At 48.1% G+C, this 71,575-nt stretch overlaps 3 protein-coding genes across 8 annotated transcripts in view; 2 read left to right on the forward strand and 1 right to left on the reverse strand.

Moving 5' to 3' along the window:
• Positions 1-8,877: 8,877 nt before the first annotated feature.
• On the forward strand, positions 8,878-51,117 carry LOC130109081 (SLIT-ROBO Rho GTPase-activating protein 1-like). Of its 3 annotated transcripts, XM_056275811.1 has the most exons (24): positions 8,878-8,944; positions 17,021-17,216; positions 17,772-17,826; positions 17,958-18,065; positions 20,080-20,142; positions 21,211-21,408; positions 22,661-22,789; positions 22,887-23,108; positions 23,976-24,077; positions 25,465-25,662; positions 40,084-40,168; positions 41,510-41,537; positions 41,675-41,708; positions 41,840-41,900; positions 42,135-42,212; positions 42,295-42,429; positions 43,719-43,824; positions 46,862-47,086; positions 48,813-48,892; positions 49,272-49,463; positions 49,840-49,844; positions 49,943-50,043; positions 50,152-50,494; positions 50,674-51,117. In XM_056275811.1, the coding sequence occupies exons 1-24, from the start codon at positions 8,878-8,880 to the stop codon at positions 51,115-51,117; spliced, it is 3,255 nt and encodes a 1,084-aa protein (XP_056131786.1). The 3 variants fall into 3 exon arrangements, with proteins under 3 accessions (XP_056131786.1, XP_056131783.1, XP_056131784.1); XM_056275808.1 differs by lacking the exon at positions 49,840-49,844 and having other exon boundaries at positions 49,272-49,452; positions 49,912-50,052; XM_056275809.1 differs by lacking the exon at positions 49,840-49,844 and having other exon boundaries at positions 49,272-49,452; positions 49,912-50,043.
• Positions 51,118-54,968: 3,851 nt separating this feature from the next.
• On the reverse strand, positions 54,969-60,275 carry kics2 (KICSTOR subunit 2). The gene is made up of 4 exons (XM_056277599.1): positions 60,256-60,275; positions 59,695-59,985; positions 58,928-59,216; positions 54,969-56,606 (listed from the first exon to the last, which is right to left on the reverse strand). The coding sequence occupies exons 1-4, from the start codon at positions 60,266-60,268 to the stop codon at positions 55,787-55,789; spliced, it is 1,413 nt and encodes a 470-aa protein (XP_056133574.1). The 5' UTR covers positions 60,269-60,275; the 3' UTR covers positions 54,969-55,786.
• A 10,843-nt stretch (positions 60,276-71,118) lies between these two features.
• Positions 71,119-71,575, forward strand: part of parp12b (poly (ADP-ribose) polymerase family, member 12b) — a 27,569-nt gene continuing 27,112 nt past the window's right edge. Inside the window, exon 1 of one of the 4 annotated variants that reach the window (XM_056277351.1) lies at positions 71,119-71,161. The gene's annotated coding sequence lies outside the window, so the exon portion shown is untranslated. The other 3 variants (XM_056277348.1, XM_056277350.1, XM_056277349.1) reach the window with 3 other exon arrangements.

Consider the following 71,575-nt stretch of genomic DNA (forward strand, 5'->3'; position numbering starts at 1 on the left):
TAGACTAACTTGGAAATGCGCAAGGACGCAATCCTCAAAAGTGAAAAGAGCCAATATTGGAGATGGGGAAGGTTAAAAGGAATTATTTTTCACGTTGGTGCATTTTTACATTAGAGTGAAACAGGGTTGGATCTGGAATCGTTTATTTGGGCAGCAAACGTACGTTACACTTAATGGTCTATTTGGGTGTGTACAATTTGACAAGCATACTCAGTCTTTTGTAATAATAATGAGAACAACATGAAGAAAAACAAACCCTCAAAGTTCCAACAGCTGAGTGAGAAGAGGGGAAGGTAGATGGTAAGTAGACCCATGTAAGCCTGGCCCTTTTACATGATGCAGGGGCTCTATCATGTGGCATGACTGAAACATGCTCCACCGATCGGCCCCATAGGTGAACTGTGATCACAGCTGTATGGTCTACTGGTCCCCACATGACAGGCCCTCCATGATCACCCAGTAACATTGCTTATGAAGGTTTTCTAACGTGGGCTAAAATTTGGATATGGAAACACATCTTCCCTGCTGTCTGGCTTTTGATATAATAGACCAAGGCACTCATGAATGGCTACAGCCTGGGGGAAATAATTAACTAAAAAAATAAATCCCACATCACCCTTCTTCAAAAAGCTGCTGAGCTAGCTAGGTAAACAGAAGACTCTAATCTGAGACCAGACCACGAAGTATTGTGCAGTCGGGTCTCTCCTGCGATGTTATGTAATGTGCCGAAGGGCAGTTTCAGACCACTGATGATTCTTAAAAGGTGTAATATGTGAGATTGTTACCCCCCTCAGGTAAAGGCGAGTAGGAAAGCCATTAAGTTGTTTGACAAACCTGCCACAGTGTACGGTATAAAGCCTGAACAGGCAAACACGCACTTCAAATCTTGCAATTGCAAAATTTTTCTCCTTCTAAAGGTGCTTTAAACAAAACTCTATTCCTCATACATTGTTAACAGCAAATAATAGACCCCCCCACACACGCACACACAAAGAGGGGCTACCAGCGTAGTGTAAAATTGTGTAAATAAAGCCTATTTTACTCTAAAAAAGAGAAAGCTCTTAACACTGAATATAGTGAAAATCTCCTTCTTTCAGCTTGTTCCGTTTCCCAGGGGTCGCCACAGTGGATTTGATAGTTTCCATCGTTACCCTGTGAGGGCACAGCACCGATGGTGGTCTTGTCAATCCGCATAGTGATTTGGCAAAATTTTACATCGGATGCCCATCCTGACACAACCACTAACCCTATGGACGGGGGCACAGGTAAAGCGCTGGATGCCATCCCAGTATTCATGGACTTGCACCCATGCCTGTTGCCATAAAATACTGTGAAATAGTTGAGATATTTTGTAAATATTTATTTATTAAATTATCCTCATATTATCATTATTATTATCATTATCTCTCATCATTATATTATAGAATATTTATTTATTTATTTTGTAAATATTTATTTTGTGATATATTGTGAAATGTTCACAATATTTGTGAATATTGTGAAAATCTATTTGAAAATCTATTAATTAATTTTCAGAAATGTACGTTTACAACAAGATGTGCGTGTATGTGTATACACAGACGTGTAAGATGTGAGCATTTAGAAAATACTTCTCCACTCTTAACTTTTCAACCGAGCCTACACCCATTCACAAAATATTTTAAAGTGTGCATGTTTTTTTGGGGGGGGGGGTTGTATCTGTGTTCTGGATGTTCATATACTGGGATGACGGCTCCAAGATTAAGAGATCAAGATTCTTTGTTTGTTACGTCTCCTCATAAAAGTACAAGACAGTAAAATTCTCGAGTTTCAGCCCCTCAACACTGCAGCAACAATAGCAATAAAATAACAACAAAACCGAACAAAAAAGCAGTAATAATAATAAATAGTGTGTGAGGTAAGGTGTGTGTGTGTGTGTGTGTGTGTGTGTAAACTGATGATCCACTGAAGACCATAGGTCAGTACCTTCAGTCCGGCACCAGGCTTGGTGTTCTTTATTCAGAAGCCCGGTTGCTTGGTGGAAAAAGCTGTTCTGGAGCCTACTGGTCCGGGCTTTGAAGCTGCGGTACCGCTTGCCTGATGGTAGCAGCTGGAATAGTCCATAGTTGGGCTGGCTGGGGTCTTTGAGACTCCTACAGGCTTTGCTGACACAGTGTCCATTGTATATGTCCTGGATGGAGGGAAGCTCGCATCCACTGATGTCCTGGGCCGTCCACACAGCCCTCTGCAGTGTTTTGCGGTTGTGGGCAGTACAGTTCCCATGCCAGATGGTGATGCATCCAGTCAGGATGCTCTTGGTTGTGCCTCTGTAGAAGGTCCGTAGAATCCTGGGCCCCATGCTGAACTTCTTCAGTCTCCTGAAGTGAAAGAGGCATTGCTGTACCTTTTTCACCACATGGCTGGTGTGTTCATCCCAGGTGACGTCCTCGGTAATGTGGACACTGAGGAACTTGAAGCTCTTGACCCTCTCTACAGTGGTCCCATTGATGGTGATGGGGTCCAGCCTCCCCCCTCTCTTCCTGTAGTCCACAATCAGCTCCTTGGTTTTGTCAACGTTGAGAGAGAGGTTATTCTTCTGGCACCACTTTGTTATATTGTTGACCTCTCTCCTGTATGCCGTCTCGTCATCGTCGGTGATCAGACACATCATCGTCATGTCATCAGCGAACTTTATCACCAAATTGGAGCTATGTGTGGCCACACAGTCATAGGTGTACAGGGAGTAGAGAAGGGTACTCAGGACGCAGCCCTGGGGGGCTCCTGTGTGGAGGGTCAAAGGGACACTTGGCATCGGCTCAACAGGAAGTTCAGGATCCAGCTGCACAGGCTGGGGTTGAGTCCTAAGTCCCTGAGCTTGGTGTAGAGTCTAGAAGGGACTATGGTGTTGAATGCTATGCTGTAGTCTACAAACAGCATTCTCACATAGGAGTTCCTTTTCTCCAGGTGGGTGATGGCGGTATGGAGTGTAGTGGCTATTGCGTCATCAGTGGATCTGTTTTGTCTCCACATTCAAGCAGTTAAATATTTGTACTGCACTGTGGCAGCAGTCTGCAGCTGGTGTTCTGACGATGTCAAAGAACAATGGCATGATACACAAATAATGGCAATGTAAGCAAAACAGCAACACATCTGTATAATCTAGTCCACCTGCTGTTTCTACAAGTTCAGTGTAAATAAGGAGGTGACGTTATACAGCACGTGATCATAGGTTCCTGTTAGGGTCCTAATCAAAAACATACTTACTGGCAATGCCACAAGAAAAGAAGAGAAGATGGATGGATAAGGATTGCCAACCTCCCCAACATGCGGCTTTCAGCAACAAAATGGCTACAACTGTTGTCCCAACAGGAAGTTACCAAAATAAAAGTCCTAAATGCAAAAATAAAAGCCCCAAAATGTAGTCTCTTCCTCCCAGAGGAATAGCAAAACAATCAAAAAAATTACTAATCAAATGCAAATTGATGTAGGTTAGGTTTATCAGAATTAAAAATTGCCTTCAAAATACATTTACAAATTTACATACATTTACAAATACGCTTCCAAAATAAAGCCCTAACTTCAAAATAAAAGCCCCCCCAACTTAGTGTCTTCCAGAAGAATAGCAAAATAATCCAGAATCTAATGATAATCAAATGCAAATTGATGTAGGTAAGGGTTATCAGAATGAAAAAAAAATCTCCAGATTTGTGTTCTACACACCAAAATATGTTATTTGAACACCCCTCTCAACTGATTTACAAAAAAGTATGGCCTGCCCTAATAGGATGGGGTCAATGTAATAGGATTTTACTGGGCAAAGATAGAATAAATTTGGCTTTATGAATGGGCAGTGTATTAGCAATCCCAGGATTTGATAGCCAGGAGAAATACCAGGATTTTTGTGTGAATGAGGCTTGATGGTGTTCTCACCTTATCAGTGTCATCAGTACAGGCTGATGTTACGCTAACGTCACTGCAATATCCTCTGTTAGAAATGTCACTGAAGTGTCCTCTGAAAGCTCATTTAAATAATCAGGTGCTAAAATCTAATGCAAATGAAATCATTCTTGCAAGCTGGAAATCTTTTTTTGATTGAAAGGGTGGATAGGATGAGAGAGAGAGCGAGAGGGGGAGTGAGAGAGGGTGAGAGAGAGAGAGCAGGGGGGGGAGAGAGAGAGCACAAGAGAGAGCGAGATGTGTGGTTGTGTATTTGAAGCTTGTCAGAAAGGCCACCAGAAGCTGGCTGCTGTCACCTAGTGGTGTTTAACACACACTGACCCTGTCTGACCTGCCAGTGATGGATCACCAGGAATGAACAGTACATGCGAATGACATAATTTTATATCCAAAGGCTTATTGCTTTTTTTTTTTACTCTTCTATGAAGAAGAGGTTTTACAGGTTTGTACTGAATCACATAGCTCATAGACCTGGCTGCAGCTGCAGTGTCACTAGATGGCAGACCATTTCACATCTCGGCCTATCAGGCCACAGTTAAACACATCCATAAATGTAGCTCATTCACATATCTGTAGAAGTGAATGTGCAGCGCCTCTGAAAGTATACAACACCCTCCCTCACCAAACTCTTTTTACATTTTATCCCTGTTACGCCATCAAGTTTTCATGTGTTGAAATAAATTTCTCCCTTTGCTGGCAAAATAAATTCAACACATTAACTGTGTAAAATATATGTATTCACCCCCCCTAAAAAGTAATACTTTGTAGATAGGGCTTAGACAGCAATGAGAGGTGTGTCCTCCTGTGTGTGTCTGTGTGAGCTTTGCATAGTTATATTCAGAGCACGTGCCCATTGCGCCACCTGCAGCAAATCAGACATCAGTAGATCAGGAATCAGGAACACTTTGTCAATTTATGCACTTGCGCACATGAAATGAAATGAAACATCATTTCCCCCAGCCCACAGTAGTGCAACACAAAGACAAAAACACATATCCAAAAACTACAAGAACTACAAGAGCACACATGTCCAAACTAACACTTATATCCAATCTAGACACACACAAAAAAACACTGTCCAACAGAATGCCAGCCAGGATGACTGTAGCAAGTGCCAGTCTCTGTGGGCTAGCAGTTAGCTTAGCCTACCCCGCTTCCGCTTCCCGTCAGATGGCCTTCATGTTTCCTCCTCGGGCGCAGTGCCGGGCAGGGCCGTGGTCCTAGGACCCACCGGACGCAGCAGACCAGGCTTCCTCAGCCAATCCAACACCAGCTCTCCCAGCCAGACATCTTCGACACACCTCCCCACATTCCACACGATGACACTAAAAACACAGTCAACGCCAGGTGAGGCCCTCGGTGTTATTGAAACTGCCAGTCTGCATGGGCTAGCAGTTAGCTTAGCCTGCCCTGCTTCCGTGTCCTGTCAGACCGCCCTTGGTGTTAGCTTCTCAGGCACAGCTCCGGGCAGGGCCGTAATCCCTGGGTCCACAGGATGCAGCAGACCAAGCTCTCCCAGCCTATCCAGCACCAGCTCTCCCAGCCATCAAACGAAAACAAAACTTAGACGCAGACATGGGCAAAGACACTGCATGGATGGCTGGGTGAGGCCACTGCAAACGTGAATTTGTGAAAAATAAAGAAATAAAGATAAAGAAAATTTAAAGCTAGCAATACCACAGAGTTAATGTGATTTAAGTCCAGGTCACTCAAAAATATTAATATTTTAAAGCCATTTCTTAGTGTTCGGCATGCATTTTGGATCATTGCTCCTTTTGCTGACTTACACTCGTTCTCCTAAAGGCTTTGCCCTTGAACACAATAAGCTTGCTGAAAAGCAGCCGCCACAGCATGATGCAGCCACCGCTATGCTTCAGCATCTCCTGCCAGAAGGTGTTGGATTTTGTCATAAGGACTCTGGCAAAGTCCAGGTGTGATGAGATTGTTGACATCTGGACATTTTCTGCTTTTGCCAGCCAATAAGATGCTGTGTAATCTCTGAGCCATGAAGCTGGTCTCTTGCTCACTTCTGATAGTTCCCTTATTTGACTTATTGCTCGGTGTGGTGGAAGTGTCTTATCTTGGTATCATGTGGGTCGTGCCATGAATTTTTTCCAAACTTTTCATCTTGAAGTTTCACAGACAGCTTCGTGGTCTTCATTACCACATGACCGATCTGATCTCACAAAGCTGGAGATGTTTATTGTGCGGTGATGCACATGAACCCAGGTGGCTTCAATATTAGGAGATGTTAACATCGGTAGTGTGATTGCTAGAGAAAACCGAATACATCTGTGGGGTGAATACTCACCAGTAATTTTCAGGTTTTTATTTTCAATATCATCCTGAAGACATTTTAACACTTCAATTTCATTTTGACATTATAGATAATTACTTCTGTGAGAGTGCAGAAAATATTCAAATATATTCTAGTCAATTGGTAGTATGAATGTTGTCTGACGCCACTGTAGATGTTTTTTTCAGGTGAATACATTATGAGCTGAATGGGATTACAGCAGTTGAGGAAAGCAAAATATCAGTTGCAAATGAAGGCTTTAAAGCAAATCTATCAGTGAGCCATGCAGAGAGCCCTGGTGTGTTAATGGACACAGGCTGCAAAGGTAGGCCATGATGTAGTTGGTCCATATCACTTCTCCTGGATCACCACCTCGCCATGGTGGATAAGCTTGCGTGTACTAATGATCCCAAGAGCTATGCTGTCCGGAGCTTGGCTCCTGGTAGTAGGGTCACCCAAGGCAGATAGGTCAAGGGGGGGTTCCAGGTGAAGTGCAATTCAACAGTGGGACCGGCAGAAGATGTCTCCAGGTCACAACGGCAGTGAAGGCTGCAGCAGAGGGTTGTCCCCAATCGTCTTGGGTCTCCATGCCATTGGACTCTGGCCACCCCCTGCCAAGGACGGTGTGGTGGCTGCAGGCACATCAGCCACTCCACATAAAAAGATATCACACGCAGGCGTCCTCCCATTATGCAGCTTCAGGATTGGCCTCTATGCCCACCTGAAGACCCAGAGGGACCCAGAGGGAGGACGGTCATACTCGACCCCGAGTGACTGCCAATGATTATGATGGTCCAGATCAACACTGGTCTGCAGCAGTTGCTCCATATCATCCCATCTCTTTCCTACTAATACGTTTTATTGTCAGGTAAATCAGAAACCTGCATGTCCACGTGTGTAGGCGACTTTACGTGTAGCTCATAGTCCAGTTAAAGGGCAGTTTAAATGAAGCAGACATGCTTTGAGCAGTTAGTTGCTAAGTTGCTGTGACAAACACTTAAAGGAAAAGAGCTGCAGGAAAGGCGACACGGAGAAAGTAAAACCCTGTCAAATTACATTTCTACAGCCCTACATCACAACTTGGTCCCAGAGGGCTTTACAACCAGGTTACCCTCTCCAGCAGATAACACAGGATAGGTGCCAATGTACCAGAAAGGCTTGGGTTGCTAGAATGATTATCTTCTCAATGAAATGCCCACATTCTCTACTTTATCGGCCGCTCGCTGTATTCAAAGAATAGGCTACAGTAAACGCCACGGATTAGTCTTGGTGCCAATTCAGAATTACTCAAGAGTCAATAGACTGTGCATAACTGCAGTCCACAGACTTCCAGTTTCTACTGCAGTTTCAACGACATGCACAGAATTGTCGACATGGAATGTCGGGTGGGTGAGGTGAGGGGTTTATTGTGTTAAAGTGTTGTGTTAAATTACTCAATATATGACTTGTTTAATATGTTAAAATTGTAAATGCCAATAAACAGATTAAAAAAAAGAATTGTCGACAAACGTTCACCTGCATCTACCAGCAAACGGGTGAAACGTTTCAAGTTGTACATATCAAGTTACGTCCACAGTTCCGTCCGTCCTTCCGTCCACTCTTAATTGTGGACGTAACTTGATATGTACAACTTGAAACGTTTCACCCGTTTGCTGGTAGGTGCAGGTGAAAGTTTGTCGACAGTTGTGTGCACGTCGTTGACATTCATCCATGGTAAATCTTGCAGGCATCGCGAAAATTATGCCATTGTCAATAACCCACGCCAACAAACAGGAAACTGGTATGACCACTGCAGTAGAAACCGGAAGTCAGTTGACTACAGTTACGCACAGAGCTGATTGAACAACGGTGTTAATTCAGAGTTTGACTCCCTCTTTCCTTTGCTCGTTCAGCTTTGGGCTTGGATTCAGTGGTTAGATCAGCTGTCAGTCTTGTCACTGAGCCCGCCCCCCGGCAGTCACACCCTTATTCACGTTCAGCTGATGTGCAGCACAATTAACCAAACGGTGTCCGTTGTGTGTGTGTGTGTGTGTGTGTGTGTGGTGTGTGAGTACAAGGTGAGCACACGTCACACTAGCGGTTATGAATTAGGGCGTTCAGGTGCATCGGCAGATAACCTGGGAACCGAGGAGGGCGTGTGCGCGTCAGCGCGCATTTCCGGCGGCCGCGCGTGTGTATGCGTGTGGTCCGTTGCATATACCTAGTGGGCGTGTGCCCGCTCTTTACTGCAAACCGGTGAGCGTGCGTGCGTGGGCGTGTTTGCATGTTGCTCCACGACGCACCGTGTGTGCGGCGCACCTTCGGCGGACGGGGCGCGTTTTCTGACCTTTTAAAAAATGTCTTTCGGTGCTGTTCTGCGCGCAGCCAGGAGCGGCTTGATTCATTCGGACTGAACGCGTCGCATCCGGGTCGAGCGGTGCCAAACACGCCGGCTTTCTGCAGCAGCGGCAGCAGCAGCAGCAGCAGCAGCGGATGGGTTTTCTACTAAGTTGTGGTCAGCGATGACGCCTCGGGCGGCGTAGACTAGCGCGAGAAAAAGAGGAGGCTAAAACATTTCTTTAAAAATAAATAAATACATTTTTTGAAAAAGGGAAAGAAAAGCTTTTTGCACCTGATCTCTGCTCGATCACCTTTATTTCGCCGACATGTCCAACTCAAACAAGAGCAAAAAGGACAAAGAAATCCTCGCTGAGTACGAGAGCCAAGTGAAAGGTAGGATCTTTTTATTATTGGTATTATTATTATTATTACAACAACCAAGCCGCCATCTGTGATGCACTGCACAGTCACACCCACCTCACTCACCTACATTCATACACTCTCGTGCACGCACGCACACACACACCTGCCAGTATCCACTACCTGTACTACCTAGGCGATGCATAATATAGCCCTTGTTTAGGAATGAGGGCGTATTGGCGCTGACACCTCACCAGTGAGACGTCAGGATTTCTGGGTTCATCCTGAGTGCTGCACGGCGCCTGAGGGGGGGGAGGGAGGGGAGGGGTGGGGGATTCTGGTGGTTGTGCAGCACCCTTGATCTCTCTCTCAGCCATGTGTACGAGCGGATGGGCGCCAGCACCAGCGTGCCTTACGGTGAAGTGGTTTCTTTGCTTGTCTGGGGATGTGTTAGCCTGTGTAAAAGTGCGTTTGTTGCACAGTCTCTCATGATGATCCGTGGCTGTCGGGGAGCATACAGTCTCTATTGGTATTCCTCTGAGGCTGTGACTGCAGCAGACTACCCCGTGTGTGTGTGTGTGTGTGTGTGTGTGTGTGTGTGTGTGTGTGTGTGTGTGTGTTTGGTCGGTCCTTAGAGCGTTAGCTTCCGATCCATGTGACTTCCTGAGGTGTGATGATGGGACACATGGAGATGCTGGCGTGTCTGCCAGCTCACCCAGTCCTGTGAGAGGAGCTGCCATGGTTACAGCCCCCGTGGTTACTCTCACCTTACACACCGGTGCCACGGGGAAGTTAAATGCCCAAAATTGCCCACTTTCGGAACTATAACGGCTCCAGTCTGTCTGTGGTGGAGAACTTGCACTTGAATCCGCTTGTGTTGGATTTAAGAAGCTAGTGTTGAGTGATACGGGAAATATAATCACGATGATCGTAGGCCATTTTACATGAGAGTGATATGCATCATGAGCTCTGCTTACACATGGAAAAACACAGTGTTTAACAATCCAACTGAGAGCCATCGCATTGAAGTGTTTGGTAATCTAGCCATCCAGCCATTATCCAAACCGCTTATCCTGCTCTCAGGGTTGCGGGGATGCTGGAGCCTATCCCAGCAGTCATCGGGCGGCAGGCGGGGAGACACCCTGGATAGGCCGCCATGCCATCATAGGGCCTGCCAGGCCATCACGGGGCCCGCCAGCCAACACAGGGCCCGCAGGTAGCGTAGCGGTCTATTCCGTTGCCTACCAACATGGGGATCGCTGGTTCGAATCCGTGTCTTGCCCCTGGCTTGGTTGGGAATCCCTATAGACACTATTGGCCATGTCTGCGGGTGGGAAGCCAGATGTGGGTATGTGTCCTGGTCACTGCACTAGCGCCTCCTCTGGTCAGTCGGGGCACCTGTTTTACGGAGGGGGAACTGGGGGGAATAGCATGATCCTCCCACGCGCGACACCCCCCTGGCGAAACTCCTCACCTGTCAGCTGAAAAGAAGCGGCTGGCGACTCCACATGTATCGGAGGAGGCATGTGGTAGTCTGCAGCCCCCCCCCCCCCCCGGACCGGCAGAGGGGGTGGAGCAGCGATTGGGATGGCTCGGAAAAAACAGGGTAATTGGCCAAGAACAGGCCCTGTGATGGCCTGGCAGCCTGTCCAGGGTGTCTCCCGCCTGCCGCCCAGTGACTACTGGGATAGACTCCAGCATTGCCGTGACCCTGAGCAGGATAAGCGGTTTGGATAATGACCAAGTTCAATTGGGAGAAGGGGGGGGGGGATTAAGCTCACTAAAGTATTTCAGGCCTCATTTTGTGAGGAATAACTTGTTGTCATTACTTTAGACAACAAAACTGTGCATCATGCTATGACAACGCTGAATTTCATCCTGGTGCATGCATGCCATTGAAAGACAATAAGCGACAATGTTTGATTTGTGCCTAGCTGTGCATGAAGTGAAAACCAGAATGGGGCCATGCACCTTAGAAATCACACTGCAGGTGTGTTTCCGGGGCCAGACTTCATATCCGTCACATTTCGGTGACAGTGTGAGGTGGCGTAGGGTGCATATGCATATGAGAGACAATGTTCAGAGAGATGAGGGCTTGGATGGAGTTGTGCACCAGTCAAAATGGCTGACCATAAGTATTGCACGGAATTGAGAGTACTCCAGAGCGTTCTGCTGAACTTGGGCCACCCAGATAGCATCCGGATGTGGGCCACTTCAGGCAATGATGCGGCACTGATGGCCTTCTTCTGGCCCTGACAAAATGGATGTGAGCCTGAAGTGGCCCACATGTATAATGGCCAATATGGCCCAAATATGCCAAATCAAATGTGGGCCCTTTTGGTAAACACACGGTGCTCTGGGCAACATGTATCTGGATGTGGCCCTGAAGTGGCCCGTGTGGTAAATGGTGAATATGGCCCGAATATCACAAAACAAATATGGGCCACCTTTGGCAAATATGTGGCTCATGCAGCATTGCTATGGCTTGGTTCTGGCCCAGATCTGGCAAACAGTAGCTGACCGCCCGATTGCCATCATTCCACGCGGTATGTGAGCCGGATGAAAGTATCGGGTGTGGGACGGGTCTGGGCCACAGCAATTTTGCTGTCTGGGCAGGGCATGACCGGTATTACAGCTGGTACACATCCAGGCCCCGTCCGTCCCCAGCTCTCGTTTCCTCAGCATCCATCAGCTCACAGCTACCACCCATGTGCAGACCGTCGCTTAGCTTCCGAACCAAACAACTCTCACCTCTAACAGAGAGGCCGGCCAGCCTCCTCTCCGTCTACCTCTGTGAACACAGGCTAGGAGCAATTAGTTTGTTTACTCTACCAGCAAATTCAGACCAACGTCTTTTTTTTTTCACAGATACAACCGAACACTTCCTTCAGATGACTTCTTTCTTTCTCATGTCCCATTAATCCGTCATCTCTTCCCTTATCCCTCCTTCCCTTTCCCTCTGCCGTTCCTGTCGGCACAACACACTGTGACAGACTGTGCCCTTTGGTCCTCCTTCATATGTTTTACACACACACACACACACACACACACACACACACACACACACACACACACACACACACACACACACACACACACACACACACAATCAACAGACTTAAAGTGATTAGATTTAATGGAGAGTAGTGGAGAGCATTACAACCCCCAAGTGTGTGTGTGTGTATTTGTGTGGTTTTGAGTGTGGTTGTGTGTGTGTGTGTCTGTGTGTGTGTATGTGTGCCCATGCGTGTGCTCGTTCACGTGTCATCCTGGCTCTGGCAGGCTGCCAAACCACGCTCGGGGATGCCCTGCATTGTAATGACCGCCGGGATGAGAGCAGCAGCTCCCGCATTGGCCCTGTGCGTCCTCGCCCCTCCCGGCAAACCGCTGAACGTATGGATCTTGTATTGTAACTATGTGCCTCTCCAAGTCTGCCTCCCCTCACCTGCTGCTGATTGGTCGGTGCGGTAGGCGGCGTGTAATGTATACACATGAGGTGGCCGCTCTCTGGCGACGTGGCGGGGTGTGCTCGGCGAGGTGAGTCGTGTGCAAGGTGCAATGTAGAATATGTGTATCGCTGACAATCCATATTTGAGCTGGTGAGATGAGCGGACTGCAATTCTGTGGACCCCCCAACCCCACCCAGTGTGTGTGTGTGTGTGCGTGTGTGTGTGTGTGTGTGTGTGTGTGTGTGTGTGTGTGTGTGACATCTGCTTTGTGTGAAAAAGGGTGGAGAGATGAGGATCTTCCTCGCCCTAATGAGAAATGCTAATGAAAAAGGGAAAAAGAGCGAGAAAGAGAGAGAGAGCTCTGCAGGGGAGGGAGAGAAGAGCAACAGAGATGGAGGGAACGAGTCAGAGATTGAGCGCCTCCGCGAGCATGTGTGCGCTCCTCTGCGGCTCTTGTTTTTGCCTGCGTCTGCATGTGTGTGATTAGTGACCTCACATCTGAATGTGTACCTGCACAGGAGAGACGGGGGGGACGGGGGAATAAACGAGATGGACAGAAAAGATGTAATGAGGTGGCAGATGAACACTCTGCAGCTGGATAAATGTTTGCTACGGCTGTATCGCAGGCTGGGATCAGTGTGTGTCAGGGTGTGTGTGTGTGTGTGTGTGCGTGCGTGCATTCCTTAGTCCGTAGTCTGCCCCTGTGTCCTTGGATCTGGTCGTCATAGTAACACCCACATCTGAAGATGGTATGAGCTTCCTCTTCCTGTTTTAAACTGTGACATCACAAGCACACACACACAAAACACTCGTGTGTGTGTGTGTGTGCGCGCGCACACACACACACACACACACACACACACACACACACACACACACACACACACACACACACACACACACACACACACACACACACACACACAAGAAAATGTGCATAGCCCCATGCCAAGGGAGGGTCAGGGTAAGATTTGTGTGCAGCATCATTCCAGAACGGTGAGCGATAATTAACGAATTAGTCACCGACTTCATCAGTGGCTGAAAGCTGATGCGACTTGCCTATTCTGAGGACATGGAAGAAATTAGAAGCGGAAAGAAAAGAAACCTTTCTTCATTCTCTGACAGCAGATGCTGATTGTAAAAAAACCACACCGATCCCCAGGGAGCCGACACTAAATGTGTGTCTGTACGGAGGCTGGGAACCACCAGGTCCCCGCTGATCCAGTGCACGTTATGACGTTTCAGGTGCCACAACATTACAGATGCTGCGCTTCGATATTAAAGTTCTGAAAGACTCTGTCCCCTCTTGTGTCTCCTCTTCTTCTTTTGGCTTATTCCCTGGTTCTCAGGGGTCACCACAGCGGATTTTACAGTTTCCGTCAGTACCCTGTGACGGCACCGGCACCAATGGCGGCCATTGTTAACCCGGGCCTTGACCGATCCCGTATGGAGCCTTGACCAATCTGGTATGGTCTTGCCAATCCGCATACTGATTCGGCAGAATTTTACGTCGGATGCCCTTCCTGACACAACCACTAACCCTATGGATAGGGGCACAAGTGAAGCGCTGGATGCCATCCCAGTATTCATGGACTTGCGCCCATGCCTGTCGCCATCCCCTCTTGTGTGCAAACTGCAATAATCCAAAGAAAATGCACAACAAAATGTATTTATATGTCCCATGTGTTACCAAAGCTTAAAACATGAGCACGACTCTGTGTTAACTTACTTACTTACTACTTTTATTGATCCCCGTGAGGAACGTCTTTCTCTGCATTTAACCCATCCTAGCTGTGTAGCTAGGAGTAGTGGGCAGCCGCTGTGCAGCACCCGGGCACCAACTCCAGGTCTTCTCACCACGCCTCGGTCAGGGGCACAGACAGGAGTACTAACCCCAACATGCATGTCTTTTTGATTGTGGGGGAAACCGGAGCACCCGGAGAAAACCCACCGCAGACACGGGGAGAACATGCAAACTCCACACAGAGGACGACCTGGGATGATCCCCAAGGTTGGACAACCCCGGGGTTCGGACCCAGGACCTTCTTGCTGTGAGGCGACAACACCAACCACTGGGCCACCGTGCCGCCAACATCCAAACAATTCAAATTCAGACATTCAGAGATGAAGAAGTCATCACATCAAACCTTCACAGCGTCTGTTTGTTTTGCTTCAACAAAAGTGATTCAGGGTAAATAAACACTACAATATTATAATCCTCACAGGTTAGCATGCAAAGTTTGCACTGAATTGACCCCCCCCCCCATCTCATCTCATGTCATCATCAGCCGCTTCGCCAGGGTCGGGTCGCGGTGGCAGCAAGCTAAGTACGTGCAATCCAGACGTCCCTCTCCCCAGCAACGCCCTCCAGCTCCTCTTGGGGGATCCCAAGGCGTTCCCAGGCCAGACTGGACATGTAGTCCCTCCAGTGAGTTCTGGGTCTACCCCGAGGTCTCCTCCCTGTTGGACCTGCCTGGAAAACCTCCAAAGGAAGGCGCCCCAGGAGGCATCCTAATCAGATGCCCGAACCACCTCAACTGGCTCCTTTTGACGAGAAGGAGCAGCAGCTCTACTCCGAGCTCCCTCCGGATGTCCGAGCTCCTCGCCCTATCTCTAAGGATGAGCCCAGACACCCTATGGAGGAAACTCATTTCAGCCGCTTTTATCCACGTTCTCACCCTTTCAGTCACTACCCAAAGCTCATGACCATAGGTGAGGGCTGGAACGAAGATTGACTGACTGGTAAATTGAGAGCTTTGCCTTCCGGCTCAGCTCCCTCTTCACCACAACGGTCCAATACAACGTCCGCATTACTGCTGATGCTGCACCAATCCACCTGTCAATCTCCCGCTCCATCCTACCCTCACTTGTGAACAAGACCCCGAGATACTTGAACTCCTTCACTTGAGGCAACAACTCACCCCCAACCCGAAGGGAGCAATCCACCATTTTCTGGCCTCAGACTTGGAGGTGCTGACTCTCATCCCGGCCTTTGAATATGAAGTTCATGCCGCTGTCACCGATTAATCCATCGTAGCACCTTCGGTCTAGTCTGACATTACTCCACCTTCACCTCACACCCTGACCTTCAATGGAGCAGACACCACAACACAAACAGGAGCTGATCCCCTCCTGAGAGACCCAGATGAGCATGGGGGGTGCTTTCACAACAATGCAACATATTGATTCTTGCAGCCCGGAGATTTCACGAAACAAATCGATGCTCACTATCGGATAGATTCCCTGCATATTCTTTCCTTAGCGGCGTTCAGCCAAACATAGCTGCTGTTCCCCGTCAAAGTGGCGAGGAGCCGGGGGAACATCGCAGGCTGTGTCTGAAAGCAAACGTCTCGCAGACATGAAAGTTGAAATCACCGGAGACGCTCTCCTTTCACTTTGCATTTACTCTGATCCAAGCCGAGGAGACGGGAGACGAGATATAATTGTATTCTGACAAAGTAAGCCTTTTCCTGTCTGTGTTGGATACCTTAGGTTTCTTACACACTCCCATCTTTTGTTATTATTAATGAAAAAGGCCATCCGTCTGTCTCCAAGGAGTCACCTTGGGCAACATCCTCTGACCGCAACAACATTAAATAACACACGCGCATGTGCACGAATGCACGCTCTTCGTCTTACAGTCGGCATGGTAATGCATGGCTGCACACTTCACTGGTTCTGCTGTTCTGGAGCGCTGTGGCGCGCTGCTGCAGGAGGGAGCGGAGAGGGCTGGTAGAGAATACACAATGATAACCCCCCACCTCGTTCTGTCCGTCTCTCCTCTTTTTCCCCTCTTTCTGCGCCACTTATACTATTTCCTTTGCTTTCCGCTGACACTTCTTCATTCCTCCCCTCCGTTTTCTGCTCATGCTTTCTCTAATTGGTTCTGGCTCTCGCGCTGCCCCTCCCTCTGTCTGTCCGTTTCTCTGTCGGCATCCCTCTCTCACACACACACGCACACACGCACACACTAACACCAATCCCCAGAAGACCCTATCCACTCCACTACCTGTTGTCTTGGCAACCACACACTGTGTGAACCATGTGACGTGGAAGGTGAAGACAAGAGCTCAGATCTGCCGCATCGACATGCACACGCACACACACACACACACACACACATGCATGCTAAGGCTGCAAAGACATACACAGCTGTGTGTGTGTGTGTGTGTGTGTGTGTGCGTGCGCACGCGCAGTCACACATGCACGCACACTCAGATTCACCGATATGGTTCATAGAGACCCCCACAGAATACCCACCATGGCCTTTCGTCTCAGCAAGTCTTTGCAACTCATCCATTGTGTGTGTGTGTATGTACGTATATATGTGTATGTATGAGTGTGTGTTTGTGGTGGACGGCTTCAATTTCAGTGTATTTTCTGCTCACTACAGCTGTTCTGCCTGATTTCCGCCGGTTTTAGCTTTCTGCTATGCTATGCTGCTCACGCTTTCAGGAAACGGGGTTTTCAGTTGTTAAATCAATAAACCATCGCTGACATCATTTGTTCCTTTGTGGTATGTTTAACACATAGTAGCATATGTGTTTGATTCCCCCTTTCTCTGTGTGTGTGCATCCTGTGCATTACAACCATGTGCATGTACTCATGCATTTTTTTGTGCATTGCTTCCTGTATGTTTGTGTGTGTGCTTTGCTCTTAGATGTGCGGATGCAGTTGGTTGAGCAGCAGAGATGTCTGGAGCAGCAGACGGAGATGCGGGTCCAGCTGCTCCAGGACTTGCAGGACTTCTTCAGGAAGAAGGCCGAGATCGAGACGGAATATTCCAGAAACCTGGAGAAGCTGGCGGAGAGGTTCATGGCTAAGACACGCAGCACCAAGGACCACCAGCAATACAAGTAGGCGCAGAGGTGGCTCCGTATGTTGAGGAGGGGGGTGGGTGTGTTTGTAAGCAGCCAAATGTAACTAATAACTATAATTGTTTGTGTAGGGGGCGTAATTGGCTGTAAGAGGCTGTGTGTGTGTGTGTGTGTGTGTGTGTGTGTGTGTGTGTGTGTGTGTGTGTGTGTGTGTGTGTGTGTGTGTGCGCGCGCGCGCACATGCACACTTGTGCAGGGGGGTGTTGTTCAGGGGGGTGTTCATATGCATGCACACTTGTGCCGGGGGGTTCATATGCATGCACACTTGTTCAGGGGGTTTTCATATGCATGCACACTTGTGCCGGGGGGTTCATACGCATGCACACTAGTGCGGGGGGTGGGGTTCATATGCATGCACGCTTGTGCGGGGGGGTTCATATGCATGCGCACTTGTGCGGGGGGTGTTCATATGCATGCACACTTGTGCAGGGGGTATTCAGAGTTCGGCATCCATTTATTTGTGTGGGGGGGGGGCATGTGTCTGGATATGGGTGTGTGTGCTTTTCTTATGTTACATTTCTTTCTCTCTTTCAGAAAGGACCAGAACCTTCTATCTCCGGTGAACTGTTGGTACTTGCTGCTGAACCAGGTTAGATGGAGTGTGTACGCTTTAGAGAACGAGAGAGAAAGAGCCCATCTTTGTGCACAAACATCAAAACTCAGATTTTTTCTCCATTGCTTTTGCCCCCCGTCCCCTCCCTTCAACCCCCTTTTGTCCAGGTGAGGAGGGAAAGTAAGGACCACGCCACCCTCAGCGACCTCTACCTGAACAACGTCATCACCCGCCTCACGCACATCAGCGAGGACTCAGCCCGGCTGCTCAAAAGGGTGAGCCAGCGTCAGCCCGCGGGGTGACCACGCTACAAGCCGTGTGCATGGCGGCCTGTAAAAAGCCACGAAGCTGGTGACTTGTCTGGTGTTGAGCATTTTTCTTGCACAGGCCTCAAGCGAAAGAAAAGAACTCTTCTGTGGTGTCTTTTCTTTTTAGGAGGGAAGAGTGTGTTCCTCTTTTCGAACATGCTCTCCTTTTTCTTTTTTGTTGTCTCTGTGGTGAACGAGGATGAACAAGTGCCAGTGAAGCTGTTCTGGGGCAGGCTGTGCACATGGCAGGCAGGCCACTGGTCCCGTGCTGTGTATGTGAGGGTTTCAGCGGGTGCTGACCGTGCACAGAATACATTTAAGACTTGCCCCCGATGCCTGCATGCCACTTCTGTCTGGCTTGCGGTTGTGAATGTGTCGCGAGGGCTGGCGGGGAAGGGGAGGAAACTAATCAGCTCTCTTTACATGTGCAATTTGTAATGAGAATTAAAGTGCCGTGGCTCATGAATATGTAATTGCAAAGCCTGAGAGCATCAGCACGTTGTAGGGATCCGGCACAGAGCGCCAGAGAAAACAATTGAGATGTGTTTGTGTTTTGTTTTTCTGAATGGTGACATTGTTTCAGACAGGACTCCAGTTACTGTAGGCAGCTGCGAGTCTTTTTCTGTAAAAGCTTGTTTTTAGTTTCAGAGAGGAGGAGTGTGAGGCATCCGGGTAGCATAGCGGTCTATTCCGTTGCCTTACCAACACGGGGATCGCCGGTTCAAATCCCCGTGTTACCTCCAGCTTGGTTGGGCGTTCCTACAGACACAATTGGCTGTGTCCACGGGTGGGAAGCCGGATGTGGGTATGTGTTCTGGTTGCTGCACTAGCGCCTCCTCTGGTCAGTGGGGGCGCCTGTTCGGGGAAGGCGGGGAGGGGAACTGGGGGGAATAGCGTGATCCTCCCATGCGCTACATCCCCCTGGCGAAGCTCCTCACTGTCAGGTGTAAAGAAGCGGCTGGCGACTCCACATGTATCGGAGGAGGCATGTGGTAGTCTGCAGCAGAGGGGGTGGAGCAGCGACCGCGACGGCTCAGAGAGCGGGGTGATTTGCCAGGTACAACTGGGGAGATAAAGGGGGAAAAATCCCCCCAAAAAAAGAGAGAGAGAGAGAGGAGGAGCATGAAGGGAGTTGATTCTAATGAAAAGTAAAGCCTATATCACCATGAGGTTCTTTGGGTTTACCTTAGAGATCAGCAAATTAAAGTCACACACACACACACACACACACACACACACACACACACACACACACACACTCTCTCTCTCTCCTCTAAGTTTAGCCCAGTGTGTTCATTATTAATCTCTGTTCTGGCTTCTCTTTTATTCATGATCTCTAAAGTGCAGCGGGTGCCGGCAGCTGTAGCGTGGAAAGGCCTTCGTGACATCATGGCTGTGACTTGACGCCTCATAAAACTATGACATATCCATGTGGGGATGCAGCCGGAGCGATATTGGAAACTTGGGGAAGGGACTGTCATGACAACGCTGACATCCCAGTGGCCATGGCGACGGGCTCGGCCGCTGTCTGCCTGTCTGCCTGGTCGGTGCTATGGGAACGGGAATCATCCATTCTGGGATTCCACAGTCATTTAGCATAATGCAATATTAATGTGGGCCCTGCGCTGCCACATAACTCCTTCCCAAACCGGTTATGCTGTTTAATGCATGAGACAGGAATTCAGTTTGCGCGCAGGCTGCAGCGCTCACGAGTCGGCCGCCATTTGTTTAATTTATGATTTCATTTGTTTGTGTGTGGCTTTATCCATTTATTTATCTAGCGCTGTTCGGCCTGCCTGATGGAGGAGCAGTGCTTATTCATACTGACATTCTGTCTTGGTAGAAACATTCTATAGGTTTGCCAGCTTTCAGTCATGGGCCTACTACACTTTTGTGGTGATGATATCTCGCTTTCTCTTTGTTTCCTCTTGTAACTCTCTCTCTCTCTCGTGTTCTCTTCCCTCCCACATTCCCCTGCCAGAGTAAAGAGATCACCTTTCAGCTTCAGGAAGATCTGATGAAGCTGCTGAATGAGCTTTACACCGTAAGTGAGACAACCTTTACATTTCCACTGCCATCTCACATGCAAATGATGGTGGCGATGGGTACAATCCTGGGCGTATTCAGTTCGGGGACTCCTCATCACATCTTCATCGTGCCCCTCATCTGTGCCTTTCAAATGTTAAATCAAGATGAGCTAGGGGCGTCCAGGTAGCGTAGCGGTCTATCCCGTTGGCTACCAATACGGGGATCGCCAGTTTGAATCCCCATGTTACTTCTGGCGTGGTCGGGCGTCCCTACAGACACAATTGGCCATGTCTGCGGGTGGGAAGCCGGATGTGGGTTTATGTCCTGGTTGCTGCACTAGCGCCTCCTCTGGTCGGTCGGGGACTCCTGCTCGGGGGGGGGGAACTGGGGGGAACAGCGTGATCCTCCCACGCGCTATGATCCCCTGGCAAAACTCCTCACTGTCGGGTGAAAGTAAGCAGCTGGTGACTCCACATGTACCGGAGGAGGCATGTGGTAGACTGCAGCCCTCCCCGGATCGGCAGAGGAGGTGGAGCAGTGACCGGGACGGCTCAGAAGAGTGGGGTAATTGGCCAAGTGACATTGGGGGAAAAATCCATCCATCCATCCATTTTCTAAGCCACTTATCCTAATCAGCGTCACGGGGTGCTGGAGCCTATCCCAGCAGTCATTGGGTAGAAGGCGGGGGAAACACCCTGGGCAGGCCACCAGTCCGTCACAGGGCCGACACGTTCACACCTAGGGACAATTTAGCAAGTCTCATTCACCTGACCTACGTGTCTGTGGACATGGGAAAAATCCACCCCCCCCCCCAAAAAAATAGCTTAGCCATCAAGGAGCTAAATTCTGTATCAGTGATGTTTTGGACCCTGAACATACTCAGCAAAGCTGTACTTTGTTTGGCTGATAACCATCACAAGTTTATCTAAGCTGGCCTTAAAAGCATCCCAGCCTAAATACATAAAACATGGGCTGGACCCAGATAACCTTGAGGAATTCCAAAGAGCAAGTCACGTTGCCTCCGGCTGCGATGTAATGTTTTGTCAGTGTGTCTCAGAGTTACATTATGGATTGTGGTTGCCAGGTGATGAAGACGTACCACATGTACCACGCGGAGACGATCAACGCAGAGACCAAGCTGAGGGAGGCGGAGCGCCAGGAGGGACGCATTAAGGGTGTGTCGGGAACAGCCGGCGGGGGAGAGCCGGTGTTCGGCCTGCGGATAGAGGAGCGCCACCAGAGACGCAATGCTGCCCGCAAGATGGAGAAGATGAGGGAGAAAGTACGGGAACCAAAAAAGGACATTGTCTGGGTTCTTTGTAGCACTGAAACAAGTAGTCAATTGATCTGTTATAATTTTACACGCTTATCAAGTAAAAACGCTAAACATTTGTAGGTTACAGCTTCACGATTACTGAGATTTGCTTGCCTACTTCAATTCATGTCATTATAGAATTAATACTTTAGGGATTTTTTTGGCTGCTGATCAGACCAAGTAAACAGTTGTAAGACTCCACTTGGAGCTCTGAGAACTCGGGAATGGGCATCTATCATTATTTTTGACATTCTGTAGACTAAACAATAAATCTAAACAGCAACAAACAGGAATAGAAAATAATTGGCAGTTGCAGCCCTACTTCTTTGCACTCAAACAATGACCAAATTCCTTGTAATACACTGAGCGCTAGACCCCATTTCAACGTAGCGGCTACGTGTTAGCTTTTAGCTAGCTCAGAAATATATCTGGTTAAATGTAGCCCACTTTTTGATCATACTGTTTGACTAATAAGTTAGATATTGCTAAAACAACTTTTAGGTGTCCAAGATGAACAATGCAAGTCCTCATGTTGTGCTACAAAAACGTTTTATTGCTTGAGTTTTACTACCAGCTAGTTAGCTCCCCAGCTAACAAATTCATACGTGTAACAGACTTTCACTTTTCAACCAGATTTAGCCTGGTTTTAGCCTCAATGGTGCGTACCCATTTAGGTGTAATTTTAGATGTTCAATCAAAGTAAAAATGCTTAGTGGGTGGCGTCCAGGTAGCGTCGTGGTCTATTCCGTTAGCTACCAACACGGGGATCGCCAGCTCGAATCCCCATGTTACCTCCGGCTTGGTCGGGCATCCCTACAGACACAATTGGCCGTGTCTGCAGGTGGGAAACCGGATATGAGTATATGTCCTGGTTGCTGCACTAGCGCCGCCTCTGGTCGGCCGGGGCGCCTGTTCGGGGGGGGAGAGGGAACTGGGGGAATAGCGTGATCACGCGCTATGCCTCCCTGGCAAAACTCCTCACTGTCAGGGGAAAAGAAGCAGCTGGAGACTCCACATGTATCGTAGGAGGCATGTGGTAGTCTGCAGCCCTCCCCGGATCGGCAGAGGGGGTGGAGCAGCGACCGGGACATCTCGGAAGAGTGGGGTAATTGGACTGGTACAACTGGGGAGAAAAACGGGGGAAAATCAAAAAAAAATTTGCTTAGTGGGACTATTCTGTTCTCTTCACTTCCTCTTTCTCTGTTTCTTTCTTCATCAGAGGAAGGCGAAGTACTCAGAGAATAAACTTAAGACTCTGAAGGCCAGGAACGAGTACCTGCTCACTCTGGAGGCAACCAATGCCGCTGTGTTCAAATACTACATCCATGACCTTCCCGACATTATAGACGTAAGAGCACTGAAGCATAAATAGAACATTTATTTCCGCTTTCCTGCTAGCGTGATGATTCTCATGTTCATCTTCTCTTCCTTCTCCCTGGTCTCAGTGTTGTGACCTAGGGTACCACTCCAGTCTGAGCCGGGCTCTGAGGACCTACCTGTCAGCGGAGTTGAGCCTCGAAGCCTCCAGGAGGGCAGGCCTGGAGGTGCTGGAGGGGGCCGTGGAGGGCCTGGACCCTGCCCGAGATAGGCAGCGTCTGCTGGGCCTCTACCCTACCGCGTTCTGCCCCCCAGCCCGCTTCGGCTTCCAGGCCCACATGGGCGACACAGTGAGTAAACTGCCTGCCCGACCACATGCGTCTGTCACACTAAGAACACATTGTCATTTTGGGAATCAAGGCTACACATGCACCAAGAACACTGCTGCAGGGACATGAGTGTGTGTTGTCTGTATCAATGACAGACGTTTGGATATAACAACCCACGCGTTCACTTCAACAATGGTCTTTTTTTTTTTTATTTCTGTTTGGAATTCCCCCCCCTTTTTTTTTTCTCCCCAATTGAATCCGGCCAATTACCTCACTCTTCCGAGTTGTCCCGGTCGCTGCTCCACCCCCTTTGCCAATCTGGTGGGGGGGGGCTGCAGACTACCACATGCCTTCTCCGATACATGTGGAGTCGCCAGCCGCTTCTTTTCACCTGACAGTGAGGAGTTTCGCCAGGGGGATGTAGCACGTGGGAGGATCATGCTATTCCCGCCCCCGAACAGGCGCCTGCCTGAACAGAGGAAGCGCTAGTGCAGCGAGCAGGACACATACCCACATCTGGCTTCCCAGACATGGCCAATTGTGTCTGTAGGGATGCCCGCCCAGCCGGAGGTATCACGGGGATTCGAACCGGTGATCCCCGTGTTGGTAGGCGATGGAATAGACCGCTATGCTATACGGACGCCCTTCTTTTTGGATTTTTTTTAGCTTTATTAGACAGTGACTGTGAAGAGGTAGACAGGAAACGGGGAGGGGGGGTTATGACATGCAACAAAGGTCGGTGGCTGGAATCGAACCGGCGACGGTTGCGACCATGTGGCCTGCGCTGTAACCACTTGGCTACAGAGGCACCCAGTCTTTTTTTTTTTCTTTTGTAATCCACAGTAGGCGGCTGGCTGATTGTCATTGTGTTTGTTTGGCATTGTGTAGGTGACCCAGATTGCGACCCAACCACAGGTCCAGGCCGAACTCACGCTCCGCCTGACACAACTCCAGACTCGACTCGCCTCTCTAAAGATAGAGAACGAAGAGGTATCACACACACACACACACACTACACATAAAGACACACATTTAGAGGAGGTTATGATAAAATAACTTGGATCGCAGTAAAGGGGGTTAAGTAGGTGATGTTAACATTAACCTGAATGGTGCCTGAAAGCACCTCCTCCCTGTACTCCACGTGTTTGTGTGCTGTATTCCAGAGAGCGCACAGTGCTGTGGAACAGATTGTGATGTGTGTGTGTGTGTGTGTGTGTGTGTGTGTGTGTGTGTGTGTGTGTGGTGTGCACAGAGGGCATCTGTTATCTGACCCTGAAGAGCACAAAAATGCTGATGGAGTCTGAATTAATGAACTGTATATGCATGTCTCAGCAGCTTCTAAATATACAAACACACACTCACGCCAACACACGTGCACGTCCTGATTCACACAACTTGCCCTCGTCATTCATGCTGTAAATACAAACACGCTTTGCATAACAAGTATGCATAGACATAAATGCTGTAGTTAAAATAATTAAGTGCTGAGAGTGAAACCCTGCGAGGCAGTATTTGCAACAGTTGTAAGTGGTTTTATCCAGACCAAGGTATTTCCCAGAGTGACAAAATAAGAGATTCAGCGCCTCAAGTATCAGCGAAAGTTTGAGATGCTGACTTGGGAACAAATTAAAGTGATTTTCTGTTTCTGGGCTCTTGCATGGTGGTGCTCTGCCACGCCTTTACTTGCGTAAGTACGCCACTGTAGATTAATGCCCTTTTAGCTGTTCAACCAAACATTCAATATGAGCTTTCAAAGTCAACCTGTCACACCCCGGATGGCAAAATGCTGTGGCCCGGACCCGTCCCACACCCCGCACATCATCCAGCTCACATATTGTGTGGAATGATGGCACTTGGGTGGTCCTCTCCTGTTTACCAGATCTGGGCCAGAACCAAGCCATAGCAATGCCTCGTGCCACATATTTGCCAAAGGTGGCCCACCACTTACCACACGGGCCACTTCAGGGCCACATCCAGATCACATGTTGCCGAGAGCGCTGCATCTTTGCCAAAAATGGCCCACATTTGATTTGGCATATTTGCTATTAGACATGTGGGCCACTTCAGGCTCACATCCATTTTGTCAGGGCCAGAAGAAGGCCACCAGTGCCGCATCATTTCCTGAAGTGGCCCACATCCAGATGCTATCTGGGACAGTACATCGTCAATGAAACACACCCAGAAACCAAGACTCGCAGACTTCTGAGTCTCAGCTCCAGCATGGAGGGTAATCATACAGCAAAAATCATTCATGTGCAGTCTTGTTTTACACTGTAATTTTTCTTCAGTTACCCACGTGTACTCCAGTGAAAGCCTGTGCATGTCACCACAAAATGTTGCTGTTTAGGTCACTTCAATTACCCTCTCCCCACCGCAGGTTAAGAAGACATGGGGTGCAACTCTGACCACACTCCAGGACATGACAGTGCTGGATGACTATGACGTGTCCCAGAGCTTCACGCACAGTCCCTCCTCCGAGTCGGTCAAGTCCAGCGTGTCAGATGGCTATTTAAACAAACCCAGTCTGGCCAAGAGACGGGCCAATCAGCAAGAGACGGAGCTCTTCTACTTTACCGTGAGAAAACATACACACTTGCTTATATAAAAGTGGTGACCATAACCACAACTGACAAAATTTATATTTATTAAAAATAAAACAAAAATAAAAAATGAAAAATAAATAACAACAACAATAATAATGATGATAAAAAATTAAAAATGAAATGAATAAAATTCTAAAATACATTTTAAAAAATATATGAAAGTATTTATTTATTTATTTTTGGCTGGACCGGGTCAGCCCTACAAACGCGACTGTCTCTTACCGACCGAGTAATCAGTTTGACACGATTGGGCTGCTGGATAAAGGGACCAGCGACGTCACTGAAATTACACGATTGCTCGGCCGACCAATGACGCCCCTGGTAGACACCAAGTGGGAGTTTCCCTATTGGCCGTTGCTCTTTAAAAATTATTTGGCGAAGTGGTTCCAGCTCATTCCACATTTATCGCACGCTAACAAACTGAATATATTGTTGCTTGTGGATACTACTGACACTAAGAATGGAAGTGTCTTGATGTTGCAATCACAGCATTGTAAAATAGCGACAGACGTGTAACGACTGAAACCAACGACCGGTTTCATGATCACACATGTTTGATCATGAATTTTCTTGCATCTATTCTTAACCCGTTGGTAGGCAGTAATGGACATCACATTCAGAACACTATGGATGTTGTGGATAAGGTGAGGAACATCATTATGGAGGTGGATGAAACAATGGTCTCTTATGATGTTACGTCTCTCTTCACGTGCGTTCCTGTTGATGAAGCAGTGGAGGTAGTCCGTATGAAATCACAAAACGACCCCACCCTTAGCAATAGGACCACCCTTAACACTGACCAAGTGTGTCTGCTCCTGAAACTATGCTTTCAGTCCATGTATTTCACATACAGGGGGCAGTACTATAGAAAGAGGCATGGGTGTGCTATGGGTTGCCCAGTCTCACCTGTAGTGGCCAATTTGTATATGGGAGAAGTGGAAAAGAGGGCTCTGATGTCCTATCGAGGGACACCACCTAGCCATTGGTTCAGATTTGTGGACGACACCTGGATTAAAATTAAATCTCAGGACATACCACATTTCAGTAACCACATTAACTCTGTGGACAAATACATCAAGTTCACCAGGGAGGATGTGAAAAACGACGGGGTAGCCTTCTTAGACTGAAATTGCAATTGGTGATGGGGGACACTTGGTTGTTGATGTTTACCACAAACCAACACATACAGATCAGTGCTTAAGGTTTGACTCTCATCATCCACTGGAGCACAAACTAGGCATCATCAGGACGCTGTACCACCAAGCTGACAACGTCCCCACTGACACAGCGGCCGGGGAAGGGGAGAAATCCCACATTAAACAGGCCCTTGGTTAAGTGTGGTTATCCTAACTGGGCATTTGTCAAAGCCAGGAAGATGCCCAAACAGTGCACCAGCCAATCGAAGAGGGCAGAAGGACAACAGTGGTCTAAGCGTAAACCAGTGGTGATTCCGTATGTGGCAGGAGTGTCAGAAAAGCTGAGATGTGTATTTTCAAAACACCGTGTCTCAGTTGCTTTCAAACCCCAAAACACGCTGTGCCAGAAGTTGGTCCACGCCAAGGATCAGGTCCCCCGGCACAAACGGAGCAATATAGTGTACACTGTTAAGTGCCAGGAGGATTGCAATGACTTGTACTTTGGGGAAACTAAACAGACACTCGCCAAGAGGATGGCACAACACAGGAGAGCTAACACGTCAGACCAGGACTCTACAGTCTACACCATCTACAGGCCAGTGGCCACTGTTTCAGGGAGGAGGATGTGCACATCCTTGATATGGAGGAACACTGGTTTGAATGGGGAGTCAAAGAGGCCATCTATGTGAAGAGGGAACAACCATTCCTGAATGGGGGGGGGGCTAAGTGTACGTCTGTCACCATCTTACAATGCTGTGATTCGAGTCCGCGGTGGTGTAGCGGTCTAAGCATCGGCTTTGTGTCGATGCAGTTGCCCACTGGGGACCAGGGGTTCGCGCCCCGGTCTCGTCAGATCCGACTATGGCCGGACTTGATGAAGCAGCAATAATTGGCAACGCTGTCTTCGGGAGAGGGGTGGAGTCGGCTTGTGTTCGTCACATGAATGTGTCTCTGTGTGTGTGGGGGAAAAAGCAGTGGTTTGGCCTGGATTTGCCTTGTCACAAAAGTGGCGAGGCGTCTCCTTCGAGACTGCCAGCCAGAGAGATGCAGTTGGCGAACGCATGCAGTACGAGAGTGGGTGTTTGAACTAAAATAGGGATCGATTGGCCACTAAATTGGGAGAAAAAGGGAAAAATCAGAAATAAATTTAGAAAAAAAAACAAAACAATGCTGTCATTGCAATTGTTCCCCGACCCTCTAGTTAATGTGCACACCCATATTTGATCATGAAACTGGTCGTTGGTTTCGGTCGTTATACATCTGTCACCATCTTACAATGCTGTGATTCCAACAATCGCTAATCCTCTGTGAATAGTACACATGATCAAAGGTCACACCCACATTTGCATATGAAACTGGTAGTTGGTTTCGGTCGTTAGGTACTGCATTGTACTGTATTGTTTATAAGGTTGGGGATACCTGCAGTCAGTTTGGACTGAAGATGACAATAAACTGAATTGAATTGAATTGAATTGAAGACGTCACTTAGTTGAGTGAAGAAATGTGTCTGTCAATAAACGTTGTATCCAGATGAACGGATTCAACCTTTTTTGAATCTCATACAACATCTATAAAAGAGCGAACAGTTCCGTGGGAGCAGAGTGAACAATATGGGTCAGGTATCAGTCCCATTTGATGTCTAATTCTTGGTAGATATGCTCTATGACAAAATTTTGAATGTACGTATATACTGATGATTAAGGTTTTTCAAAGAACAAGTAGAATGTAACTTTGTTGCATTCTACTTGATGCACACTTGATACATTCTACTTGCGTCCATCACATATAGTACGCCATCAACAACTGGAACTCTTGTATTGAGTAGGAAACATGATGCTTGGTGACCATGTAACTCAGATCTCTCCAATGACTTCTTCAGCTGCGTCTGTGACATACATCCAACAACAATCAATCCACTTCTTTTAACGTCAACTAAGTTGACATCGCCAAGTTTGTCTTTAATCCACCTCGCTACTTCATGTTTGTCTGACATAACCCCAAACCTCTTTTTTTTTTTGGATCCCCCCCCCCTTTTCTCCCCAATTGTATCCTGCCAATTACCCCACTCTCCCGAGCCGTCTCAGTTGGTGCTCCACCCCCTCTGCCGATCCGGGGAGGGCTGCAGACTACCACATGCTTCCTCCGATGGAGTCGCCAGTTGCTTCTTTTCATCTGACATTGAGGAGTTTCGCCAGGAGGACGTAGCGCATGGGAGGATCACGCTATTCCCCCCAGTTCCCCCTCCCCCCCGAAGAGGGGCCCTGACCGACCAGAGGAGGCGCTAGTGCAGCGACCAAGACACATACCCACATCCAGCTTCTCACTTGCAGACACAATCAATTGTGTCTGTAGGGATGCCTGTCCAAGCTGGAGGTAACGCAGGGATTTGAACCGGAGAGCCCCGTGTTGGTAGGCAACGGAATAGACCGCCACACCACCCGGACGCCCAGAACTCCAAATATGACCTTGTCAATTTTATTTTATTTTTTTTGTATTTTATTTTTTTTGTATTTTCCCCCTTTTCTCCTCAGTTGTACCTGGCCAATTACTCCACTCTTCAGAGCCATCGGGGTCGCTGCTCCACCCTCTCTGCCGATCCAGGAAGGGGTGCAGATTACCACATGCCTCCTCCAATACATGTGGAGTCACCAGCAACTTCTTTTCACCTGACAGTGAGGAGTTTCACCCGGAGGATGTAGCACATGGGAGGATCATGTTATTCCTCCCAGTTGCCCCTTCCCCCTCGAACAGGCGCCCCACTGACCAGAGGAGGCACTAGTGCAGTGACCAGGACACATACCCTCATCCGGCTTCCCACCTGCAGACACGGCCAATTGTGTCTGTAGGGCCGCCCGACCAAGCCGGAGGTAACACAAGGATTCGAACCGGAGAGCCTTGTGTTGGTAGGCAATGCAATAGACCGCTACACTACCCACATGCCCCCAGACCTTGTCAATTTTATCCCATCCAAGTGGTTTTCCCTTTCGTGGATGTCTCGTTCATTGCCTTTCCTCCCTAATTTCTTCCTGCTGCTTCTTTCAAACTCATCCACCTCTATCAAACACGCAAAACTCACGAGAGGTTGATGTCACTCACATTGTTACACATAACTCAAAACCAGTCTAGAGGATTACCAACAGAGGGTGTGTACTTAGACCATATTATCCCGGAGCCAATTCTTTTAGACTTTTAATTCCATAATAAAAACATGATATAGCATACATTCACTAGCAAGGACCACACCATCAACAACATGCGTTTAAATTATTTATTAAAGAAAAATGATTGGTGTGTGTAGTTCTTGTAGTTCGTCCACTTGCTGACTGCGTTGTGGGGAAGCTTCGTAGGTAATCCACCGTAGCACTCGGGTAATGACAGACCCCCTCAGGGCCCTACGAAGGGGAAGAAAAAGAGGAAGAAACAGAGAGAAATAGGAGGGGGGGTGCAGAATACGAGAGGGGAAGAGGAGGAGAGGGTTAGGTGGGTAATTATAGGAATGCCAGAAGTGGTGTGGTTGAGGTGTGGTCCTGTTCCTGAAACATTGCTAGAGAAGCTTCAATTCACTAGCAAGGACTAAACCAGTGGTTCTCAACCTTTTTGGGGTCCTGGACCCCCTGCGTATTTTTGATCTACCCTGAGGACCCCTCCACCTGATCTTGGGGGAGGGGGGTTGCAATTTGATAGAAACAGTAGAAACTGCATTTTAAATTGCATTATAGCATTTATTCACTCGTTGGGGCAAAAATAAGAGCTTTCAGTTGTAACTTAGATATAGTTAACAAAACAGAATTCTTATGCAGTAACTTTCAGATATATGTAACAAAACAGAATATGTATTCAGTAACTTTCAGATATATGTAACAACAGAATTTTTATGCAGTAACTTTTAACAATGCAAACGGGAGCGAGATCTCTTATTAAAATACAATAAATTACACTTGTGAAACAGATGTAATTAGAGAAAAAAGTCCTGTTACCCTTTATAGTTTAGGTAGATAAAGGTCTCAGTCACATTTGAGTAAAATAATCCTATTTCTATAAATGTCATAGGATCTTTTTTTAAAGATATTTGATTTTCACGGACCCCTTGCAATTACACCACGGACCACTAGGGGTCCGCGGACCCCCGGTTGAGAAACACTGGACTAAACCATCAACAAGATGCGTTTAAATTATTTATTACAGAAAAATAATAGCTGTGCATAGTTCTTGTAGTTCTTCCACTCGCTGACTGTGTTGTAGGGAAGCTTTGTAGGGAATCCACTGTAGCACCTGGGCAACAATGGACCCCCAAATCTTCCAGTTACTTAAGATATATCTGAATCTTTGAAATCTGAACGGATGTAGCAATGATACGTTTGGGAGGGCCAACGGCCCATGAGCTGTATGAGATATTCTGGGATGCCATTGCGGGAGGCTGAAATGGCAGCTTTGATCCTAAAGGGCGGTCCGGAATAATGAACAGGAAAAATGCCAGACAAGATACAGAGTATGTACCAGAAATGATAGTGGAATCAGAATCGAGTAGCCACTTGTCTGGATTCAGTGATGAAAAGAGGGTCTGTTGATGTTATGCTCTGAGATTTTCAGAGTAGCAATTAGTTTGTGAGGGTCTCGAAAGGTTTTCAGTGGTGATTGGACTCTAAAGTAAAAGACGGGCGAAGGCTGACTGGATTGATTGGTTTTTGTTTATTTTAAGTGGAATACAATGGTGTCCTCTGAGAAATAAAATAAGTCTGAAATGCAATCATGGCGGCGTGGGTTGAAGTGAATGGTTGAGGCAGTGAAATCAGAGCATCTGAGGAAACCAAAAAAAGCAAACAAGAACATGGCTTCTAGAGTTCGAGCAATGTAAGAAGTGCCGTATCTGGAGCGGATGGTGTGGATGCAGACTGACAGCAAGTCAGTAGTGAGGGGAAGGTGGCGAGGAGTTTTAGCTGGCTCTTGACATAGGAGTCCTTTGAGGATTGAAGTTATCTGAGAGTGGCTGAAGGCCATGCCCAGACTACCAGTTATGAGTTTGGAGAAGAAGCCTATGCTGCTGAGATAAACTTTGATAGTATATGTTTTAATAGCCATCACGGAATGGGCGTAGGTAATGAAACAAGTCAGAGTGACAGGATCGAACAACGGCAAAGTTAATTTATACTGGTCGTGAAAGTAATGGAATATTTTCCAAGCTGTCCAGTCAAATGAGAGGGTTGAGGGTGATAAGCTGTTGATTAGGGCAGGATTTACAAGCTGAATGTCAGTGCTGAATATGGAGGAACTGGTATTGGTAGGTCTGTGAATGTTCTGTGAATGTTCTCATTCGTCCAGGTCATGGTTATCCATGGTTATATTTGGATAACGGTATTGGTAGGGTATCTTCATGAGGGGTCAGTATTCTGAACTTCTTTTTTTTTTCCTTGTCCTGTTTCTCGTTTTTCAGTATTTCTTTAAAAATCAAGTCATATCCACCAGCTCTTTTTTGGCAAGCTAGTTGGGTTTTTTTATCCCTTTTATAAATAAGCACTAAGTACTGATAGATAGAATAACATACACCATTACGTGTGTTTTTAAAGTAGATGCGTTTGTCGTTTTTTTGTACTTTTATACTCTTATGAATTCGGTATCTTGTTAGGTACTCTTCACTCATCTGTTTAAAGATTTTAAGTTAATGCAAGCAGGGACAGAGTTGGCCATGAAGTCTTGCTCTAGGCACGGGTTAGAGATACAGGCGCGTGCCCACTTCTTTACGAGACACCGTTGACCAGGGCCAAGGTCTCGCTAGCTGAGGCCATGCCGTTGCTGGGGGAACGCTTGGATGGGGTGCGCTCATTCTTGGTGCTGGTCCCGTTCTCCTTGGGCTCGGGGCCAGCGTGGTTCTCCTTTCGGAGTATTCTGAACTTCTGAAACGAAAAACAAAAAAGAGAGTCAGCGATGTCATTGGAGTGACCGGGGAACATGAGCACATTGGTGTAGTGGTATCTCAAAGTGGTCCCTGCTTCATAACTGATAACCATCATGTAGGACATAGTCTTTTTAAAGTGACATTGGGAGTGATGTCGGGTCAGACTGCATTGTAGGCTTATTTGAGAGCATTGTCCATCTCTTTATGCTGTGCCCAAAGAACACATATGCGCTTGACTGTATAATAAAACTTCCTTACCTCTTGTATCTTCACAGAATACAATAAGGATGAGGTTTAGATACAGCCATCTGCTCCTTGGCAGCAATTCTTGCTTGTACTCCTGTGTCTATGCCGCTCATAAGCGGCACCATCATACCCTTGCCCTCTGCACTTTGATAGATCTAATCTACTGTCCTCTATAGATGCAATTATGTCCTTGGCAAGTTCACTGGCTGACGAATTGGACACCTCACAGAACCCAAGGAATGACTCCTTGATTTTCACGTCACCGGTTACACCGCCAGCGTCTCTCGCTATGGTGACGTATATCTGAAGATCTGACTCATTTGATCTACTTTAGCTATATCCTGGGTAGTGTCTATAATAACAGGAAAAATATGGGGCTGCTTGTATTTCATCCAGAATTTCTTTTTGGACACGTTTTTCAAAGATCTCGACAAGTACATTTTGTACTGATGGGCCCAGGTATTTCATTGAGCAAGCTGGGCGACTAATTAGATCTTTTAGGACCAGGTCATATTTTGCCATAAGTTCAATGATAGAGAGGAAATTACTACTGTTTTGGCCTCATATTTCCTGGTGTCCTCTGACTGGCATGTTGTTCATAGCTAAAGTCAGTGTGACGTTACCAGTACTGGTCCAGTACCTGCTGAATGATGTCCTTGCCGATAGTTCCGTGCAAACACCACTGGTCATGTACCACACATGCACATGTGGTATGTACAGAAGACATCTAATGCTGTTGGATTTTCAAGGATAAATTGCGCTAGTTGTTTGTTTTCCATATAGACTTCCCATCCAGCACTGAGCATTCTACAAAAAGCCACCAGGGCTTGCAATAGGCTACATCTAATTTGGGCAAGTAGCATAGCCATGTCCGTAGTACCTCCAAACCAGATATGGTTTTGCTGGTGCAGTAGGAAGTGGAAAAGCACCGGTTGCCCTGTGTTGGATCCCATGGATAAGGGCCCAGTGGTTTGCATGGCCCCATAGACACAATATAACGCTTGACATTTGCTTCTACCTTTTCAAGAAAATGTCCCCTGTCCGTGGGATACTCATGCAGAGATTTGATGGCAGTTGTAGCCGTTGGCTGTGACACATCCCCTTGCACCTCGTTCTCACCATCTCCAATGGTGTTGGATGGCACGCTGGTGCTAGCATAAGCAGGTGTCTTGTTCGACTCTTGCTCAGTGGAGCAAGTAGCGCTTGCTCTCTCGTCTTTCTTTTTAAAGAAACTGGCTATTTTTTGAAGCCTGGCATTTTCTTTCTCGGCTGCTTCTTTCAGTTTTTGCTTCTGAAACCTGCGTTTGTGTTTGTAGTACACCATCGCTTGTTTCTCACCCACTCTAGCTAGCCCTTGTTGATTTTGCTATGCAGTGCGCACATCATCCATAATTACTATAAATCAAGAATTCTGCACGGGCAGACTTTGCACAATTTTGAACGTCCAATCACCTATCAATCCTTATTTAAACTTAATTTAGAAATTTAACAGGTATGAGTCAATAAACCATATTTTTGTGTCTGTAAAACTGTTTAATTTGGTGAATGACATCAAGTTTGAGGTCATGACACAGATAACTTTGCTCATTGAGTACTATATATATATATATATATATATATATATATATATATACAGTGCATCCGGAAAGTATTCACACCCCTTCACTTTCCCTACATTTTGTGATGTTACAGCCTTATTCCAAAATGGATTAAATTCCTTTTTTTTCTCTCATTAATCTACATACAATACCCCATAATGACAAAGTGAAAAAGGTTTTGTAGAAGTTTTTGCAAATTTATTAAAAATAAAAAACTGAAATATTGCATGTACATAAGTATTCACACCCTTTACTCAGTACTTGGTTGAGGCACCCTTGGCAGCGATTACAGCCTCAAGTCTTCTTGGGTACGAAGCTACAAGCTTGGCACACCTATGTTTGGGGTATTTTTCCCCATTCTTCTCTGCAGATCCTGTCGAGCTCTGTAAGGTTAGATGGGGAGCGTTGCTGCACAGCTATTTTTAGGTCTTTCCAGAGATGTTCAATGAGATTCAAGTCTCAGCTCTGGCTGGGCCACTCAAGGACATTCACAGACTTGTCCCGAAGCCACTCCTTCGTTGTCTTGGCTGTGTGCTTAGGGTCGTTGTCATGTTGAAAGGTAAACCTTTGCCCCAGTCTGAGGTCCTGAGCGCTCTGGAGCAGGTTTTCATCAAGGATCTCTCTGTACTTTGCTCCATTCATCTTTCCCTCGATCCTGACTAGTCTCCCAGTTCCTGCCGCTGAAAAACATCCCCACAGCATGATGCTGCCACCACCATGCTTCACTGTAGGGATGGTATTAGCAAAGTGATGAGAGGTGCCTGGTTTCCTCCAGACGTGATGTTTGGCATTCAGGCCAAAGAGTTCAATCTTGGTTTCATCAGACCAGAGAATCTTGTTTCTCATGGTCTGAGAGTCCTTTAGGTGCTTTCTGGCAAACTCCAAGCGGGCTGTCATGTGCCTTTTACTGAGCAGAGGCTTCCGTCTGGCCACTCTACCATAAAGGCCTGATTGGTGGAGTGCTGCAGAGATGGTTGTCCTTCTGGAAGGTTCTCCCATCTCCACAGATGAACGCTGGAGCTCTGTCAGAGTGACCATCGGGTTCTTGGTCACCTCCCTGACCAAGGCCCTTCTCCCCCGATTGCTCAGTTTGGCTGGGCGGCCAGCTCTAGGAAGAGTCCTGGTGGATTCAAACTTCTTCCATTTACGAATGATGGAGACCACTGTGCTCTTCGGGACCTTCAAAGCTGTAGACATTTTTTATACCCTTCCCCAGATCTGTGCCTCAATACAATCCTGTCTCGGAGGTCCACAGACAATTCCTTTGACTTCATGGCTTGGTTTCTGCTCTGACATGCACTGTCAACAGTGGGACCTTATATAGACAGGTGTGTGCCTTTCCAAATCATGTCCAGTCAATTGAATTTACTACAGGTGGACTCCATTGAAGATGTAGAAACATCTCAAGGATGATCAGTGGAAACAGGATGAACCTGAGCTCAATTTTGAGTGTCATAGCAAAGGGTGCGAATACTTATGTACATGCAATATTACAGTTTTTTATTTTTAATAAATTTGCAAAAATTTCTACAAAACCTTTTTCACTTTGTCATTATGGGGTATTGTGTGTAGATTGATGAGAAAAAAAAAGGAATTTAATCCATTTTGGAATAAGGCTGTAACATAACAAAATGTGGGGAAAGTGAAGGGGTGTGAATATTTTCCGGATGCACTGTACATATATATATATATATGCATGCATCGGGGTAAGAAAATCACAGAAGGTTGAATCAGTTCATCTGGACACGTTTATTCAGAGAAATGTTTCATCGCTCATCTAAGTGACCTCTTCAGTCTCAACTGAATGCAGGTGTCCCCAGATACTGTTGATAAGGGAAGAATGGGAAGTAGAATGCTACTGTAAGCCTGTACTGTGTATATAAAAACTTTAGGCATAAACACACTTGCACACATATCCCATGCATGTACACGAGAACACTCGCACCATTTTCACACAGTCCATCCATCCATCCATTATCTGAACCGCTTATCCTGCTCTCAGGGTCGCAGGATGCTGGATCCTATCCCAGCAGTCATTGGGCGGCAGGCGGGGAGACACCCTGGACAGGCCGCCAGGCCATCACACAGGGCCAACACACACACACACACACACACACACACACACACACCCATTCATACCTAGGGACAATTTAGTACGGCTGATTCACCTGACCTACATGTCTTTGGACTGTGGGAAGAAACCGGAACACCTGGAGGAAACCCACACAGACACCGGGAGAACATGCAAACTCCACACAGAGGATGACCCGGGACGACCCCCAAGGTTGGACTACCCTGGGACTCGAACCCAGGACCTTCTTGCTGTGAGGGGACCGCGCTAACCGCTGTGCCACTGTGCCGCCATTTTCACACAGTATATCCCCAAAATGCCAGACAAATTTCCCTTTACTCTTCAACCTTTCTTTTTGGACTTGAAATGAAGAAATTACTAGAAATAAAAAGAAGCTATGTTTGAATACTTGGATTAAATGCTTCAACAGAGCTTTTTTCGCCAATTATCTGCCTCATTTTTAATTCTTCTGTCATTTAACAATCAAACATGGACAATATAAAACCTACGGGCAAAAAGGATACGCACAAATCACACTGTAGAGAGAAGACTGAAACCACAGCACATCTGTGGCCTCTGTATAACAAGGTACTGTGTCTAAGCAAAACTAAATTATTGAAGATTCAAATAGTGTCCTGCTTCATCCTCCATAGCTGTATGAAAAGCTCGGAGAAGCCTTTACTGCTCTTTAGAGTAAATTGCAGCTCGTTCGTGTCACTACAATCGGCAAAATGTATCTACACAAAATTCATGAACTCTGTTTTGCTCCCAGGACTGCTGCATAATTTATTTTTATCGCAAAGTGCACACGCACAGCTACTTTGACAATTTATACTGCTCACCCAGCTCCGCTTCACAGACGACGAACTTGAGCATGGAAATACTGTGAGTCATGTGGGCTTAGAAAATCACTGTGACTTGTCCAAGTATATTGTTGTTTATTTTAAGATGTATTTACATGGGGGTTTTTTTATGTTCAATTAATCATGGAGAAAATATTTTTGAAAATACAAAATTACTCCAGGTGGCACGGTGGCACAGTGGTTAGCGCGATCATCTCACAGCAAGAAGGTCCTGGGTTTGAGCCCCGGGGTAGTCCAACCTTGGGGGTCGTCATCTGTGTGGAGTTTGCATGTTCTCCCCATGTCTGTGTGGGTTTCCTCCAGGTAGTCCGCTTTCCTCCCACAGTCCAAAGACATGTAGGTCAGGTGAATCGGCCGTACTAGATTGTCCCTAGGTATGAATGTGTGTGTGTGTGTGTGTGTGTATGTGTGTTTGTATGTGTATGTCGGCCCTGTGATGGCCTGGTGGCCTGTCCAGGGTGTCACCTCTCCTGCCACCCAGTGACTCTGGGATAGGCTCCAGCATCCCCGCGACCCTGAGATCAGGATAAGCGGTTCAGATAATGGATGGAATGGATGGAAAATTATTCCATTTTAAATTTTTCAGCCCTGGCAAATGTACTACTACTACTACTACTACTGCTACTTTCGGCTGCTCCCATTAGTGGTCGCCACAGTGGATCATCCGTTTCCATCTCTTCCTGTCCTCTGCATCTTCCTCTGTCACACCAGCCACCTGCATGTCCTCCCTCAACACATCCATAAACCTCCTCTTTGTTCTTCCTCGTTTCCTCTTGCCTGGCAGCTTTTTCAGCCCTGACAAATACTATTTACAAAATACTCAAAAGTAATTGAAAGAGGTAGTAAACACTAAAACGTGTGTTTTGGACTGTAAACTGAATAATATGACTGTACGGTGATGAAACACATCAGTGCTGGTTTGGTATATTGACATTTCTTACCAAATTTATAAAAATCAGTAGTCATGGGTTAAAAATGGCTCAGCATGCCATCTACAGTTTTAAATCAGCCCTGATCCGTGCATGACGTAGAGTCAACTGATTGGGACTTATCTACGTAATGAATTTTTAAATAAAAAGAATGTTAACGCCCTCTAATCAAAGGGGGCTGACCCAGCCCCACCCTTCAGCGTGAGTCTGTGAAACCGCTCATTCTCAAATACATGCTGATCGAGACTCGTCATTCACAGCAGTTTACTCGCTAACTTTACACCTTTATTGCATTTTCTACCGCCCTTCTGATTGTCGTATCAATTTACAGTTAGTTACAGTTATGTTATTTCATCACTTTCAATTTTGGCGCAATGGTTTGCAATGGCCCATCACTGACTGAGTGCCCACCCAGGACCTTCTCACAGCAAGAAGGTTCTGGGTTCAAACCCCAGGGTAGTCCAACCTTGAAGGTTGTCCCGGGTCGTCCTCTGTGTGGAGTCTGCATGTTCTCCCCGTGTCTGTGTGGGTTTCCTCCGGGTGCTCCGGTTTCCTCCCATAGTCGAAAGACATGTAGGTCAGGTGACTCAGCCATACTAAATTGTCCCAAGGTGAAAATGTGTGTGTGTGTGTGTGTGTGTGTGGGTGGGTGGGTGGGCGTGGGCCCTGTGATGGCCTGGCAGCCTGTCCAGGGTGTCTCCCTGCCTGCTGCCCAAGGACTGCTGGGATAGGCTCCAGCATACCCGCGACCCTGAGAGCAGGATAAGTGGTTTGGATAATGGGTGGATGGATGGTTCGGAGTTGTGCTTTTGACAGCTGTAGAAGCACCGCTGGACAACTGGGTCACCTGGCTACAATCACTGCTGCCATGATCACTGGAAAGTCTGGGCCTCAGTTACCACCAACCCTCTGAAGAGGCTAATCATCTTCACCATAACTGTGTGTGGCTATTAGCACTGGTGTTTTGCAATGAGGCTCATTTGCATAGAAAGAGGCCAATTTTGCACCAAATGTGTGCATATTACCTAATGTAAATATGTGCAAATAGCACCGGGGCGTGAGACGCTATTTGCTTGGCAGCGCAGTTAGGGGTGTCTTTCACCCTTTGTGGGTGCTTTAAGAATTACGCGGTTTCTTTTTGTTTTATTTGTGCAGGTTTAGCGGCCGCCAAAGCCGCACAATCCTTTTGTGAATTCGCCTGTCAGTACAGAGTGACTCTTGGAAAAATGAGAGACATCCACAGATAGAAACAGAGGAAAGAGGAAGGGGCGTTAACAGATAGAATAGGTATACTTACAGTTAAATTAAGTTCTCTTTCAAGTCAAACATCCCAAGATACGAGTGGAAGGTATTATTCTTGTAACTGCATTTATAACTTTTTTTCTTACTCGAAGGTAGTTTAACCATGTCATGTGATATGCTGCCTCAGCACACTTTAACAACAAATATCACTGGGACCACTAAAGGAAATTGCAGATGAACATTTAATGTCCAGGAATTCACCAGGATATCCAGGATTATCCAGGATAGTCAGCGGTAGTGCCTATACTACCATTGACCTTCCCTGTAACAAATCGGCCACAGTTCCGAACATTAACCATACACGGTCCAGCTATATACTCGGTTTTGACCCAGTCTTGTTTTTATTCTTCTGCAGAAGTTCCGTGAGTATCTGGAGGGCAGTAACCTCATCTCTAAACTCCAGGCCAAGCAAGACATACTGAAGAAAGCCATAGCAGAAGGTATGAGACATTTTTCTCTCCCTCTCACTCTCTCGTGATCAGCCAAAACATTAAAACCACTGACAGGTAAGTGAATAACATTGATTATCTCATCACAGTGGCACCTGTCAAGGGGTGGGATATATTAGGCAGCAAGGGAACAATAGTTCTTGAAGTTGATGTATTGGAAGCAGGAAAAATAGGCAAGCATAAGGATCTGAGAGACTCTAACAACGGCCAAATTGTGATGGCTAGACGACTGGGTTAGAACATATCCAAAACGACAGGTCTTGTGGGGTGTTCCCGGTATGCAGTGGTCAGTACCTACCAAAAGTGGTTCAAGGAAGGACAACCAGTGAGCCGGTCATGGGCGTCCAAGTCTCACTGACACACACAGAGAGTGAAGGCTAGCCCGTCTGGTGTGATTCCACAGAAGAGCTAATGTAGATCAAATTACTGAAAAAGTTCATGCTGGCTATGATAGACAGGTGTCAGAACACAGTGCATCACAACTTGCTGTGAGCAGCAGACCAGTCAGAGTGTCCATGATGACCCCTGTCCACCACTGAAAGTGCCTACAAATGGGCACTTGAGCATCACAACTGGACCATGGAGCAGTGGAAGAAGGTGGCCTGGTCTGATGAATCACGTTTTCTTTTATATCATGTGGAAGGCCAGGTGGATGTGCGCTGTTTACCTGGGGAAGAGATGGCACCAGAATGCACTGTGGGAAGAAGACAAGCCAGTGGAGGCAGTGTAATGCTCTGGGCAATGTTCTGCTGGGTCCTGCTGCTGGGTACTTGGGTCCTGGTAGTCATCTGGATATTACTATTACATGTACCACCTACCTAAACATTGTTGCAGACCAGGTACACCCCTTCATGGTAAGAGTATTCCCTGATGTCTTTCAGCAGGATAATGTGCCCTGCCACACTGCAAAAATAGTTCAAGAATGGTTTGAGGAACATGACAAAGAGGTCAAGGTGTTGCCTTGGTCTCCAAATTCCCCAGATCTCAATCCAATCCAGCATCCCTGGGATGTGGTGGAAAAACAAGCCCGATCCACAGAGGCCCCACCTCACAACTTACAGGACTTAAAGGATCTACTGCTAATGTCTTGGTGCCAGATACCAGTGGACACCTTCAGAGGTCTTGTGGAGTCCACGCCTTGACGGGTCAGAGCTGTCTTGGCGGCACGAGGGAGACCTACACAATATTACGCAGGTGGTTTTAATGTTTTGGCGGATCGGTGTATAGCTGTACTTTCTCCTTCTCTTATGTGTATAGTGCAGGTAGTAGTATATTCCGGACTCTACCCACTGCTGTCAGCCTCTCTGAAATAAATTCTGTCTGTGTCTACAGGGTACAAGGCTGACATGCTAACTACCAGGTGAGATATTTAGCGTCCATTTTGGATGCAAGGTATTTTTCTCTGTAGTTTTTCTTCCCTCCACCTACTGTATATTTAAATCCTGGATTGCACGTGTATGAGAAACTTCTCTCTTTTCCGTTTCACTCTCATTACAGCCGTGGGCGGAAGAACTCCCATAGCAAGCACCAGGTAGCTGATTTTTGACATTTTTTGCATTATCAGCCTTCAGTTTTGCACACATTTGTGTGTGGCCTGCTGGCGTGTGTGAACACTGGTAATAGCTGACGAACAATTTCTGTATCTCCCGGCAATGTCTGCAGGACTCAACTAAAGCCATACCTTTGCTTGTGGAGAGCTGTATTCGCTACATTAACCTGCATGGTGAGTTCAGCTTGCTGGCTGTCACTGGACATCCCTTGGTTGGCAGTGATTGATATCATTTGTTGACTGTTTGTGTAGTCTTGTGTATCGCTAGAGTCAGATTTTAGCGATTGAATTTCAAAAGCGTAATTCAGCCACCCAAACAAAAGCATCTTTTTCGGCACATCATATGTAATCATGCAACTTTATGTCCCCCGCAACACACACACACACACATACATCCATACACAACAGGTCTCCAGCATCAAGGCATATTCCGGGTGTCGGGGTCACAAGTGGAGGTCAACGACATCAAGAACTCCTTTGAGAGAGGTAAGAGGTCAACCGGAATCACCCAAAGGTCCTGTTGACAGGCCTACGTTGGGGTAATTGACTTTGTTGGACTCTTCTGTAGGTAATGATCCGCTTATTGATGAGGAGAGCAACCACGACATCAACTCAGTGGCTGGAGTGTTGAAGCTCTACTTCAGGGGGTTGGAAAACCCCCTGTTCCCCAGGGATCGGTTTAATGACCTCCTATCCTGCGTCCGTGAGTAACACTTCCTCTTTTTGGGTTGAACGGTGGCCCAGTAGTTAGCGCTGTCGCCTCACAGCAAGGAGGTCCTGGGTTCGAACCCCGGGGTTGTCCAACCTTGGAGGGGGGGGGTCACCCCAGGTCGTCCTCTGTGTGGAGTTTGCATGTTCTCCCCATGTCTACAGTGGGTTTTCTCCGGGTGCTCTGGTTTCCCTCACCATCAAAAAGAAACATGCATGTTTGGGTTAATACTCCTGTCTGTGCCCCTGACCGAGGCATGGCAAGACGAACTGGAGTTGGTCCCCGGAGGCTGCATGGCGGCTGCCCGCTGCTCCCAGCTACACACGTCACAGCTAGGATGGGTTAATTTGCAGTAACTGAATTTCCCCAAGGGGATTAGTAAAGTCAATTTAAGATAAGATCATATCAGATCAGATATGATGCATTTTGCACATCCTTGTAGGGAAATTGTGCAGCAGCAGCAAGCAGACACAAAAAGACAAGGACAACTAATGCAGTGCACAACAACAGCACAAATCCTGCAGAAGCTATACATAGTACCAAGGGATTTGCTGTTACTGGGTAGAAAAGTCGTGGAAGGGAGCCATGTTTGTTTGTGGTATTGCGCGCACGTGTGTCTGTGTGTGTGTTTGTGTGTATATGAATAGGGGACAGTTTTAGGACATATTCAACATATCTTAAAGACTTACAGAACTGTTCTGGGAAGGTCGCCAAGCTGTCACTAACTTGATTGCCGGACATTTTTTGCAGCGGTGAAATGCAGAAGAGTGACTAAAAGCGACCTCATCGCCGGCCTGACACACAAATTAAACACAATTTAAACTAAATCATGACGAATAATTTACAACGCACATCAGCTGTACATAGAAAAAATATTTGCTGTGATATCTGCATTTACACATATGAACTACCTAGCTGGCGAGATAAAAAATGAATCTGATGGCTCCATTCATCTGACCCCCCCCCCCTGCACACACTCCTTTTTCACTCTCCAGTTTCTGTCTTTGTTTCCCTTCAGCATCTCCGTGTTTCTGAAACACACAGTCGTATGCTCGCTCGCTCCTCGCTGGAGGAGAAGGGTGCCAGCCTTTTCTTTTTGTCTACCATGCAGGCTGGTGTTTCAGGACCTGCCTGTGTTACAGATACCTTGCGATACCTCGGGGAGCGATAACAGCTTGGGCGTGTTGTGTGTGTGTGTGTGTGTGTGTGTGTGTGTGTGTGTGTGTGTGTGTGTGTGTGTGTGTGTGTGTGTGTGTGTGTGTGTGTGTGATGTCTTCCTGCAGGTATAGAGAACCTGTATGACAGAGCGCAGTGCGTCCGAAAGATTCTGCTGGGTGTCCCGCGGGCGACGCTGGTGGTGATGCGTTATCTGTTTGCCTTCCTCAACCAGTGAGTGCCCACTTACACACGAATGGCAGACTGCGGCCTGGTAGCACCAAAAATCCCCTCACGAGCCTGCTCAGTGCCATTCACGGTCCAAAATCCTTCCATTTTCCCTGGGTCCACTCGAACACACACACACACACACACACACACACACACACACTTTAAAGCCGAGGATTGGTAGGAGAGCCCAAGTAATCTGAGCGTGCGAGAAGTGCCCGCTTTTAAAGATTGATGGTGGAGAAGCAGAGCTGTTTTCATCTCCACAGCCTCTCAAATAAATATAGAATATGAGGGGAGGGGGAGCAAGGAGACAAAAAAAACACTGCAGGTGTGAGATACTGGCAAACTGTATTTGCTATTATAAGCAGTGTCATTAAAGCTGAAATCTGTAATTTCCTCAATCTGTTCCTCCCTCTCGCTGTGAGAACTACAAACAAGCAGCTCACTAGTAAACAGTTCCCATCCTTGTAAAAATGGAATCTTGCATCCGGGTGACGTAGTGGTCTATTCCATTGCCTACCAACACAGGGATTGCCGGTTTGAATCCCTGTGTTACCTCCAGCTTGATCGGGCATCCCTACAGACACAATTTGCCGTGTCTGCGGGTGGGAAGCCGGATGTGGGTACGTGTTCTGCTCGCTGGAGTAGCACCTCCTCTGGTCGGTCGGGGCACCTGTTCAGAGGGGAGGGGGAACTGGGGGGGGGGGAATAGCGTGATCCTCCCATGCGCTACATCCCCCTGGTGAAACTCCTCACTGTCAGGTAAAAAGAAGCAGCTGGTGACTCCACATGTATCAGAGGAGGCATGTGGTAGTCTGCAGCCCTCCCCAGATCAGCAGAGGGGGTGGAGCAGTGACCCCGATGGCTCAGAAGAGTGGGGTAACTGGCCAGATACAATTGGGGAGAAAAAGGGGGGAAAACAGCCATCCTGCGTCCGGGTGGCATAGCGGTCTATCCCTTTGTCTACCAACAGGGGGATTGCCGGTTCAAATCCCCATGTTACCTCTGGCGCCTGTTCGGAGAGGGGGAACTGGGGGAATAGCATGAGCCTCCCACGCACTACATCCCCCTGGCGAAACTCCTCACTGTCAGGTGAAAAGTTGCGGTTGGCGACTCCACATGTATCGGAGGAGGCATGTGGTAGTCTGCAGCCCTCCCCCGACCAGCAGAAAGGGTGGAGCAGCAACTGGGACGGCTCGGGAGATTGGAGTAATTGGCCAAGTACAATTGGGGAGAAAACGGGGGGAAACTTTTTTTTATTTCCGGTTGCTAATCCAAACTCCAGGAAATTTGGGATCAGTAGTGCACTTAGTTATTTATCTTTTAGTTATTTACTGATTTATATTCTTGCAAAGTAACTGAGCAAAAAAAAGAGGCATCCTCTGCCCAAAGCTAACACAGACATTCTGATGTATCACAAATTGCATCAAACTACAGGGGCACACTGTTGTACTGAGTGGATGTATATTTTTCCACCTTCGTTATAACCAAGGGCTTTCCTTCAGACAGGAAGTACCAAGTTCTGTGTGTACTTGTGTCACTTGATAATTATTCCCTGGAGGATTCTTCTTGTTTCACCTGGTGAGATGATCACCCTTACTACTTTTGTTCATGTAAAGAACACCGGTCGATGTCCTAGGCCAAACCCGATGGTATATAATGTAAATTAATTTACATCCTTTCACATTGCTGTTGGAGCCTGCAGGCCCATCATACTACCGTGGATAAAATGGACGTAACCCTGTGAAAATAAACTACTACATCCCATGTATATTACCATTCACTGTGTAAAAACAACTACTCCATTACATTTCAGGAACCAGTCTACCAGAACTACTGTACGCTCCTGGTCTCCCTTTCATGCAATGCAAGATTAAAGCTGCTGAAAGTTTTACTCTACCAGTGCCGACTTGGAGAGTATATTTTGCTGTAGGACATTTTCTTCCACAACTGTAATATGAATTGTAGTATTGGTAGATAACCTGTCCAACAGAAGCATCGCCCATTGTTCCTCACTGACATGAGATTCTAGCCTGCTTCGATTACAGAAGATGGTTTTCGCTGTGGCACTGGGGTTATAGTTGTCTTTCCCACTGACCCTTCAGGGTTTTGGAGATATGCCACCAACATGCTCTTTGAGGCTGAGACTCAGTTTACCAGTCAGTCTTCGGTCCAGCCCTCACCTATGGTCATGAGCTTTGGGTAGTGACCGAAAGGGTGAGATCACGGATACAAGCGGCTGAAATGAGTTTCCTCTGTAAGGTGTCTGGGCTCAGCCTTAGAGATAGGGTGAGGAGCTCGGACTTCCGGAGGGAGCTCGGAGTAGAGCTGCTGCTCCTTTACGTAGAAAGGAGCCAGTTGAGGTGGTTTGGGCATCTGATTAGGATGCCTCCTGGGCGCCTTCCTTTGGAGGTTTTCCAGCCATGTCCAACTGGGAGGAGACCCCGGGGTAGACCCAGAACTTGCTGGAGGGACTACATGTCCAATCTGGTCTGGAAATGCCTTGGGATCCCTCAGGAGGACCTGGAGGGCGTTGCTGGGGAGAGGGATGTCTGGAGTGCTCTACTTAGCTTGCTGTCACTGCGACCCGACCCCGGAGAAGTAGCTGATGATGAGATGAGATGCTCTTTGAGGCATGGTTCTTCTTCTTCTCTACTTTACTGGGCACAGTGGCCCAGTGGTTAGCACTGTTGCTTCACAGCAAGAAGGTCCTGGGTTCGAACCCCAGACCATCCCAGGTTCTTTCTGTGTGGAGTTTGCATGTTCGCCCCGTGTCCACGTGGGTTTTTTCCGGGTGCTCCGGTTTCCTCCCACCATCAAAAAGACATGCATGTTAGGGTTAATACTCCTGTCTGTGCCCCTGAGCAAGGCAACGGAAAGAGGAACTGGAGTTGATCCCCGGGCGCTGCAGCTGCCCACTGCTCCTATAAAATAGGATGGTTAAATGCAGAAGACAAATTCAGTGTAACTGAACAACTGTACAATGACAAAAATAAAGTGGCTTTCTTCTTCCCTTATATTCTTTGCCCCTCCTGTGCAGCCTATCCCAGTACAGCGATGAAAACATGATGGATGCCGGGAACCTCGCCATCGTGTTCGGCCCCACCTTGCTGCCCACGCCGGACACGCTGGACCAGGTTGCTTGTCAGGCCCACGTTAATGAGATCATCAAAACCGTCATCCTCCATCACGACAACATCTTCCCAGACACCAAGGAGCTGCCCGGGCCCGTCTATGAGAAGTGCATGACTGGAGACCAGTACTGGTGAGACCCACAGCTCAGGAAGGGAAAATATTGGCTCTTTAAACCATTTCTGGATATTGTGTTGTCACACGGTTCCAGTCTGAAAAACCTTGAAATTCATAGACTCCTTCTGGAAAACGCATGGAAAAGGATCAAATTGATCAAAAGTCCCAGAAATAACATTGGGGTCATAGAAAATTGTAAAGTTAGGTTATAAAATAGTATTTTTGCCTGCTGACATGGCATATTTTCAGTGTCACCTTTAGCTGAGCTCACATGTTAGTCCTATTTGTAGCTGCTGAGATTGAACATCAGTGTGTGAAGTTTGGGCTGTCCAAGTTGGAGAGTACTGCTGGCGTTGTGTGTGGCTGCCGCTTCTCCCTCTCATAGCCCCCCTTCCCATCCACCCCTGTATGTCTGTGTTATGTTCATCTGTCGTCTTTTTTCACTCCATTTATTGTAAAGCGACTTTGAGTACTAGAAAAGCGCTATATAAGATTGATTTATCATTAAATGAACTGTGTGACTTCTTGTTGCTGGTCACCGAACATAATAATAATAATAGAGACTGTTTTTTGAAATTCCCCTCAGATGGGGCATCCAGGTAGCATGGCAGTCTATTCCGTCTCCTACCAACACAAGGGTCGGTGGTTCGAATCCCCGTGTTACCTCCAGCTTGGTCGGGCGTCCCTAAAGACACAATTGGCCATGTCTGCGGGTGGGGAGTCGGATGTGGATATGTGTCCTGGTCGCTGCACTAGCACCTCCTCTGGTCGGTTGGGGCGCCTGTTCGAGGGGGGAGGGGTAACTGGGGGGAATAGCGTGATCCTCCCATGTGCTACGTCTCCCTGGTGAAACTCCTCACTGTCAGGTGAGAAGAAGTAGCTGGCGACTCCACATGTATGGGAGGAGGCATGTGGTAGTCTGCAGCAGAGGAGGTGGAGCAGAGACTGGGACGGCTCGGAAGAATGGGGTAATTAGCCGGGTACAATTGAGGAGAGAAAAAAAGGGGGGGGTTTCTCTCAAATGGGTGTTGTGGTACGCTACAGTGCTGAACATCATGACACTGAACGCACCCCAAGTTCAACGTCTTCACGTCCCAAGTTGGTGAGAAATAATTAAATACAGCATTACAAATGGAGATATTTTGGTAAAACTTGGTGATCAAATGATCATTTGAGGAATGGTTGGTGTGTGTGTGTGTGTGTGTGTGTGTGTGTGTGTGTGTGTGTGTGTGTGTGTGTGTGTGTGTGTGTGTGTGTGTGTGAGTCCTGTCTCCGATCTGGTGGGTTTGTGATGTGAGGCTTCTTACTGACGGTTAGTACTGAATAATATGACCTTCAGTTAGCAGCGACTGTAATAACCGAGCACAAGTCTTGGAAACTGTCCTCTGACAAGTCTCTGAAAGTGATCTCCTAAAGGAAGTGGGAACCCTGTTGCACAAAAGTGGAGTCCACACACGTGTCTGACGAAGAGCAAAATGTCGATCTCCCCCTGAAACACAGTGGGAGCACAAGTGATGCTCCGTCCGTCCTGCCCCTTTATTGTTAGTGTGGATGTGCTCTACATTCTCTTAACCCCATCACACACCTCCATAAAGATGACAAGCCTCGCCTTTAACTCTGTCCTCCTCCCGTGTCCCCCATGTTCCGTATTAAAGGAGGCCACTGGTGAGTGTGTCTGTGTAGTGCTGACTGCAGCAGTTTTTTAATTTGGCTCTCTCTCTCTCTCACCCCCCCCCCCACAGCGAGAGTCCGTTCAGCGAGCCGGGTGCCCTGGAGGAGGCGGAGCCTGACGGCGGCACCGAGACCCAAACCAGCGAGGAGGGTACGTGCGACCCTTGACCTTCTCACAATCGTCCAGCGGGCTTCCCACACTCTTTTTTTCCCCCACCTCAGTCTCCAATTGAAAGTGGCTGCCATGGCAACAGCAGCCATGGAAACCAACCTCCCCACCCTCCCACCTTTCACTCTATCTGTGGGGCAGTTGGGCTTTGTGGATATACTGAGATGGGTATCCCACCCATCTCAGGAAAGATATGTCTTTTTTCTCTTAACATTCACATGCCCTTTTCTCCCTCGTTAAACCTGGGACAGACAATGCCGCCGAGACGGCTGATTGACAGGTCCATCTTCACCTCCGTTTTCACGTCCCCACTCTTGTCTCTATCTCCTCTCCCCTCTCGTTTTTCTCTCTCGCTTCCCAGAGGGGGAGGCAATGGAGGCCGTGGCGAGGTTCGACTACGTGGGTCGATCGGGCCGGGAGCTCTCCTTCAAGAAGGGTGCGTCCCTGCAGCTCTTCCAGCGGGCGTCACATGACTGGTGGGAGGGGCGTCACAACGGCACCCACGGCTTGGTGCCACACCAGTATATCGTGCTGAAGGACAGGCGAGTGCACGGTCGCACATGCTTTTTACATCCACTGACACACACACACACACACACACACACACTGTCTCTCTCATCCCCACTGTGTTCATTAAGCTGTAATTCTAATTTCAGGGGTGCTATTCACAGTCAGTACACACATAACAACGATACTGTTTTGTGAGTCGGGGGATGTGTAGTAAAGTGTACTGCTGACTTAGAAACAGCCGTCATTAAGCCTGTGAATCTGCCAATGAGCTCCTTCGAGTCATTGACCGGCTGCAGGGTGGAATTGGTTCCAACTGGATTACACACCACGTTGACTCGCGGACGTAATGATGGATGGGGTCCTCTAACCACTTGCTATTGATTAGTCAATTGATCAGCTGGTCTGATTAGTATGTTCAGCACTCGTGCTTCCTGCGGCAGTGTCCGTCCGCGTTGCTTCCACTGACTAAGAGGCCGTGTTTGCTGTCGCAGGGCTGACGCCATGTCGGACACGTTGAGCCAGAAGGCAGACAGCGACGGAGGGAGCAGCAGCACAGAGGACAAGTGGTCCAGAAGTGAACTGAGCTCCCCTACAGACATCAGACCGCCAGAGACCTACAACAGGTCCGTCATGTAAGACCCAGTTCATCATCAGGACAGTTTACATCCCGCTCGTGGTAGTGCTCATGCCGACCTCGACCTAACGTTGTTCTTGCCTTCTTTCGATGACAGCCACCGGCGGAAACGAACGGACGGCTTGTTCCGCCGTCCACTCGGCCGCTCCAACGACAACCACTGCCACGGGAATGGGGGCGTGCTGGAGAGGAGCTCGCCGCCCGTCACCGGTCACTTTAGCCCCCGTGAGCTGCTGCTGGGACGGGGCCAGGGCCTAACCCCGCCCCTTGACAGCCCGGAGCGCCGACGCCGCTCCGCTGCTGCGGTGACCATGACGGTTAGCCGACACGATTCGCTGCGGAGGCCCGAGGACACGCCCATCCGCCGCTCCAGTAGCGGTCAACATGGCTTTGCCGACCCCCATCGTTCCAGAGCGCTGGACCCCGACACACTAGTGCAGGTGCCCACACATGCAGACACATACACATGCATATACACACAGATGGAACGACAACTTCCACCTGTAGCGTCTGCAGATACAACAGAAGCTTCATCTTGTCTTTCCCACATTGCTCTCTCTCTCTTTCCTCTGTTTCATTTCTCTTTTCCTTTCCTCCCTCCTTTCCTTTGTCTGTGCAGGACATAGAGGAGACGGTGACGGTTGCTCTCGGAGAGCTGCGGCAGCTGGAGCGGCAGGGCTGCAGACCAGCGCCGGACGTGGTGCTGGACACTCTGGAGCAGGTGAAGAACGGCCCGGTCACCACATGCTCTTCCGAGTCGCCCAGCCCCCACAGCACCCCCAGCACGCCAGGCACGCCCGGCACTCCGGGGACCCCGGGCACACCCGGCACCCCTAGTCCCCTCAGCCCCCTGAGCCCGATCAGCCCCCTTCCCGGACCCCCTCCCGGACCGCCAAGGCCAGCCAACCCTTCCCCAGACACCTTGGGTTCCTTTAAGCCTGTTGCGGCCGCCCGTATGGGAGCCCCTTTACGCCCCCCTGCACTGAGGCCTAAACCCATGGTCCCGCCGAAGAGCAGCACCCCCCCGCTGCCTCCACCACTGGACAAATCTTGCACCATGTGAGCCAAACTGGGCTGAAATCGGGCCAACCTGGGCCAAAAATGGGCCAGAAGAGGAGATCAGGGTACTGCTTACTGTTTATAATCAATATGAGGGTAGAAAACGGTAGGTAGGGCAGACAAAAAAGGGTTTTAACTTGTAGTAATAAAATATAATATATGACATGAACAATGATATGATATGCCATGATATTTATGTGTCGTCAGATTGGTGTGTACTCTCTTGGTGTGTAGGAGTTTACTTTCTCCATGTATTGATGCATTTATCAACGACTAGCTAGAACTGCTGGCGAGAGGGAAGGGGTACGGCGAAGAGGCAGGGCAGAGGTGGGGCCCCGCCTCGTACGAGATGCGGTCAGATACATGGGGGAGTGTAGTCCGGGCTCCGGTGAAATGTAGTTTCAGTGATGTGAACGTTGGCTGTGCCGTCATGAAGATAGGCCTACATTAGCTGAGGCGCCTAACGCGAGGGGCTGCTGTGTTGTTAAAAGTAAGTATGACAGGGTGCTGTATTTGTAACGAGGGATCTGATTGGTCAGAAATAAGGAGGATGCTGCAGAGTGAAGATGCCCGATGAGGAGGCAGATAGGGTTCACATTTTATTAGGGTGGCGGATTTTCTTTTGATTTATTTAATTATTTATTCTATTTCACTTGGTTCAGCTGCTAAGCTCACTACACCTCACACCACGCCTTTTGAGGTCGTCAGTGGCAAAAAAAATAAATAAGATAAAATAAAAATAAACTCAGTTATTTAACAGATGTTTAGCTATTTTAATGAATGTTACCAGTATTTAACGACTGTTCGGCCATCTATTGAATGTTCGGTGAGCTCTTGTGTCGCTGGTGACGTCAACACTCACTCCACACGACAGCCTTCTGGTGTTCTGTCAGACCGGACCAGAGGGTCAGACGGGGTGTTGCTTTGTCGTGCTGGAGGGGAGAAGGAGCTTGGACCTTTTCAGGAATGGGGTGTGCGTATGATTTCTTTTACATAAGTGTGAGCTTGTGTGTGTGTGTGTGTGTGTGTGTGTGTGTGTGTGCGCGCGCGCATGTGTCTGTGTGTATGTGAGCATGTGTGCATGTGTGCGTGTGTATGCGTGTGTATGTGTGTGTGTTAGCATGTGTGCATGTGGTATGTGCGTGTGTGCATGTGTGCTGTATGCGTCCGTGTGCGTGCGCGCGTGTGTGCTGTATGCGTGTGTGTGCGCATGTATGCGTGTGTGTGTGTTAGCATGTGTGCATGTGTGCTGTATGCGTCCGTGTGCGTGCGCACGCGCGCGTGTGCTGTATGCGTGTGTGTGCGCATGTATGCGTGTGTGTGTGTGTTAGCATGTGTGCATGTGTGCTGTATGCGTCCGTGTGCGTGCGCACGCGCGCGTGTGCTGTATGCGTGTGCGTGCGTGTGTGCTGTATGTGTGCGCGCGTGTGTGCTGTATGCTATGTGTGCCCTGCCTGCCTGCCTGCCCCCGTTCTGTTCTCTACGTGCAGAACCACTAGAGTAGATAGATAGATTATTCATGCCTGCCTTGAGTCCCAGATTACGTGCGAGCTGGGAGAGCGTGCGGTCTCGCCTGCAAGGTCGCGTGTAGACGCCGTCGATGTAAACTGCATGCCACTTAGTCGCGTGTGTGTGTGTGTGTGTGTGTGTGTGTGTGTGTGTGTACGCGTGTGTGTAAATGCCTGGTCGTTACACTGAAGTCACTAGTTAACCTTAAAGCCACAGTAAGCTAACAGGGGGGCTCTGTGTCGACACGCCCAAACAAACAAACACTTGAACAGCACACTGAATGTGGCCTCCATCCGGGCCAGTAACTTGACGTGAGCGTGATGAGCGATGGGATGAGTTGCTGAGATGGGCTACGGATGCGCATGTGTGTGTGTGTACATGTGAAAGTGCCTTTTTTTTTTAAACCTTGTCTTTTTTGGGGGGGAAGTTGTGAATCCACTCACGCATGTCCTGAACGAAGAGCAGCAGCACTCCGAACGAAATAATCCAGTGTTTTAGTAGATTACTGAATAATAAATTCTAGCGTTAACCCATTGTGACATTGCACTTTGATGTATAGGATTGTGTACTTGGCATGTAGCATCACACGTTGGTGCATTTCGGCTAAAAAGGGGAGGTTTCTCTGAATGTGTTTGATAATAAAGGAAATGGTTTTGTCCGTTAGTGTTGCTGTATTTGAAAAACTGAGCTTCCGGAAAAACGAGCTCGTATAGCCAAAATGGATTGTATCGGTGTCGTCTTTATATTATCAACAAACCTGAATAAATTAGCATTCAAGGATTCATCGATTGATCGAGCCTTTCTTCCCCTCCGCTGAGTGTGTGTGTCGAATTCTTTGTGATAGCCCGGCGTTACTGAACTACACTGAACATATCATGACAGGGCAGACTCGTCACACCATTCACACACCTGGGAGAAGAGACAGGAAACCCATGGAGGCCCCTACAGGCACGGAGGCCCCCATGAGCACGACGACAGAGGCCCCCACAGGTACGGAAACCCCCAAGAGCATGACAACAGAGGCCGCCGCAGGCACGGAGGCCCCCACGAGCACGACGACAGAGGCCCCCACAGGCACGGAACCCCCCCCCCCCCCACGAGCACGATGACAGAAGCCCCTGCAGGCATGGAGGCCCCCACGAGCACGACGATAGAGGCCCCCACAGGTACGGAAACCCCCACGAGCACAGAGGCCCCCACAGGCACAGAGGCCCCCACGAGCACAGAGGCCCCCACGAGCACGATGACAGAGGCTCCTACAGGCACGGAGGCCCCCACGAGTACAATGACGACGGAGGCCCCAATGAGCACCACAATGACAGAGGCCCCCACCAATACCGTAACGAAGACCCCAACAAGCACCACGACGATGGCCGTGATGTACGCCACCACCACGACAGGCACCACGATGACCGCATGTACAGATAGGGAAAAAAATTAAGTAAAACTCCAACTGTTAATCTTGTCTCAATTCACATGTCTGCGTGGGTTCCTCCCACAGTCCAAAGACATATAGGTCAGGTGAATCGGCCGTACTAAATTGTCCCTAGGTGTGAATGTGTGCGCGTGTGTGTGTGTGTGTGTGTGTGTGTGTGGGCCCTGTGTGATGGCCTGGCAGCCCGTCCAGCGGTTTGGATAATGGACGGATGTTTTTTCCCCATTTTTCTCCCCACTTGTACTTGGCCTATCACTTTATTTTCTGAGCCGTCCCAGTTGGTGCTCCACCCCCTCTACTGACCCGGGGAGGGCTGCAGACTACCACATGCCTCCTCCAATACATGCGGAGTCACCAGCCGCTTCTTTTCACCCGACTGAGGAGTTTCACCAGGGGGACGTAGCGTATGGGAGGAGCACGCTATTCCCCCCAGTTCCCCCTCCTCCCCCCGAACAAGACTGTCCTCCACCAAAAAATGACCCCGTCGGTTGTTTGGACAAGCAGATTATGACCTATAGTGAGGTTTTAAGCTACTTCCTCTCGGTCCTCCATAATTATAACACGTTACTTCCCCTGTAACAATAAGCATATCCTTCCATAAGATATCGTGAGAAGGAATATTAATAAAAGCAAAGTTTAACATCACATAGCGGTTTAATGTGCACGCTAGCTGACTTGCTAACTTTTGGCTAACGTAAAGTTAGCTCTTATAACGTTATTCATAGGTAAACATACTGCCAGTAGCAATCTTAGTTACTATACTAGACGGAGAAACAACACAAAAAACAGACTACATATTCTATTGTTCTCACATTGTTTTAAAAACCCACAATGCACTGAGGCGAAACGTATCTGTGGCATATCTCCTGTCGCCAGTAGGGGCGCTGATTTAGGAAATGCTCCTGTGGGTTGTATTAGAGGACAAACGACCTATGCGGTCGTATGGGTTGGAGGACTTGTTGCCCCGAACAGGCGCCCCGATTGACCAGAGGAGGCGCTAGTGTAGCGACCAGGACATACATACCCACATCCGTCTTCCCACCTGCAGACACAGCCAATTGTGTCTGTAGGGATGCCCGACCAAGCCAGAGGCAACACGGGGATTCGAACCAGCGATCCCCGTGCTGGTAGGCAACGGAATAAATCACTACGCCGCCCCTATGTGTCAAAGACTCGCCCCCGGGAAGTGTATATACAATCATCTCAGAACTTTATTTTAGTTAAACGGTTACAAGCACTGCACAAAATAAAGGATCAGAAATAAAAACTGAAACACCAACTGTTAAAATGTGTGCAGGTCACTTAAAAAAAACAAAAACTTTATAAATTATCAGAACATATGTTCAGTACTAGCAGCACATCCCTGCCCGGGAGGGGAAATTGGCCATATTTGTGGTCTATGAATCTGAACACGTATAAGGATTTCATTTAGAGTATTTGTTGTGGGGGTTCGCGAGGGCAGACACTGCCAATGGGACGTGTCTCTTTGGTCTGGAACACGTTTTGCAGAACAAAAAGGCTTCAAAGTTGGACCACTGGCTAAAATCCTTAAAAATAAAACCGGAGTCTTGGACCATTCCAAAAGAAAAGATCAGAGAGTAAATTTAAATTTCTCTAAGAAAAATGTTAAGCACCAACAAACCACCCTTCATATCAGTCTCCACCTGTCAAGCTAGGGGAAGAGGTATATGTACATGTTCTATGTAAGTCAATCCCAGTCAACCTCAGGTCAGCCCTTGGATCCGGGTTTAAGGGTGCCAAAGGGTTTGGAGTTGCGCAGTGAACCCGAGATATCCTGCAGGAAGGAGGTGATGTTGGAATCTTTTTCGGACTTCCGCCCATCGAAGATGACCACCAGAGTGAAGTGGGGCTCGGGACGCGTCAGGTAGTAGGTGCTCTGGACCTTGTCATCGTAGAAGTGCACCACCTTATCTAGGGTGTTGAGCTCGGCGGCGCGGTCCCCCATCATCATGATAACATTGGGCCAGTGCGTGAGCGGCCGCTCTCCCGAGGGCAGGGAGACCACAGCAGGGAACTGCTCCACGCCCTTCGGCGCCTCACGGTACGACTGTGGGTGGTGGTAGCCGTGACCCTGGAAGCTGTCTGAGCCCCGGTTGTCGAACACCAGGGAGACGTTGTTGGCATCGTGCTTGCGGATGAAAGAGCTGATCTTCCCGTGGTAGTCGGGCGTGGTGCGGGCTGTGAGGGCTCTCATGTCAGCGGGCGCGGTCTGGCGGCTCAGGGCGTCATGGAAGTAGAAGCTGAACTTAGCCAGGAGTGCCGCCTGGAAGCGCTGCAGCCACAGGTAAAGGTGAGGCGGCTGCACGGCCTTCTGGGACTGGCCTCCAAAAAGGTGCTTGCGGGTCTCTTTTTGCCGTTGGAACAACTGGCCCCAGATGGTGAGCTTGGAGTTGGCACCATGCAAACTGAGCAGAGCAGCCAAGAAGCGCCACTCGGACACCTGGGCCTGGCAGCGCAGCAGCTGGGCCACCACATCCACCTCGGTCTGGAATCCCTCCTCCACGCGGCCCAGGATAGGGTGGTGAAACCTGGGAGAAGAAGCGGGTCGGGCGGTTAGTAGCACGTAATCAAATGAGCAGAAGCAAATAACTAATAATGAAGAGGAACTGTCCCAATCTGGTTTGGGAGATAGGTATCAGAGCTGATCATCTTACTTTGATTGAGCAACATCAGATATAAATTAAACCCAATCCAATTCTGATCCTATGTTGATCTTACTGCTCTGCTCTCTGGCCACGCCAGCTGTCACATGGGTGTCAAATGCCCAATCACACTCCGTGTAGGCATCATAAACTGATATTATCCAGACCTTACAGTACCGAGTGTTTTAAGAATTGTAAAAGTCAATAATAGGGCTGCAACTGACGATTACTTTGTTTTGATTAATCATCCATCCATCCATTATCCGAACCGCTTATCCTGCTCTCAGGGTCGCAGGGATGCCAGTCATTGGGTGACAAAGTGGTGTCTTACAACTGTTTACTTAGTCTGACCAATTTACATTTAATTTAGCAGACGCCATTATCCAGAGCGACGTATATCTGAGAGCCGCTACAACACAAGCAGGGATGCAGGCATGAGAGAACAACACGAGTCAGAGCCATAAAGCCAAGTTAGAGTCTGACAGGACGCAGGTGCCAAGAGGCAGTGCACAGAGGCCATGCATAGAGTGCATAGAATACATAGAAGCAGATTTTTATCTTTTCTTCAGTCCATCAAGTGCAGAGATATTCACGAAAGAGCTGGGTCTTTGTCTTTTCTTAAGATTGACAGGTAACTCGTTCCACCCCTGCAGAACTACAGAAGAGAAAAGAGAAGAGTCGAGCTTGATTAACTGACTAATCGTTTCAGCGCCAGTCAACAACAAGCAGCTAAAACATCATGGGACTGTTTTATGTTAAAAATTAAAGTAGCCCAACAGCCTCTATAATGTCTGCAGCGCTGGTGTTTAGTCTGGTGGTAATTACTGAGCTACTTTTTGGAGAGGGGGGACCCCCCCTTTTTCCCCAAATTGCACTTGGCCCACTCTTCCGAGTCGTCCCGGTCGCTGCTCCACCCCTTCCGCCGAGCCAGGGAGGGCTGCAGACTACCACATGCCTCCTCTGATGCATGTGAAGTCGCCAGCCGCTTCTTTTCACCTGACAGTGAGGAGTTTCGCCAGGGGATGTAGCTCGTGGGAGGATCACACTAGTCCCCCCAGTTCCCCCTCCCCCCCGAACAAGTGCCCCGACCGACCAGAGGCGGCGCTAGTGCAGCGACCAGGACACATACCCACATCCGGCTTCCCACCCGCAGACACAGCCAATTGTGTTTGTAGGGACGCCGACCAAGCCGGAGGTAACACGGGGATTCGAACCAGCGATCCTCGTGTGGGTAGGCAATGCTACCCGGACACCCTCACTGAGCTTCTTTTAACATGACTAAATACAATAATACACTTAAAAAAATGAATCATTTGAAGGAATAGAAGTCCAGTTGTTATTCTTTGTAGTCTTCTTTTCTTTTTGATCAGTGTGTTTATATTTGCATAAGCTCTTGTACATACTATTATACTTATTGGTTGATTACTTTATTTTGTAAAACATACAAATAAATGAAAACTGTTAATGGACAGTTGTGGCGCTATTTTTCTTCTTTACACGGAGCTATTAAAGTGTCAAGCATATCTTACTTAAACTGGAAAGTCCTACTAACTAATGTACTCAAAGTGTGTGCTGTGCAGCCATAATATGCAGGAAAATGTAAATATCGGATCGGGAATCGGGATTGGCGGATAAGGATTGTCAGCAAAAACGACTTGTTCGGGACACCCCTAATAATGACAGCAGTAGACCGTATTTACAGTGACCCGACACCAGCTATCCCACGCTGAGAATATATAAGCACTGGATATGACAAATGTTTGGCTGTTTGCCACGAAGCAGCAGGTCAGCCAAAAATCTGTGTCCTCTCTCCGTTTCTCAGGGGGAGACAGAAGGAGAGCATCACCTTCACCCCTCAGTGCACTGCCAGCTCAGCGCTGTATGGTGTGTCAGATCGTGACCCACTTCAATTCATATAGCAGCTCAACCATACAGCCTGTGTGCCTTTCTCTGAGCTGTAGACAGTTGTTTAGCAGATGTCTCTAAGGAAAATAGCAGTGCACTGCATTTGCTGAATTCTGCAAAAAATCTCCCTTCCTCAACGTCCCTGCCATCCTCAAATGTCTCTCCACTCCTTTCCAACTGCAGGATGAGAGCAGGAATGGAGTACTAACAATCTCTATCTTTCCCCATACGGTTCTCACCATTTTTCTTAATATGTCTTTCGAGTTCCAAGGTCAGACGTGAGCATAAACACACAAGCCCACCTCGAGCTGTACTTCTGCAGGACAGCCTCCAGGGTTGTGACCAGCTCATCCGAGTTGATGCTCTTCTGAGTGGCCAGTGAATGCATCTTCTCGTAGAGGTCAGCCATTTCCATGCGCGCCTGGGTGAAGTGGCAGAGCTGCTCCGACAGGTGCGACAGCAAGTCTTCCAGGTATGGGGCAGAGCCTGGCTGGACGTGGCGCCCCATAGTCACCACTTTTCGCAGCTCGTTGTACAAGGACGTATAGATGGTGCGGATCGAGTCTTTGCGGCTAAAGAAAGACTGGCCACCTGCAGGGAGAGGAAAAGGAAACTGAGCTGATGACAAAGTCAAGCATTCACCTCTGGTGTGCAATCTGGTGTGCAATCCAGCATCCCCGTGACCCTGAGAGCAGGATAAGCGGTTTGGATAATGGATGGGGACATTTTGACTTTAACTACAACGGTAGACTGCAACAGTTGCAGACATGATGTTTAACTGGACTTGTGTTGTTCTGGTGCCAGTCTTTACAGAAGCCTTGACCTCTACGGTCTTGAGCTGGACTCGCCACCCTTAAAGTCTTGGACTAGAGACTGGCATAAGTGGCCATGTGACGTCGTTGGTGGGAGATTATGGTACTCTCACTCACTCACTCTCTCTCTCTCTCTCTCTCTCTCTCTCTCTCTCTCTCTCTCTCTCTCTCTCTCTCTCTCTCTCTCTCTCTCTCTCTCTCACACACACACACACAAACATAGGAGTGTGTGTGACGGCCATCTATCTTAGCGTTACCCAGCTTCTGTCCGAGGAATGTCATGTTGTGGTAAGCCTTCTCAGCCGCGGCCAGGTGGGCCAGCGCTGCGAGCAGAGCCGTCCAGATGGCCCCGGCGCCCCGGCTGCTGCCGTCCTTCTCCTTCTCTACGTAGTCCTTGGCCCGGTCGAAGGAGAACATGCCGAGCTGTGTGAAGAAGCTCTCCAGGATGGCCCGCTCCCGAGGGACGGGCCGCAGCTCCTCCCCCCGCGGAACGTCCGTCATCATGACCAGAACCCGGGACGGGGGGCGTCCTGTCACTCCCAGCACAACTGGAGTCGGGGAGGACAGGGGAGGATGTCTTTTCAGAGGGACAAGTCAGTCAAACGGTAAACGGCATGGATGGCAAACGTTATCTGACGTCACTAGCATTAGCCAGGAAACGCCGCTTTTCCGCACCAGGTCGATCGTACGCACAACAATCACACATAACTTTAAAACTATACAAGCCATACATTTACGGACAACAACCTATAAGAGACATTTAAACAAATAATGCATTAAAAACAGTCTTGTAGCTAAGAAACAGCGGGCTGTCTCACCGCCAGACGCCATTGGTAACATCAGCTGTCAACACTAGGGAAACTCCGCTAGGCAAAAAAGTGCAGAAAGCTTCTTCTTCTACTACTACTTCTTCTTCGCCTCCTACTCCTCCTTTGGTGGCTTGCAATACCTACTTTTAAGTTTATACCGCCACCTAATGTACTGGAGTATGTACAACAAGCGCTAGTTTACGTTAGTCTAAAAACAAACAAACAAACAAACTATATTCGATCAAACAATCCGGTATTTATTAAGAAATCTATTACCCCTCTCTATGTTTCCCACACCTGATCTCCATTTGATCCTAATATTCCTTCTGAATCCCACCCTTGTCCGGCCTCTCTCACCCTTTGTTGCAACCTTAAACTTTCTTCATTTTATTTGTTGCATTACTGTTCTATTTTGTCCAAGCAGCACTTTTTAAAAACATGTTTTTCTAAAACATGGCGTGTTGGAAAGGTAAACGATCTGAAAGGTGTTATTGTTTGTACTTGGTGAGATAGTTGCAAAGGTGTGCATGTACTCTCTATAGTAATGGACATGTTTTGGTGTCAGCTCATGAGAGAGTACAAGTTATTCCACGGGAGTACAAGCTAAAAGGTAAAAGGGATAAGACACTAATGGTCTAAAAGACAATAAGGTCTGCTTGTAAAGACGGTACATTCAGGGTCTGTAATAAGATTAAAACTCAGTGACAACGAGGTTAAAAAGATCATACGCTCATAAGAAGTTAATAAAATGTGTTTAAAAATAGTTAAAACAGTAAAAACTCATTGGATGCTAAAAAGGTTAAAAAAGGGTTAAAATGCTGAAAAGCCTTTAATTCATTCATTGTTTATTAATTCATTTGTTGTTTATTTCCTTCTTTAGTGGTAAAGGTTGTTATCTGTGATCTACAAAACAGTCTTCACCTGCTAGCAGCAGATCCATTACTCACATCAGTTCTTTGTTAGTATTTACTCACGTGTGCTGATAAAGTACAAATACTTGGAAATTGTACTTAATTACAGTACTTGATTACATGCACTTTGTTAGTGTCCACCACTGATTTGCACGCATAATTTGCACTGTTGTAAGTAGTTGTCAATGTCTGACTTACACCACTGCCATTGAACCTTGCCCTGCACGCATGAGAAAAAAGAGAGAAATGTTGCAGCAATGCAAGTAGCTGTATTTGTTACTTATTGTTTTGTTTGTGAAAACAGTTCCAACTGCAAGATCGTCGTTAATGCCCTTTTACTTTTCAGATGGGTAAGGGAAACACGGTATTACATTGGTAAGCCTCAGACATGTTGATTGTCCTTGTAACTAAACAAAGACACACACACACACACACACACACACACACACACACACACACACACACATATATATACGTATATATATATATATTTGTTGAGCACTTTCATCAACACCATTGACAGTTTCCAAAAAAAACGCTCTCTCTCTTTCTATATATATATATATATGTAAATATATATGTGTGTGTGTGTGTGTGTGTGTGTGTGTGTGTGTGTGTGTGTGTGTGTGTGTGTGTGTGTGTGTGTCTGTGTCTGTGTCTGTGTCTGTGTCTGTGTCTGTGTCTGTGTGTGTAATGAGTGTGTGATGCACGAAACAGGCTTGTACTGCTATGTATTACAACTTTTTTCCTGCATCTGTATTGATATATACATATATACATATATATACATATATACACACACACACATACACACACACACACACACACACACACACACATATACACACACACACACACACATATATATATACAGTAACGGTCACGGATAAATAGACTCGTTGCACTGTAGCGAGGGGGAAGAATAGTGAAAGGGGGAGATGTCACAGAATGCATGTGTATAATACTGCATGTCGTTGCGACAGTGTTGTGACACCACGTAAAAGAGGATCTTGGCTGCGAAGCAGGACGTAGCGGCATGAAAAAATGTGTGAACTGTAAGGTGTGCTGACAATATTCAGTAAAGTTTTGGACATTGTTTATTTCACCGTAAATCAGTTGAGTTTATCAGACCTATAAATGCTGATGATCATACTCAAATGACTAAATTAGAGGCCCGCTTGGCTGCTGTGACAACCTGGACGTAACTAAATTTCCTGTTTTTAAATTCAGATAAAAGTGAGATGCTGGTCGTTGGCCCTGCTAGACACAGACACGATAGCAGTTGAGAAATCTGTCATTTCACAAAGTGTGGCAGCCAAAAATCTTGATGTTATGTTTGATCCCAGCCTTTCCTTTGACAAGCACATTAAAGAAATCAACAAGACTGCCTTTTTTCATTTACATAACACAGCTCTACAATTCAGTCTTGGCTGCTGCAGAGACTCTAATACATGCATCTGTTTCATCCAGACTTGACTACTGTAATGTTGTGTCTCCAGGTCTGCCACACGCTAGTACTAACAGTCTTCACATGGTCCAGAATGCTGCAGCTAGAATCCTAACTAACACTAGAAAATTTGACCATATTACACCAATTCTTGCCTCCCTTCATTGGCTTCCTATCCATGTTAGACCAGACTTCAAGGTGCTTCTGCTGACTTATAAAATCCTAAATGTGCTTACCCCATCATACCTGTCTGACCTCCTTAAACTGTACATTGCATCTCTAGGTCTTCGCTCTCAAAATACAGGGCTCCTGTGTGTACCCAAAGTTAAAAAGAAGTCAGCTGGTGGCAGGGCCTTTTCCTATCGGGCCCCGTTCTTGTGGAATAACCTGCCTGCTGCCATCACACAATCATAGTCTGTTGAGTCCTTTAAATCCAAACTTGAAACGCGTCTTTTTTTTGTGTGCCTTAACCTACAAAGAGTTGTCTTTAAATTGAGTACTTCATGACCTGTACTGCATGGTGGGTCGGTTTCTGTCTCAGTGAATTTACCAACCACTGTTCTGCTGATGAGATTATAGACTATAGATTATAGAGTATATATTATAGAGTATAGATTATAGAGTACAGATTATAGATTATAGAGTATAGATTATAGAGTATAGAGTATATATTATAGAGTACAGATTAGAGGGTATAGATTATTGACTATTACAACTGTTCTCTTCTCTCATGTGTCTTTTCTCTCTCTCTGAATGATGTCTTCTCCTTTCTCTTCTCCTGTGTGAATGGTGTGATGTGAGTCTCCCTTGTGTGCATGTGCAGTCGGTCCTCCTCCCAGGTCTCCATGGTGACGGTGGTTACCACCTGGACACTGCTTGGCATCCCCCTCATCACCTTCTTTATATATATATCTTATAAAGCCATATACTTTTGTTATCATGTTTCAATGTTATGTCCTTCTCTCAGTGAGTGTGTGTTATTATTATTATTTTATTATTATTTTTTGTCGCCATGGTGATGGTGGTCACATTGCTCAGGTCCTGGGCTGTCCTGACGGCGTCTGGACACTGCTTGGCATCCTCCTCATCATATTCTTCATATATTTTATAATTCCACTATAATTCTGTTATCCTCTTTCAGTGTTGTATTGTGTAAATTGTGTAAACACAACATCCATTGCACGTCGTCCGTCTTGGGAGAGAGAGCCCTCCTCTGTTGCTCTCCCTGAGGTTTCTTCCTATTTCTTCTCCCTGTCAAAGGTGTTTTTTAAGGAGTTGTTCCTTATCTGATACGAGGGTCTAAGGGCAGGATGTTGTGTTGCTGTAAAGCCCCCTGAGGTAAATGTGTAATTTGTGATAACTGACTTGATTTGATTTGATTTGGCATAACCGCACATAAAATTGCAAACCATACTATCAACAGTAAAACAGAACTAGTACCATTGTCAAACACAACAAATTGGAAAAGGCCAGGGACACTTACAAGAGGACTAACAGGTAAAAAGCACATGAACATGTAAAAAAAAATTGCTAAAAAAAAGAAAAATTAAATAAAATATTAAAAATTAAGTAAACTATTTAAAACAACATGCAAAACGGGCCGGTACTATTACTTTCAAAAATAGCCGTGCTGCTGTAGGGCAGGCACAGCAATGTCAGGAGCCGACGCAGCTGCAGAGTGTGTCCCTTAATATGTCCCCTGGTGCACTTTCTCCCCTACAGCCAGGACTGTCACCACCATCTTCAGCAGGCTCTGTGATGTCAACCTCGAGCACATCACCATTGCCCCGATAAATGTTGTGCAGGATTGCGCAACAGACAATGACTTCAGCAGCAAATGTGGGGCTCACTGCAAGCCAACAGGTTTTCAGCATCCCAAACGCTCGCTTGATGATGCTCCCGGCTGGGACAGCTTCTGACTGAACCAAGCCTGCGCAGGGTTCTCCACAGATTCACGGTTCGGGGTGATCAGATGGATGAGGGCGGCCAGGCAAGTTTGTCCTCCGTCTCCCAAAAGACACTTCCCGCCTGGTGGGTAGAGCTGCCTGACATGAACAGGGCTGTTTTTTCAGGGTTACGGGCATTCCCAAACCAGGGAATCCAACAAAGATGTCTATGAACCACCCCCGGTGATCACAAGTTGCCTGGAGCTGGATAGAGAGAAAGAGCTTCCTATTAAAATAGCATTGGGAATTGGCTGTTGGTGGGTTAATTCTACAGTGGCAGCCATCAATAGCTCCAACCACAACTTTGGACAATGCTGCACAATCGGTCAAATCCAGCACCCACTTCCTCCAGCTGGTCAACAATAAGGAAATGGATTACCTGTCCCAAGATGTGGTGAATTGCCCTGCAGACCCTATGAACGATGTCACAGATGGTAAAAAAAACAAACAATAATTGACTGGTGGGAGAGATGAGGGTCAGGGTGCAGGTCAATGGTCACATCCAAATAATGCCGGATGCGGCACACAGTGGGGGTTAAGGTGGACGGATGAGATGTTGTTGTGACATTCTCTAGTGTTTAAAAACGAGAGGAAAGACTAATGAAAGTAACTGAGTATGTCTGTCACTTTGCATCATAAAATGCGGAACAAAATCAATGTTTTTCATCTATATCATGGTTTTTCCTGCACTGAAATGTCTTGGGCAGCTGCCTCAGTTTTTTTTTCTTCTTTTCAATCTGTCATGGCTGCCTAGGAGAAATTGTTTCAGTTGTTTACAATATCTTTCCATAAATATTTGAAGTGTTCCAGTTGTCTATTTTCAATGGTTTCTTCCTTTATACGTCTCAGTGCACTGCAGCAACCTCTTGAGGACAAGAACCTTCCAAATGTAAATGAAGGGAAACGACATGCTGAATTGATTGCAGTTGCTGTGATGCAACGTCACCACTTAATCCTTATTTTTGGGCCAGGGAAAACCCTATATACTTTCATTTATTTAACAGTCTTCCATTGACAGTGTCAAAGAAAGCATTACAAGATAAGAAGGAAATGTCTGGATTATTCAATTTTATCATAGACAAAAACAAATCCCTGTGTAATATATTAATAACCCCGTTTTTTAAGCATACTTCACACGGTATCAAAATTGTGTCAGTTATATAAGGTACTATAGTATGTGGATAAATTATAGTTTGAAACGGCAGCAAATAAAATAAATACATGTATGTGAGTCTTGTGGGATTGCAGCTTTGCATGAATTTACACAAAGCTCCTAATATGTATTCATTGTGGTGACCCACATCTATATAACGAGAGATTCACCTAAGAGGACGGTGTACCTTTAAGGGAAGAGGTGAGGGGTCAGAGGATGTACTTCCGCTTCCGGTTGACAGTTCAGTGTCGTTGTCGAATGTGTGACATGCAAAGTTGGAGCTAGTAAACTACCTCGACTACGTCTACTCTCACGTCTCCTGTCTCGTTGTTTTCTAACTCCACATTGGTGACCCCGACGTGATCGAACTACTAATACGAGTATGTCTGACAACGAAGACGCCGGGAATAATGCTGCCGCGGTACCCGCTCCCGACGCCGGTGCTAACAACATGGCTATTGCTAACGCTAGCATTTACGCCACTACTGTGAAGCTACCCGACTTTTGGCAGCATAATCCACGGCCGTGGTTTCAACATGTGGAAGCCCAGTTCCAGCTGAGAGGGATAACGCAGGATGCAACGCAGTACTTCCACGTAGTGGCGGCGTTAGACGCATCGACAACGGCGCGAGCAATGACACTGTTGGAAGCTCCGCCAGCTGCTGGCAAGTACGATGCTATAAAGACATTCCTCCTGAAGCTATTTGAACTGTCGGAGCTGGAGAAGGCAGACCGTTAACTGTCCCTGAATGGCCTCGGCGACGGCAAACCGTCTGAGTTAATGGAAAAAATGCTGTCTGTGCTGGGATCGGCTGATCCGGCCTTTCTTTTCACACACATTTTTCTGAGGCAGCTCCCCGCACCTGTACGCACAGCACTGGCCAGTTCTCCTCTCGCCGCCTCCAAGGACTACCGTTCTCTGGCTGCTGAAGCAGACAGGGTTTTCCTGGCCAACCGGCAACAGTTTTTGCATGCCCTGCTACCCCACCAGACCGCCCCACCACCACCTGTGTACGACTATATGGACACCGCGGCTGCGGTGACAGCCCGCCGCCAACCTGACGACGGGCTCTGTTATTACCATGCCAGGTTTGGGGCAAAAGCAAAACAGTGTCGCAAACCCTGCAGTTACAGGGTTCAGGGAAACGCCAAGGCCGGCGGTCGTTAACGGCTATGGGCGCCGGCCGTGACTGCAAGCTGTTGTTCATCAGAGACTCCTTGTCGGGCCGGCGGCTGCTGGTTGACTCTGGCGCTCAACGCAGCATACTACCAGCACAAGCTGTGGACACGATGACCGACAGTCACGGCCCCCAGATGGACGCCGCCAACGGCACGTCCATTCGGACGTACGGTATCAGACATGTGGACGTGTGTTTTGGCGGCCGACGTTTCGGCTGGGACTTTGTGATGGCTGCTGTATCCACCCGGCTCCTAGGTGCGGATTTCCTCTGTGCTTTCAACCTGCTGGTGGATGTTAAAAACTGTCGCGTGATTGATGCCGTCTCTTTTGCGTCATACCCCTGCACGCTTGGGGGGGCTGGAGCGCTGTGCCTCGCTAACACACTCTCCACCGGGGATCCTTACCAACGCCTGCTCGCCAATTTCCCCGAGCTCACCACACCCACCTTCTCTTTGGCGGTGGCCAAGCACGGCGTGGAACATCATATCACCACAGTGGGCCCCCCAGTTTACGCCCGGGCCCGACGCCTCGACTCGGCCAAGCTCACAATAGCCAGGGAGGAGTTTTCGACTATGGAGCGCCTCGGCATTGTCCGCCGTTCTGACAGCCCGTGGGCTTCCCCTCTTCACATGGTTACTAAGGCCGACGGGGGTTGGCGCCCGTGCGGGGACTACCGTTGCCTAAACAATGCCACGACCCCCGACCGGTACCCCATACCGCACATACAAGATTTCTCTACCCACCTGGCGGGCGCTGCCATCTATTCCAAAATCGACTTAGTGCGGGGGTATCACCAAGTGCCGGTCCACCCACTGGATGTCCCAAAAACGGCTGTCATCACACCCTTTGGGCTCTTTGAGTTCTTACGTATGCCTTTCGGCCTTAAAGGGGCGGCACAGACGTTTCAGCGCCTTATGGATTCTGTGCTCCGCGACATGCCATTTTTGTTTGTGTACTTAGACGACATCCTCGTGGCCAGCGCGTCGGCGGAGGAACACATGACGCACCTCAGACAGCTGTTCGACAGGCTCAGCGAACACGGCCTCATCATCAACCCGGCTAAGTGTCAGTTCGGGGAGTCGTCCATCACCTTCCTCGGGCACCACATCACTCCACAGGGGGCCGTTCCCCTCCCTGCCAGGGTTGAGGCTGTCACCATGTTCCCCCGCCCCCGCACTGTACAGTCGCTGCAGGAATTCCTGGGCATGGTGAACTTTTATAACAGTTTCCTGCCCCGTGCCGCCCACATCATGCGTCCCCTGTATGAGGCCCTGCGGGGTAAGAAGTCTAAGGACGAGCTGGACTGGTCTTCGGGGATGGACGAGGCTTTTGTGGCTGCCAAGACCGCGCTGGCCAACGCTGCGCTGCTAGCTCACCCGTCGCCTGCCGCCCCCATAGCCCTTACAACGGATGCCTCCGACTACGCCGTGGGGGCCGTGTGTGAGCAGTGGGTGGGTGGGGGGGGCTGGCAGCCGTTGGCATTCTTCAGTAAACAACTCCGTGAGAGCGAGCGCAAATACAGCACCTTTGATAGGGAACTACTGGGTCTCTTCCTCGCAACCAGACACTTTAGGTTCCTATTGGAGGGCCGACAGTTCACCGCTTTCGTGGACTACAAACCGCTGACGTTCTGTATGGCCAAAACCTCAGAACCGTGGTCTGGGCGTCAGCAGCGCCATCTCGCGGCGGTTTCCGAGTTTACCACGGACATACAACACGTGTCGGGCAAGGATAACTTCGTCGCCGACTGCCTTTCACGGGCGGTTGTTAACGCCGTTCACTTGGGACTCGACTACGCCGCTATGGGAGCGGACCAAGCCAAGGACGCGACCGTTCAAGACTACCGGTCGACCCCTACGGCTGGAGGACGTGACGTTCGACGCGGCCAACACCACCCGCCTCTGTGACATCTCCACCGGTCAACCGCGCCCCCTGGTGCCTACTTCCTGGCGGCGACGAGTTTTCGACACCGTCCACGGCCTTTCCCACCCGGGAGTGAAGGCCTCGACCAAGCTGGTGAGCGTCAAGTTCGTTTGGCCTGGGCTCCGTAAGGATGTTAGAGCCTGGGCCGGCTCGTGTGTGGCGTGCCAACGCGCCAAGGTGCACCGTCATACCAAGGCCCCTTTGGCGCCGTTTGTGGTTCCAGAGAGGCGGTTTGACCACGTCCATGTTGACCTGGTGGGTCCCCTGCCCCCCTCCCGTGGTTATACGTTCCTCCTCACTATTGTGGACAGGGCCACCAGGTGGCCAGAGGCTATTCCCTTGTCCTCCACGACGGCAGCAGAGGTAGCACGGGCGTTCATCGGCTGCTGGGTGGCCCGTTTCGGCACGCCTGGTGACATCACGAGCGACCGGGGCTCCCAGTTTACCTCGGAGCTCTGGACGGCAGTCGCTGAGCACCTGGGGGTGAAGATCCACCGCACTACGGCGTACAATCCGCAGAGCAACGGACTTTGTGAGCGGTTCCATCGGGACATGAAAGCCGCTCTGCGGGCAAGCCTCACTGGCTGCGACTGGATGGACCGGCTCCCGTGGGTCATGCTCGGCCTGCGTTCGGCCCCGAAGGAAGACCTCCAGACCTCCTCCGCTGAGCTGGTGTATGGCCAGCCCCTGCGGGTTCCGGGGGAGTTTCTTCCGGATGCTACGGCTCCCTGGTCGGCCGCCTCTCACCTCAGTGCGTTCCGGAGCGCTGCCGGTGCCTTCGTTCCCGTTTCGATGTCTCAACACTGCCTCCCCCGGTCCTACGTCCCCAAGGATCTGCCATCGGCGAGGTACGTCTTCATTAGGCACGACAGCCATCGGTCCCCGCTGCAGCCCCCATACGACGGGCCCTTCCGCGTCCTGGAGGCGGGGGATAAGAACTTTGTGATGGACATGGGGGGCAGGCCGGAGCGGGTCGCTATAGACCGTCTCAAGCCCGCTCACTTGGACATTGGGGAGCCAGTGCAATTGGCCCTACCCCTGCGGCGGGGGCGCCCTCCTCGGTCGGCCCCGGCACCTGCCTCTGTTCCTGCTTCGGCCCCGCCTATGGCCCGGGTTTCGGCCCCATCTGTTTCCCCTCCTGTGAAACGCAGCCGTTATGGCCACAGGGTCCGCCCCCCGACTCGTCACCTGTTTTCCCCGTGACTTTGCACTATGTCATTGACTGTTCTGTTGTAGAGTCTATTTTTATGTTCCTGACTTGCACTTTTGCTGTTTTGCATTGTTTTGTGTAGGTGAATTCTGGGGGGGCCTGTGTGGTGACCCATATCTATATAACGAGACATTCACCTAAGAGGAAGGTGTACCTTTAAGGGAAGAGGCGAGGGGTCAGAGGATGCACTTCCGCTTCCGGTTGACAGTTCAGTGTCGTTGTCGAATGTATGACATGCAAAGTCGGAGCTAGTAAACTACCTAGACTACGTCTACTCTCACGTCTCCTGTCTCGTTGTTTTCTAACTCCACAACATAGTCCATCTTGCTGGGGTTGTGCAATCTCATCTAATTTGCACCCCCTTTAGTTAGCCGTGTGAAACCACATGTGAAATACTTTCAACTTGCTCAGAATAAATGAATAAATGTCATGTTGTAAGTATAGCAGGGGTATACCTCCACAGCATGCGGTGTCGTGGAGTAAGAAAGGTGTTGGCTTGCGTTCATTACCATCCGTTATGAATTACGTGTTTTAAGGATATTGTGTTGAGAAGAATATGTCATTTACACGCTTTAAAACGTTTCTGAAGAGTATAGATAACAGATGTTCTTCTGTTCTATTCCCTTCACAAAGAATTAAAACGTGAGATAGTTTCCCCCTGTAACGTGATGTGGTGGAAGCCATGTCTAGTCAGTCAACGGCTTTTATTCTGTGTTCTCAATACGAACACAGTAACACAACAGCAAAGGTACAGTGCCGCCTAGCAGTCACACTGAGTAATGCACTTCTTATTCAAATACACTACACCCCCCTTTGGATGCGATATTAAGGCGTTTCGCTTCGCTTTTCGAACGGAGTGACATAATTCATAATGGATAAGAACAAACGCAAACCAATACCTTTCTTATTCCACGACATCGCATTCTGTGGAAATACACCCCAAATATAATTAGAAAATAAACGGATTTTATTTTTTTAGCCAATTAAAAAAAAGAAGGTATTTCACGTCGCGTTCACGCAGGCTATAAGGGGGTGGATTTCATGGCAAAGGTGCATATTACGGCGCAACACCAGTCAGTTTAAAACGCGTGTCGTCATCAAACCGCAGAAGGCTGAACCCGCGGCGCGGCTCTATGACGACATAAGTAAGTCTGACAACCCCAACGTACTTTTTACACGTATGTAGTATGAGGTTTGCGACGAAACAGAAACTGAGTGATTGGTTTCGTTTTTCATAATACGAAACTTGGCCTGGATTATTTGAATTAATTTACTGTGCGTGCACGTACTCAGGTCACAGCCCTGATCCAGCGAGTCTGGTCGTAGGGTTGCATTTTTTTAACCCGTTTCTATCATAGAGAATAAACAATGTACGTACATTAGTACAGCAAAGACATAGCTACACTATTTACAATGCAAAATGTAGTCCTAAGTACCGCAGGATCTTGTGTTGCTCCGTAGAGATTCCACCTTGGTGATGTGATAGTAAATGTTTAGGTTAGTGGAGGATTTCGTGTTCAGTGTTTTAGCAAGCTTCGTTAAAAATCATTTCTGTAAAA

The sequence above is a fragment of the Lampris incognitus genome, chromosome 3, assembly GCF_029633865.1.
Source record: "Lampris incognitus isolate fLamInc1 chromosome 3, fLamInc1.hap2, whole genome shotgun sequence".
NCBI lineage: Eukaryota > Metazoa > Chordata > Actinopteri > Lampriformes > Lampridae > Lampris > Lampris incognitus.

Bases quoted from the DNA above. Each gene is read 5' to 3' on its own strand.
- LOC130109081 (XM_056275808.1), top strand. From the start codon at position 8,878: ATGTCCAACTCAAACAAGAGCAAAAAGGACAAAGAAATCCTCGCTGAG. The intron at 17,827-17,957 runs GTTAGATGGAGT...CCTTTTGTCCAG, and splicing joins GGTACTTGCTGCTGAACCAG to GTGAGGAGGGAAAGTAAGGA. The intron at 50,053-50,151 runs GTAAGACCCAGT...TTTCGATGACAG, and splicing joins ACCTACAACAGGTCCGTCAT to CCACCGGCGGAAACGAACGG.
- kics2 (XM_056277599.1), bottom strand. The intron at 59,217-59,694 runs GTAACGCTAAGA...CTCTCCCTGCAG, and splicing joins ATTCCTCGGACAGAAGCTGG to GTGGCCAGTCTTTCTTTAGC. The intron at 56,607-58,927 runs GTGGGCTTGTGT...TTCTTCTCCCAG, and splicing joins CTGCAGAAGTACAGCTCGAG to GTTTCACCACCCTATCCTGG.